This window comes from Euprymna scolopes, chromosome 17 (genome assembly GCF_053919585.1).
Source record: "Euprymna scolopes isolate OS-2025 chromosome 17, ASM5391958v1, whole genome shotgun sequence".
In the NCBI taxonomy this organism is placed as follows: Eukaryota; Metazoa; Mollusca; class Cephalopoda; order Sepiida; family Sepiolidae; genus Euprymna; species Euprymna scolopes.
In genome coordinates, this window is record NC_136498.1 from 120,223,214 (window position 1) to 120,295,302 (window position 72,089).

The 72,089-nt window shown below is 35.1% G+C and overlaps 2 protein-coding genes, 1 non-coding gene and 1 pseudogene across 3 annotated transcripts; 1 reads left to right on the top strand and 3 right to left on the bottom strand.

Moving 5' to 3' along the window:
* Positions 1–27,047: 27,047 nt before the first annotated feature.
* LOC145296937 (replication protein A 14 kDa subunit-like) lies at positions 27,048–29,153 on the bottom strand. The gene has a single exon (XM_080143141.1). It carries the CDS (start codon positions 28,264–28,266, stop codon positions 27,901–27,903), a length of 366 nt encoding a protein of 121 aa, XP_079999267.1. The 5' UTR covers positions 28,267–29,153; the 3' UTR covers positions 27,048–27,900.
* Positions 29,154–40,208: 11,055 nt separating this feature from the next.
* LOC145296938 (HAUS augmin-like complex subunit 1) lies at positions 40,209–52,908 on the top strand. The gene is made up of 2 exons (XM_080143142.1): positions 40,209–40,942; positions 52,618–52,908. The coding sequence occupies exons 1-2, from the start codon at positions 40,332–40,334 to the stop codon at positions 52,838–52,840; spliced, it is 834 nt and encodes a 277-aa protein (XP_079999268.1). The 5' UTR covers positions 40,209–40,331; the 3' UTR covers positions 52,841–52,908.
* A 13,731-nt stretch (positions 52,909–66,639) lies between these two features.
* Trnar-acg (transfer RNA arginine (anticodon ACG)) lies at positions 66,640–66,712 on the bottom strand. The gene has a single exon. It is a non-coding gene; the product is annotated as a tRNA-Arg (tRNA).
* Positions 66,713–67,075: 363 nt separating this feature from the next.
* LOC145297189 (U2 spliceosomal RNA) lies at positions 67,076–67,171 on the bottom strand (annotated as a pseudogene).
* Between the last annotated feature and the right edge of the window lie 4,918 nt (positions 67,172–72,089).

Here is a 72,089-nt window from a genome sequence, read left to right on the forward strand (position 1 = left end):
TCACCTAATTAATATACCTTATCGAACAGGGGAAAAAAAAGTAGTCAAAATTTTAAAACCCAAAAAAATATAACTTTCCCTCCCCCTCACCTCATTACCTCCTCTCTTCTTCCTTTACCATCCTCTCTCCCCCTCCTCCTCCTCCCTATATCCACATATCTCCACCCAAGCCTACCTGAATCTGCTACCCCCCACACACACACACAATACAACCTAATATACTTTAAACTTCAAAACTGAAATATTGTCATTACCCGCCTTCCCCCTCTATTATCTCCTACCCCCCCCTCCTTTCCCTCCCCCTAAAAACAATTCTTCCTAATACTAACCAACCATTTCTGTAAGGTCTGATGAGGCTGTTGGATCGTAAACACGGTCCAACATCCGAAACATGTAACCAAACAGATAAAACGGTAATAAAAAAAAATAACACATATTTTCTCTGCAATAGTATTGAGCACTCTTCAGGTTTTTACTAATTACCAGTTTTACCAAATGTGTGTGTGTGCGCGTGTGTGTGCGTGTGCGTGTGTGTGTTTGTTTTTGTTTTTGCTAGAAACTGATATGCTAGCCAAACATTCAAATACGTTCCAATAACGTTTAATTTTTCCGAGAATGTTAAGACATAATTTTCCTTAGATTTCACCTGCGATAACTTGGCTCCTTACATCAAGTGGCTCCATGCCTTATCTCAAGCAATTTTTATAAAAAACAAAAATAGAATTGTGGGTAATAGTAATATTAAACTTAACAAAAATGAATAGTTAACTAATGAGAATTTGTTTTGCAAATTAATATGCAAATTAATTAACCATCAGAAATCGATTGTATAGACATTGCTAAATATATTAAAAACGTGTTTTCTTCTATCGCAAATTGAAAGGTTCACATTTATACTAGCAGAGGTTACATTTGCGATGATCAAGCAGGGGAGGGGGCTGCGACATCAGCTGGTGCTGTTCCGTCAGAGTGAGGTATAGTTTTGTTCAGTCTAAGAAAGTGGACCACTTCAGGCTTTACCATCTTTCTATGAGAGAGTTAATTTATTGCCAATTGCCTGAGGCGCCCTTACCAAGATTGCCGAGACTATTTTTGCTGAGCCAAAATATAGCTCCTTCTGATTCATTGTTTTTTTTTCTTTCCTGCACCTTCTCAGTCTTGTGCTACATCTTTGTCCTGGGAAGAAAGCAAATATCACTGAAGAGAAAAGTGGTCTTTAAATCTTACTGTTAGTGCAACAAATGGCTCGACTATAAATATAGATTTTATATTATGCATATTTCTAGTTTCAAAAAAAAAGATTTTATGTAATATGGTGTTTTGAAATAGTGCCGAGCTGCACTTTTTAGAATTTCACTGAAATTAATTACATTTGTAAAGTTCTAAATTTTTTTTTTTTTTTTTTTTTTTTTTTTTGTAAAGGAAAAAAAGGTTTCTGTAAAAATAATCAATTTTGACAAACTAATTTATATTTTAAAATATTTCCAATTAAAATCTCTTGTTACTAAAGCATTTAATTATAAATTTGGTAAAATTCAGATGCCAAACAGTTATATATTTATGACAACTGAGCTGAGTATTTTTTACTCTAGAGCTGCTTGTCTGTGGAATACAATACTGTGGAGTTACTTCAAGTCCAACATGACTAGGTTTTTGAAGAGCTGTCCTCTAAAATAGAATATCAAATTTCCACTACGGTACCCATTAACTCTTATCCCCGATTGACCTTTGGGCCTTGATAAGTGGTGACTATATGAAATTAATTTAAAAAAAAAAGGGGGGGGGGCTTATATTTTTACTTTCAAAGAAAGGGGAAGGGGGTTTTCTTCATGAACGACTCGATCTAAGGGAGATAACTAAGTAATTATTTCACTTTTTTTTTTTTTGCTTTTTAATTCTAACAGTGAAACGAATTAATGATGCTTAATATAGTTGACAGATTTTTTTTAATGTCGTTTTAAGCAAAAACAATATTATGTACTTAATTTTCGTGTCGAAAATAGTAATATATCCAAAAATTGAGTAGAAAGTTAAAAGTAAGTTTTACGAAAAAAATTGGGTAAAATTGCATTATTTTAGTCATAGACTGAAGAGTTTACACACAAGGGACATAACCTGAAATATATTTTAGATTACTTGTTCATGGTGTGTAATATTTTTTGTTTGTAGTGATACTTTTTAATTTTACTAAAAACAGAATAGCAGTTGTTCTACGATAAATTTTCATAAATTTTGGCTAAGTTACTATTTCAGATATGACAATCAAGTGCATAATATCATTTTGCTTAAAATGACATATTTAAAAAAAAAAAAAAAAAAAAGAAAAAAAAAGCGATCTGTCGACTCTCAACATGCACCAAATTTATTAAAAGGAAATATTTTAAATCTTCGGTTCATCTTTAACTGAGAGAATATATTTTATATTTTTGCAATATTTTTTTTCTTATGTGTCTGAAATCGATCTGTTATTGTCACAGATTACAACAAAAGGCTCAGGACTGTTCGTTGCAAATTGGTAGCCGGCCCCATGCATTAAATATTTCTTAAATTATAAATCTTCATGGTACTTGTACCCTAGTTCAAAAATACAACTTTTTGGTTTTCAGTTGGAACATTTGGAGAGTGCAAAGCAGGGGCAGACAACTAATTTGTATAATCGTTTTTTTATATTTATTTAAATTCAATAAATGTGTAACAAAAACTTTCTCAACAGCAAATAAGTACGCATTCAAAAATTTTAGAAGTTTGACTTTATTTATTTATTTATTTTATTTATTTTTTTTTTTTTTAACAAATAAAATTTATTTGTGTTAAAAAAACAAAAAAAAAAACAAACTATTTTGTGTTATTATAGTTTTCTTAAATCCATTTAAAAAAACAAAGATGCATTTATTGTGAGATTTTCGATTCGGTCGTAAAATTGCATTTATCTACCTTTGCTTCGACTCTTCAAATGTCTCAACTGAAAACCAAAAAATTTGTATCTGTGCACAAGTATCAGCCTCATTCTCAAAATAAATCAGGAATGAAACACAAACGTTTTTGTATAGCTTACTTGCTATAAGTGTATTTCCATTTTATAGTTCTCATGGATTGGGCTATTTTGAAATAAATGAAAAAAAAAAATATACAAAACAAATGTATATTATTATCTTAAATATTACGCATATAGATATGAACATACGCACACTAATAATACTATGGCGTAAATAATGTTGGTGCTTATTCAGAATCACAATTATGGCAGTAATTAAAAGTAAAGAAAATACATAAAAGCCTGCATAATGTACATACCAGTCACAGAACAAAGATGACATATTCCAAAAAGTCACATAATTTGATCAAGTATTTTTTTTTTTATTCAAGAAAATCAAATTTTATGACTGTTACAGTGTTTTCATTGGCTATGATGAAATCTGATGAAATAAAGACAATTTAAATCTGAGGTCAAAATCAGCCTTATGTTCAATGTAGTTTAGTAGTAAAATTAATAAAAATTATAATTTTTTTTTTTTTTTTTTTTTTTTGTAAAAAAAAAAGACACTTGGTCAATTTACGTGATTTTCGGAATAAGACATCTTTGAGTATGTATGTACATTATAAAGATTTTCCTAATTTTAAAAAAAGCACCATAATATTTTTTTAAATACAAAGAAAAAAAAGTCTTCATAAATCTACATTTCATATGGAAACCTGCCTTTTATCTCAACATATTTATATAAATATTTGATTCCTAACAAATTTTTTTTTTTCTCAAAAACTTAACTTAAATGGGATTTAATAGTGCAACCAGGTCAAATATTTATGAAATTGGCAATCTATACAAAACTCAATCAGCAAATGAAAAAAAAGAAAACCTTTCAACTGTCAACTAAAGATGAGGGAATTAAATTTTTTTTTTTTTAAATTCCAAAATCTTTAAAAATATTTTCATTCAAATTGTGAACACATTCCTATCGCAAATCTTATTAATCGTGCTTATTGAACTTGACATCCCATAATTTTTTTTCTAGTCCTAAAAAAAAAAAAAAAAAGTCCTCAGAAGAACAAATAAAAAATTTTTTTTAAAATGTCCTGATTTTGGGAAATTTCAAGTTTTATAATTGTATAAAAAAAATGTTCTTCTAAATCTGCTTATTTTGTGGCTCTTGCCAAAACACTGGAAGCAAAACAAAAAACAAACAAACCTTTGAACTTAATAAACACCTGAACAATTCATAAATGCACTGTGTGTTTTTATTTGAATATTGGGGCAAAAGAGATAAAATTGGTTTTAGATGTGTTAAAAAGTAACCGGCCAACTTTTTTTTTTTTTTTTTTTTTTTTTTTTTTTTTTTTTTTTTAACTGATTTGGCCAGGGCATTTCGATATCAACGTTTGCCTAACTTTTATTATAAAAATTGTATTTTTATACTTTATTATTTATGAAAATTACCAACACCTGATGTTTGGAAAACAGTTTATAATATATATTTCATTATAAAAGTTCTATTTTTATTTGATTTAAAAAAAAAAAAAAAAAAAAAAAAAAAAAAACTTCATAAATAAATTTAAAAAAACTACATGAATTAAAAAAAAAAACACTTCATAAACATTATTATTATGAAGGTTATAGTTTTCTTATAAAAGTTTAAATAAAGACTGAATAAAACTTCTATTTTTATATTTGCATTTAAAAAAAAAAAAAAAAAAAAAATTCTATAGTTTTGGTCATCCATAGCTAAAAATTTGTCTGACGATACTTCCGCCAAATGGCTTTGTAAATACGGGTATGCGGAACGTAAATTTAAACCAACTCTAGTGTTCTCACTTCCTCACACCTCATCATCCCTCACATACTTCCTGCTTTTCTTGAATCTCTTATACCACTCAAAAACTGATGCACGATTCATACAAGATAGTCCAAAAGCAGTCTGAAGCATTCCATACGTTTCTGTGGTATTTTTCCCAAGTTTACAACAGAATTTAATTGCATATCATTCTTCTAAAGTGTCTTCACGTCCAGATTGCAGTTTTGCACCAGCTGTGACAATCAGACTTTAGGGTGTATTCGAATTCCTGCTGTAGTTGTTCATTTGAACCGAAAATCATAAAAATTGATGATACATCTCATAAGATGTATAGCAATAACATACTGAATTTTCAAGAGTCTACGACGATTTTAAATGCATGTAAAAAAAAAAAAAAAAAAAAAAAAAAGTCTGAAAACTTATTGAAGGCACCTTGTACAATTAATCAACCAAACAATGTTGATTAATGATTTGAAATAAAAGTGCAAAGGGGGGGGGAGGTTACTATGTACAACAAAATGAAAAAAAATGGTCAATAAACAAATGTTACCAAAGGCAAGATAAATTATTCTTCTACCTACTTGTCATGACATGAGTTACTATTCTTTTGGGAAAGTGTTACTAAAGCGAGTTCACATGCTTTTCGGATGCGTTCCTCATATTGTCTCTCATTACTTTATTAATGCAAACTTTAACATGGTGGCAGCAGTAAAATAAAATACAAAAAAGTGAAAATGGAATGTTACAGTTGGCATACAGAACAGTTAAGTTGCTCTGAAGTCTGACAATACTTTTGTTACCAGCCATCACGAAGCATGGAGCACACATGCATTTATTATAAACAAAGGACGCAATATTCGATTAATAAAACCGTAAATCACCCATTCTTCCTTTTCACGACTTTGTATTGTCCAAAATAATGAATAACAATGTCAAACCACACATGTGTTGGAAACGTCAAATTCGGTGGAATCAATCAAATTTTTCAATGAGTTGTACTTTGATGTGAAACGCATCCCTGAAGGCAGGCAAGGCAACCATTTCCTTCATTATCAGGAAAGGAAGGTTTAAGGCAGTATAACTTGTGGTCAGTTGAAAACGAAGTGACACAATCCAGTTGCAAATTGGAAGAAGAGCCACAAACGAACTTTCAAATTGGATTTAAAAAAAAAAATTTTTTTATTCAATTTTCACCCCCCAAACAAGGCACAGTGCCACTTTGAAGCAGGGGGCTACTATCAGGGACTTAATTTGCAGGGAAATTATGAAGGGAGATGAGTAGAAAGATGTTTGTTCACATTACACTTGAACTTTCTGCATATCAGTACAGTTGGGAAAGCAGAATCCCGGAAGGGAGTTCCAAAGACCGGCAGTTCTGGTGAAGAAACTATTGGAGTAAAAGGCTTTCTTACACCTAGGGATCTCTACTGTAAAGAGATGAGACTTACTAGCTTGTCGGGGTTAGTTATGTCGAGGAGGTACAAGTGTTTGCAGTTAGTCAGAGCATTCAACATTAAAGTATTTGTAGAACAGGCAGAGGGATGCAACATCTCATCGATGGGACAGAAGCCTAGATGACAGTTCAGGACCTATCAGGTGGGCGACTCTCTTTTGAACCCTGTCTTCTACTTGCAAAATAATGTGCAGAAAGAAACTGAGAACAAATGATTTTCTAGCGAGATGCAAGCTGCAGGTGCAAAAATGCAAATTTAGAGATGAGCGTGAGATGCAAGACTTGGTAACCAGTTACATCATTGCTGGAATGAAATACCCGGAATTCCAAAAACAACTACTTAGCAAAATCGAGGCAATGGCTACACCAGAAGTTCTCAATTTATGTAGAAGTTTCAGACTTTGGTGAATTTTGATAATGAGCAAACTACAAGGGAAACAACGGTCAAAGCCATAGTACAAACCAATGAACACAGACATGATAAATGTGAACGTATCCATCAAAATGGAAAATGTCCGACTTGTGACAGCACATAGTTCAATTAGTTTATTATTTTTTATTCAATTTTCAACTATATAGTGTATTATGTCTCATCCAATTATCAACTACATAGTATATTATGTTTTATTCAATTATCAACCACATAGTGTATTATTATGTCTTATCCAATTCATACTACATAATGTATTATTATGAGGAAATAGTGTCGATACAATGCATAAGCAAGTGATAATGGGACTTAAAGACAAAGTTTTGAAACTGTTCCTATCAAAATAGGAATGATGGCCCAGAGAGGATAATTTTACCAAATCCTATTCGTCCGCTTTCCATCATTCAAGTACAGCCAATTTAAGTCATTCATAATATCTTTCTCTAACATTGAATGTTTGACTTAATGAAGAATGATTTTATTTCATGGTCGCTATGTCGACCGTGTGGAAACACACATAAAAATCAGTCTTGTTCCCTTCTCAACGTTATTGCAAACCAAGCCGCCTTCAACTGACACCAGATTGCAAACTACACAGAGTTCACCACATCGAGCAAACAACAGATAAATCGACCCAATTTTAAGAAAGGCTGGCTTTTTATATTGTCAAACACGACCGCATCTCAATTTGTATAAGTCGTTTCTGTCTCGTGTTGGTCGGGTTGTGAGTTTAAGACTTTTCTCTTTCTTTTCTTTAGCGAGAGACACCTACTACAGTAAAAAAGTAAAAACAGGAACCCTGACAGGTAGTCACAGAGGACCGAGTCTGTCGAGAACAAAATCTTCACATCGATACAGCTATGGCGTAACTGCCTCAGCGAGTGGTGGAGCTCCCCATTGGGGGAGATTGAGACCCTCGAAACACTGAGTAAGGCCAGGAAATTATTCTGGTGCTGTCTGTTAAGCATTATTGGGTGCCCGGGCAGCGGCAGGTAACCTAGCTGAAAGGATTAATTTATTGTGTTTTTGTAAAACAAAAACAATTTTATTGTTTGAGAAAATTGAAAAGAGATGCCATTTGGAAAGCTAGAACGAAATATAATTTCGTTCTTGGCTTGGCGAAACCCGACTCAAGGACGTCTGGCTTTTTGAGTGCGAAGTTAGCCAAGGTCAAACTGTCAACACCTGTGAGTGTGTGAATGGGAGGGAGTTGTGATCACAGGTTCTCAGACCGTGCAAGGCATCGGGGCATCTCCGAAAGACGTGCTGATTGATGATTGATTTAGCGGCCTACCCCAACCAATCCCTCCCTCGAAATATAAGCAAATGCTTGCGCCAAAATTAGCAGATTAGACCCGAATATCGAAAGAAGAACACTAATCCAGAGAGACTCTCCCCCACCCCGTCCACCATCGCCACCATAGAGAACGAAAAAATAAGATTCCGGACTGTTTTTTGGTGTAACGAGATCAAGCTGAACAATTGAACATATACAAGACACTTGTAAATTTCGTGAATTAACTTTAGACTGGCAACTTCGGTGTTTGTTTTCTTTTGGCTTGCATGAGCAGCTAATTAATTTTCAGCAGACGCCGGCATCTTAAACCAACAATGAGGCCTGCGATGTGAAAGAATCTTGTAAAGAACTCCCGGAAGAAAGACGATTACGACTTCGACGGGGTCAGAGGTCACACAGCACACTTGTAAAAACTGACAGAACTTTAACGTTTAGGACCAGATAAATGACAACTTTGAGAAAATGTCCTTTTATTCAGTCAAAAAACATGTTAAAAGAGCATTCGGTTGGAGGCATTTGCCGCATTGGATGTAATAACTACCAAGCAGGAAATGGGGGCATAAATTGAAAATTAAGGTGGACACAGGTGTGGAATGAAATACACTCCCCTTACACAAATGTTTCCGGAATGTGTAGACCAAAATAGACAACCACATCCTGGCATGAGGTAGAAAGAAACTGCAGTTCTCACGGCTTACAACAGATCCCATATTCCACAACACAGATCCATTCAGGTTCAATGCACATAGAAGGACGGATGGAGGTATATTAAGTTCTATGTAGTAATCTCACAATGACCTACTATACTAAGAGTACTCTCTCTCTCTCCAGAACTTGAAACTAGTTACCCTACACTGTTCCATCCAAAGAACAAAGTGTACCGAGTTGCTTGCATTGCTCTTTCAATTGATACAACAATCAACTTCACAAAAGATGGAAGCAAATCCAGATCAATTTGTTTGGGTTAGTATCTTTGCAGGAGAATACCACATTGTGTTTCAACTAAATAATCACCTAACCCTAACCCAATAGTTCATACACACAGAAAATGCCCCCATCCACAAGAGGAATGAAATAAAAACAGAACTGGATGAAATGCTGTCCCATGGAATAGTCTGCAGTTTTGATTAGCCAATGAACTGGGTTAACAGTCTTGGATATGTGCACAAGAGCAATGGCAAACTTCACCTTTGTTTAAGCCCCAAAGATCTGAACAAGAACATCATGTGTTAGCATCACAAGACACTAGCAATGGAGGAACTCTACCACAAACTATACAGCATAATTACTCTCTTAGCTTGATGCCAAAAACGGCTACCAGTATGTCAAGCTAGACAGGGAGTTACAATTTTTTCTTTTTTTTTTTTTTTAAATTACATTTTCACCCCAAACAAGGCACATTGCCACTTTGGTGTAAGGGGCTACTATCAGGAGCAACAACTACTGGGGTACTATGTTGGGATTTGGGTAGCAAGATGTCGGTTCACGTTACACTTGAACTTCTGCATGTCAGTACAGTTGGAGAAGCAGTGGCCTGGAATGGAATTCCAGAGTTTAGCAATTCTGGGGAAGAAACTACTGGAGTAGAAATATCTTTTACATCTAGGGATCTCTACTGTGTGGGGGTGGGATTTAGCTGCCTGTCGGGTTTGTCGAGGGTGTCTACGTCGTGGGGGCACAATTGCTAACTACTTTCAATTCTCCCTTTGAAAAATATTGTTTCTGAAAAATGCCCTTTGGTTTAGTTATGTCCCAAGACGTTTTACAACAGAGGATGGATATGATCACTAGGGCTATGACAACAGCATATTCTTTTCATTGTTTTGATTCTCAGGTATAAATCCATTGATATCTTGTATATTTTTATGTAGAGTGATGTGATCTTCGGTTGATTAATTGTGTCTAACTGTCGGATATATACTTGAGTAAAAACAATGAAAAGAATATGCTGTTGTCATAGCCCTAATGATTATAAAAAATTTCATTGAAACTTTAGCGTTGATCAATGATGTGATTGTCTTTGGACAAAGCAAAAAAAAAAAAACATGACCACAACCTACAAATGTTGATGGAGACAGCACAAACTGCAGTCTCGCATTTAACAGTAACAAATGTGCTATCAACCTGAAACAAATCAAAATAAGTACACCCAGATCCCTAAAACGTGAAGGAAATAAAATCACTCCCTAATCCAACTAACGTAACAGAGCTACAAAAGGAATCATTACCTACATGCCACCTTTCATTCCTAGGCCTTTGGACCTCACGGCAAACCTCAGGGAACTCCTGAAAAAGTAGGCTGACTAGGAGTAGTCACCAAAAGTCATTGCAAAAGATAAAGGATTTGATATACAAAGAAATGCTACTCTGTTATGACAATTTCTAAAAAGTCCATAATACAAGTCAATGCATCATCTAAAGACTTGGAAGCCACCCTAATGCAAGATGGCAAACCCACAACCTTTGCTTCAAAGTCTCTGACCCAAACAGAACGACACTACGCCAATATCAAACGAGAACTCTTAGTTCTAGTATTCGAATACAAACAATTTTGCATAGACATTTACAGCTGCTTGTTCAAAGTTGAAAATGACTACAAACCTTTGGGAATGATAAGTCTCAAGAACCTAACTGCTGCAACTCCACAATCTCAACGCATGATATTAAGATTTCAGGAATACGATATGATCATCAAATATCATCTAGGCAAAGAGACGCTACTAGCAGACGGACTACTCAAATTCACCAAAAAACAAAGACGTCATTGATGTACAATTCTCCACTGAGAAATTAACACAGATCTGTCAAGTGACAAATACGGACACAACACTGTGTGATCTAAGGGAACAGATTCTTCAGAGATGGCCGAGAACTACGTAAAGACATTCAACCATATCAAGACAAACTTTCTGTAGAGAATGGCATTTTACTCAAAGGTAACAGGATATTGATCAATGCAATCTGAATATTGGAAAAATACATTATGGACACCAAGAAAGTGATAAATGCAAGCACAGGGCAAAAACCAGTTTTCTGGAATGGCATACAACATTCTGCAATGAACCACATGTTAAGAAAGAAAATCAGAAATCTCGAACTGCCGAATCCTTCATACCGAGATCCCAGTACAACCATGGCAAGTTGTGGCCACTAATAACTACCTCTTTTTTGTGGATTATTATTCAAAATACCCCATCATCCACAAACTAGGGGAATTTTCCAGTGAAGTAGTTATCATTGTGACCAAGCAAATCTTTGCTGAGCAAGAAGTCCCAGAAAAGCTTATCAGCAATAGTAGGTTACCTTTCAGCTGTCAGCATTTCCGAGAATTTGCCAAAGAACAGGATTTTTAGCACATCACCTTCTTCCAGATTTCCCCAATCAAATCGCATGGCAGAACGATGCATACAACAGACCATCAAAGCAGCTATGATGAAGGCAATAATAGGCAACCAAAACACAGACATGAGTCTACTATATCTCCGATCCACCCCAATAGATCATGCCTGTCCCTATCCGGGAGAACTACTACTTAATCGTAAGCTTGTTAGCAATCTCCCTACCAAATGCCTCAATAACAATACTTAAAAAGAGGATATTCAGATCGTCTACTCCATAGACAGTTGTTGCGGAGAAGGCAGCATAATCAGCATGCAAAGGACTTCAAAAATCTAAATACAGGAGGACATAATCTTAAATAATATGTCCAAGTGGTAACATGCTTTTTTTTTGAGTAAAAAATTTTTTTGTTTTTGATTTGTTTTTAATGAAAATAAAAAGTTTGGCAGACCTAAAGGAGATTGCCCCCTCACCCTTTCTCTTTTTTTAAAAAAAATTTTCGTCTTTTTTTTCAGTGGATTATTATCGCATGGACTACCGTTGCGAGCCTGTCGTCGTTTATCATTATTTGCATGGGAAGTGCTCATCTGAGCTCCAATCTCTGGTCCCCCCCCCCTCGCTAATCTTTCACGAAAAACACCTCACTAGCTGAAACCACTGTCAGTAATTTTCCCCACTCTTTATCTGTGCCTAAATCAAAGCGTAGATTCCACGAACAAAGCTTCTTTCTTAGAAGTGCACGCCTGTGGAACTCTCTTCCGTTTGCCTGTTTCCCACCTGACTACAACTTGAATGTCTTCAAGTCCAATATAAACAAATTCCTGATAAACTGCCCCCTTAAGTAAGACACTTTATCAGATCTCCATTACTAACGATTACTACGATATTGCCCTATTGATTACTGTATGTGCAATAACCCTTATCCCTGAGTGGCCTCCGGGCCTTGATAAGTGGTGACTTCCATGTAAAAAAAAAAAAAATCAGCCTATATGGTGTGAATTGCTAATTTGTTGAAGTCGGCGTTAACCAATTTATAGGATGTATTTTTGGGACCCTTAAAGATAAATTAAAAGGGATTGTCAACTTATAGAAAGGGTTACCAATCTACATCCTATAATAAATAAATAAAAATAAATTCAGGAAAAGACGGCACTCAATAAAGAACACGGAATTTATATAAAATAAATAACATTTACGCAAAAGAAGTGTTCCAACATAAGTATTTTCTTGTGTTTGAACGTTTTAAATGAATGATTATTCGTATATGGAGTTTGCGTGTATGGCACAAGGCTTGAAAGTACTGATTTTCATGATAAGTGTGCCACACGAGAGCTTGGAGTTAATGTGGCTATTTTTTTGAAAAGTCTGTAATCTATATAAACGAATACGTGTGTGTGTGTGTGTGTGTTTGCATTGTATGCATTGTAAGTAAAAGGATTTGAATTATGAATGTTTAAAAGAAAATTTAAGTTCTTGCTGAATATGGTTAATTTCCACGATGGGTATTGGTTTGTCAGCGGTCTGCGTAAAAACCATGATGGATGTTTTAACATCTCATGAAGAAGGAGTTTCCTCGACACGTGCTTCAGTTGAGAAATCTGGAGAGAAACTGCTTTGATTTTGGCGAGTAAAAGGCTTTATAAAGCCTATCAATTGCTTCAGGACTGATCACCATATTTATGCGCGACGGAGTGTAACAGTTCCTTTCATGTGTGTGTGTGTGTATGTGTGTGTGTGTGTGTGTGTGTGTATCTGTGCGTGTGTGTGTGGTCGCATCACAACATCATGTTCCTATGTGTAGGCATTTCAAAGCAGTGATCACGGAAAAGTTGCTGCCTGTCATTTATTCTAGCCAGATGTAGCGGTCGCTACAACCCATTTCAGAATCACTCAACGTTTTTAGACCAAATTTCACAAATATAGCCTTTTTAAAGCAGTTTAGCTGGGTTTTTTTTTTTTTTAGATTATTTTAAAAATAAAAAAAATAAAAAATTCAAGAAAAGGCTAAACTGCTTTTAAAAAGGCTAAATTTGCGAAATTTGGTCTAAAAATGCCAAGTGGTTCTTAAATGGGTGCTCGATTTACAAGAGTGTTGCATTAGAAACTGAGCACCCATTACAAATATTGACTTTTTGTTTTGATAATCTGGTAGACTAGTGTCCATTCGATAATAATCTGCTGAAAAAAATTTTTTTTTAAAAAAGATGAAAATAAAAAATAGAGGGGCAAGACCATTTAGCTCTGCCAAATGTTTTAATTTTTAGTGCCTGATATTTTGATAATCAGCCGATTAATTGATTTTCTAATGCCGATTTATCAGCAAATTTTGTCATAAATGATACTAATATTAATTGTAAATGAAGACACATTAACTCCTTTTGCTTGCCAGTGAGATTTTATCAAAGAGATGCATCATCTAGACAATGCATATCAAATAACAAGTATGACACGTTAACATGTAGACTTTTACAACTGCACTGAATATGAGGCAAACAGATGTAAACATATGGAAAATTTCCCTCCTTTTTCTTCGTATCAAATTAACATCATTATTTTGTACTTGAAATCATTTGTCAAATAAAATTGCTTCATCTTTCAGTTTTCATGTTGAGAAATTGTACAGTAAATTGCGACGATGTGTGAACCGAAAATAAAGCATTCTTCATCAGTCATACTCTTGTTCCTAATTTTCGGGCTCTTGCGACAATTACATATATATTTTTATGGTTTACATAATGTATATTTTATTGAGATAAATTACTAATCAGATACAAGACATAATTTAAATACGTAAAAAATTAAGGTACTCATGCACTTATTGATCCGTGCTGAAATAACGTTATTTAAAAAGCCATTCTTAACATGGGGAGGGGAGGGTGTTTTGTACCTATTCTGTACTTTAACCTTACAAGTGAATAAACATATAAAACTTTAATTAAACTTGGAAATACGATTTTTAAAACATAGCGTGGATCAGTAAGTGCATTAACACCAAAATTAACTAAATATAAACAACCTTCAACCATTATGGCAACCAGTTTCTACTAGTTGTTTTAACTATCACATCAAAGGGTGGCAAATCGGCAAAAACTTTTATTATGACTAATATGGTAAACCATCTTAGAAAGGTTCTTTCAAAAGAAGCAAAATTTGCAGATAAGAGGAAAGACAATGAATGTTTAGGGGCAGACATTCCAGGAACAAGTGGCAGCAACTACGAGACTCCAGCAAAACACCAAACTACTACAGATTCAACATTGGTCCAAAAGGATATTTGGGATATTAACGACCACAGATCACAAGAGAGCCATTATCTGATAAGAGAAATGCTGTTGATATTCAACCATATGCTGTAAAATCTGACATTAGATTTAATATGCTTATTACAAAACTTTGTAGTGAAGTACTTGTTTAATAGAATACTGTAATTTGAACAAAATAAGTTTCAATATATTTACATAAGTAAAATAAAAATTCAACTGTTTCTTACTGAAATTAGCAGCATTTCATGAACTACAGACATTTGGACAGCTACAACAGATAATGCTCCCTTTCTGAGTTTGACAGGTCATTGGCTTTCAAATGACTTTAAACAGTGCAGAGTTGTGCTTAGGGTTGTTCCATTTCATGGTGCACACACAGGTGCAAGAATAAGTGAAGAATTGCACAATTTTCTGGATGAGTATAAAATATTCCAAGAAAGTTTTCTTAGTCTTGCGGGATTCAGGAACAAATATGGTTGCTGATGTCAGGGAATGTGTTTTAGAATAACTATCATACATTGTAACTCAGGCTGTGAAGAAAACCATTACATCATCAAACAGAAATACAGTTTCTCACTTTAATTGCTTTCTGTTAGCAAATTAACTGAAATACAGAATCAGCTTAATTTGGAAAAACTCATTCAAGATGTGACCACATGATGGAATTCAACATATTATATGCTGAAAATAAACTTAGAACAATGAAAAGCTCTTGTAATGTGAGTTGTTGATAAGATTCCTACCTTAACTTACCAATGGGGAATTGTTAAAAAAAAAAAATATCCAATTCCTGAGTCCATTTGAAGAAATCACCAAAGAAACAAGTCACAAAGCATCAACCATATCAATGATACCTATAAATTTAGCTGAGGTTATTTCTGCCAAACGCTGTTCTTGTTGAACAATTCAGGTTATTTTTATTTTTATTTTACATAGGCATCACCACTTATCAAGGCCCAGAGACCACTCGAGCGAGGATAAGGGCTAAGAGTAGTATACAGTAGTCAATTAGACAATATAGTAATGGAAATTCGGTAAATTTGTTAAGTGGAACGGCTCATCAAGAACTTGTTCACATCGGACCTGAAGACAATCAGATTGTAGTAAGCTGGAAAGTAGAAGACAGTTCCACAGGTGCGCACTTCTAAGAAAGAAGCCCCGCTCACGGAATCCATGCTTAGGCTCAGGCACAGATAAAGAGTGGGGGGAACTATTGACAGCGTTTTCAGCAAAAGTTTGGCGAGGGTGAACCATAGACTGAAGCTCAGTCGAGCACTCACCACGAAAACAATGACAAAGCAGAGACAAACGCGCAACATCTCTTCTGTGGGATAAAGATTGCAGGGAAGAAAAAGGACATCTCCCACGAAGCCACAAAGTCTATTTTGAACTCTATCAAGCCAGAACAAGTCCTTTCTAGCAGCTCCTGCCCATATGTGGCAACAGTACTCCATCCTTGGACGCACTTGGCTCTTATATAGATAGAGAATTGGATCAACAGTGAGATATGTACTGGATCGATAGAAGGATCCTACCATTTTTCCAGCGGCCTTGGAAACAGATTTGATGTATGTGTTCCATTTCAAATCAGGAGTAAAGGTCAAGCCCAGAAGCTTGTCAAAACATGAGGCTTTCCCAAGGCTAGAGCCATTCATTTCAATTAATGCCAGATGGGGATCAGAACGTTGATGATGTAAAGAGAAAAGCTTGGTTTTAGATGCATTAAAAGTAACCAGCCACATCTTTCCCCATTGTACCACGTGCTCAAGATCAGAGGAGAGAGAATCGGAGAGAACATGGTCATTTAGTCTTAAATGTGCTACCATAGATGGTAGTGTTATCAGCATAAATGTCTATGAATGATGTAAGGATGTGATTTGGAAGATCATTAATATAGATCAGGAAGAGAGTTGAACCCAGGATGGACCTCTTAGGAACTCTAGCATTAATACTGTGGGCTTCTGATTTTTGTCCATCAACTACTACTCTTATGAACCTATCAGAGAGAAATGATTTAATAATTGAGAAGACATTTCCAGCAATACCATAGATCTTGTGAAGTAAACCATTATGCAATACCCTATCAAAGACCTTTGATATGTCGAGAGCAATTGCCCTAGAAAGGTTGCCTCCGTCGAAAGATTCACTAATCCTATGAGATATAACTTTAAGCACATCTGCTGTAGATCTAGCAGAACAGAAACCATATTGCATGTCACTAAGAAGGTTATTTTTGCTGAGATGGTTGATTACTTCTCTATTTTACACAGATTCCAGCAACTTACTCATGACGCACAGAAGACTTATTGGCCTGTACTGAGAGGGGGATGAACGATCGCCTGAATTCTTAAATACAGGGCATACTGGTGAGATTTTCCAGGGTGATGGGAAGCAATTCTCTTTAAGAGAACGTTTAAACAGTTTTGTAAGTATGGGCGCTAGTGTTTTTTGAGTACTATAATTGGAATACCAGCAGGACCGGTTGCTTTACTGGAATCAAGGTTTTTTATTAGCTTGGCAACATCACGTACACATTTGTATATCACATTTTTTTTTTTTTTTTTTTTTATTACATTTTCATCCCAAACAAGGCAAATTGCCACTTTGGTGTAGGGGGCTACTATCAGGGGCAACAACTACTGGGGTACTATGTAGGGATTTGGGCAGCAAGGTGTCGGTTCACGTTACACTTGAACTTCTGCACGTCAGTACTGTTGGGGAAGCAGGGACCTGGAATGGAATTCCAGAGTCTTGCGGTTCTGGGGAAGAAACTATTGGAGTAAAAAGATCTTTTACATCTAGGGACCTCTACAGTGTGGGGGTGGGATCTAGTAGCCTGTCGGGTTTGTCGAGGGTGCTCGCGTCGTGGGGGCACAAGTGATTGCAGTTCGTCAGAGCATTCACCACTAAAATACTTGTAGAAAAGGCAGAGGGATGCAACATTTCGTCGATGGGACAGAGGCTGAAGCTTAGATGCCAGTTCAGGGCCTATCAGGTTTGCGACTCTCTTTTGAACCTTGTCAAGGAGCGAGAGACTAGTAGCAGATGCACCAGCCCAGATGTGGCAGCAATACTCCATACATGGGCGAATGGTGGCCTTATAGAGGTACAGGATACTTTCGGGTGTTAGTAGTTGTCTAGCACGGTAGAGAGAGCCTACCTTTCTTGCAGCGGCCCTGGCAATGCCTTCAATGTAATTGTTCCAACTCATGTTTCCTGTGAACGTTAGGCCAAGGAGTTTGAAAGATGGACTCTCAGATAAAGAGTCGTTGGCCATTGCTATGGGTGGTAGAGAGGGTTTCTTGTAATTATTGAATGAAACTAGTTTAGTCTTGGCAGCATTGAACGCAACCAACCACTTTTGTCCCCATTCCACTACAGATTGGAGGTCTTCCTCTAGTGTTTCTGCCATTTCTTTAGAAATGTGTTCATTCGTCTTCCTGTCGTGTCTGCCATAGAGTGTAGTGTCATCAGCATATATACCCATCTCAGAGGCAATGTTGTCGGGGAGGTCATTTATGAATATCAGGAACAATAGAGGTCCAAGGATAGAACCCTGGGGCACTCCCGCATTTATATCATATTATTTAGATGTGCGACCGTCGAGGACTACCTGGTTGTTTTCTGATACAGGAGGAAATATTGGGGGTTGGCTGCCTTGGTTGCAAAGGTTAGAATTAGCTGTAAAGTTCTTGGCAAAGAGTTTGGCTTTGTCTGATGCTGACGAGATTACCTCAGGTCCATTGATGATAGTTGGGATAGAGCACACGCTTCTGTTCAGGATTCTGTTTGCTATTTGCCAAAACTGGTGGGAAACAAGCCGCTGCTCAGCTATTTTGGACTTGATGGACTGAGCATACAACTCTCTTGCATTCTTTATTACTTTCTTGAAGTGGTTGCTGGCAGTCCTGAAAGCAGCTTTAGTCTCAATACATCTATTACGTTGGAAGCAATGGAAAAAGTGATTTCTGTGCGCAATGGCAGCAGCACAATCTGGAGAGAACCATGGCTGGTTGTTAGATTTTTGCTGGAACTTTTTCAAGGGTATGAAACGGTCTATACCTCCAATTAACCATTCTTTCAGGTCTGATACTATAGGAGGACCCATCCTTTTTAAACATGGAACGCAGAGGTAGATCTGATATAAATGTACGGAAGATATCCCAGTCAGTCATAGCGTACGATATACTGCATGATGGACAGGTACGTCTGAGGACTTATATGAAAACAAGCTTTTCATCTAATCTAAATACGTATGTTGTGTATGCCTACTTTTCTAGACCCATGATTCAAATATTAATTTTAAAAGATTGGCATAGAAAACATTTAGAATTCTACATCTACTTTCAACTGATAATGAAACAGAATCAGCAGAATACACTTCTGAGGGTGAACAGGGCTTTACATTGCGAGTGAAACAGTCGCATTTGCGAGTGGTTTTTCAAAGTGGTGACTAGAAATAATGAAACGCTTATCTTTTGGCGACTGTATTTCTTTCACTGACAATCTTTCAAAGCTCACTATTGAGTGAAAAATATCGTTTCAACTTTTTTTTTTTTTTTTTATAAAACGAACAAAGTTAAATTATTAAACAATAAAAGCTTAATAGAACAATATATTCTTTTTTAAACAAAGGCTGTTTTAAAAAATATCTGAAGAAATTAGAATGTTTATACCTTCAAGTATCAAAATAAAATTTTTTTGTATATTTAGAATTACATTTATTAAAAAAAAAAAAAAATCTTTATGATGTACATACTCATCACAGAACGAAGATGTCATATTCTAAAAATCATGTGGGTTTGACTAGTAACTTTTCTATTTGGCTAGTAAACAAAAATATTTAGTTGTCAAAGGTCAATCAAAGACGAGTTTGTCCGTAGAGCCCTGGTGAAGAAGCACAAACATGTGTAAATTATAACATGGCAACATTTAATCCAACTGACAAAAAAAAAAAAAAAAAAGTCACAAAAGATGTTTTCATCACTCCTACTATAAAAAGACCATAGAAGGTAAAAGTACAATTATTTCTGATTCAATTTAAGCCTTCATTTGAGGTGTGAAAAGTGAACATTGCATTATTTATAATAGCAAAATTGCACTGATGGACAATTTTTAAAGTATAATCAAATAAAACTGAATTAAATGACCGTAAATATGAACATTTTATATAATTCTATACATAATGATTATTATACTTATTTTTTTAACAATTCCAATTGCACTTCACTAGAAGTCGTTAAAAATGCTGATGTGTTCAATTTTGGTGGTGGAAATAAAGTACCAAATGTCAAACATGTACTAATTTAAAAAGTTAGTCTATTTGAGGTGATTTCCTCCTTTCCCAGTAAAATACAAAAAAACTTCAGTTATCCTTCAATGACTGTGGCACAAATCACTTTTTTGTATTGTTTATTTAATTGTTAGGTGAAAGTACAGAATAGTTAGAAAAACACTCTCTCCTCCACATATTAAGGAATGGGCTTCCAAAAAATTCTCTGCGTAAGTACTATTGTTTTTTTTTTTTTTTTTAACATGTTTATCTTATTTTTATATTGGCTTTGTTCAAGTTAACACTGTGAGTGTTTACAAATGATTTATTTCTGGTTCGTGCGAACCGTTCTGCTTTAAATTGAATGCCCAGAAAAAGTCTCTTCGGATTAATGTTTATCCGTTTTTAAATAAGAAAATGAACTTGCCTGTTTTTCAGAATAACAGAATTTTTAAAAAATTTTTTTATAACTGGTAAACATTAATCAGAAAGGACTTTTTCATATATGTGAAACCAAATTTTTTGTTTTTAAGAGATTCGTTCAGTTTTTTTCATACGAGAATTTGGGACGCTATATATTTGTACCTTAACGACTTACCAATGGGGACTTTAAAATTGTCCAGTTATTGAGTCCATTTGAAGAAATCATCAAAGAAACAAGTCACAGAACTTCAACCATATCAATGATAATAACTACAAATTTAGCTCTGAGGTTATTTCTTTCAAAAACTGTGCAATCTTCCGATATTTCTGACTTTAGTGAAATCTTTACCACTGTTGAACAATTCAAAGAATCAATGGAAACAAGATTTTCATCCTCTCTAAATGATAAAAGCTTGTGTTTGTCTACTTTCCTAGATCCAAGATTCAAATTTAAATTTCAAAAGACTGATATGGAAAACACTAAGAATTGGATTCTACATCTACTAGGTATATTCAAAATGAATAAACATTTTGACCTCTCCCTTTACTTAAATTAAAAATTCAGGAAATTAACCAATTTTAATGAAATTTTCAATATTTAATCAAATAATGATCACGGAATATTTTTCTTTAAATCTTAGTGGAAATGTATTATTTTGTCTAAACAAAAAATACCTTTATTAAAGTTATGGTTTTCAGTAGTAAAAAAAAAAAAAAAAAAAAAAAAAAATGAATTTATTCTTGCTTTTTTTAAGATAAAGCATTGTAAAATAATAATTAAAAAAAATTTAATTTTTACAGGAAAATCACAATAAAAGCCCCTAAAGTCTGTATTAATGAATTTGATATAACTCTAAAATAAATTTCTAAAACTATCGATATTATCATTGAATTAAGCATTGTTTATTTAATATTTTTTACGCAAAAAAATTATAATAGCAAAAAATATTTCTACTTTTTTTTTTAAATTACAGGTTTCGCATAATTTTTACATGAAAGATTTGAATATTTTCCTTGCTTAACTGAATGTGAAACCTTCGCCATAACTTAATTTTAATATAATATTGAACAATAATTTAAAAAAAAAATTAATTAAAAAAACAGGAACATAGAAAAATAATTAAATTAAAAATGGTAAAAATGATACAAACGTTCAGAATAGGAATGTACGGATGCACGTCTGAAAAAAGAAAACTAGCACTCCCCTTCCTTCCTTTTAATTACATGATGCCATTTTCAGTCTTTCGACTGGCTAAAATTTTGGGCTTCCATATATTCTATTTACAAAACTTTTGCTTGTTGCGTTTTGCAGAATCACTCGGTTTTGAGGCTAATTAAGCTATTTTTTTGTACAAACAAGGTGTTCTGTTATTTTTATTTAATTCAATATCTTAGGACTTTACTAATTATCTTTGAAGTAGACCCAGAAAACTAACATTTATCTTTTAAAGAATTTTTACAATGAATTTATTTAACTTCAAAATTTAGCTGAATTTGTTAGCTCGCCGTGAAAACATTTTCATAACTTTTTTTTTTTTTTCACGCATACAAATATTTTTTTCCTTTTGAAAATTAAGTTTAATCTTTAATCTTTCAAATACAATCAAAAAGTAGTCGGAAACCTACAAAAAAAATTATGATAAATCAGCTTTCAAAACTAGGTCCCCCATTTTTGCCTGTACCTCTCTTCTACTGATGATAATGAAGCAGAATCAGGAAGACAGAGTTCTTCAAGCTCCACTGAGGGTCAAGAAGATTACAGTAAAAGTAAAACCATATCTCTGTCAAGCCTGTTTGATGAATTAGCCTACAGTAACAAATCAAAACTTAGAGCAGGTAGAAGCCGAGTTAAACCTGGAGACTGCAACTACAACAGAAATACAAAAATCACAATCTAAACTAAAAAGGAGTAAATCCCTTATGATTAAGTGCACTATGTAACTTTACAACTACTCACAAGAGGTGATGATCTATTTCAGTGGTGGAAGAAGACACAGGAGAACTGACCACTGCTGAGTAAATTGGCTTCAAAATATTTAAGTGCATCACTAGGTGTATCAGAATTTTGGGGGAATTTTTGACACCCCTAAAATAAAACTGCGAATAAAATATAAAAAACTCGTAATTTCTCTTTTAAAAGTGGGTTGTTTATTTTCTTTATGGAATATACTTCCAAAATAAACTATTAAAGTTGTTTAAAAAATAATAGAAATATTATTTTTTATTGTTTAAAAAAGTGTTTACAATGTGCCGGTGCGCCTTCAGGCAGCCATTTTTTTTACGTAATGAAATCAATTGAATTTTACAAGTTAATTTTTTTTCAATTTTTAAACTTTAAAAATCTGTCGAAATTTTTCTATTGGTTAAATTTTTACGATATTTCCAGAGTCAATTTGAAATTTTATGCTCTTTCCAATAAACTGAATATAATATTTTAGACAAACATTTTTTTTTTTAATTCACTGCCCATTTGGAAATGTCTATTAAAATTTTTATAATTAATTTATATACTAAAGTTTTATATATCACAAATTGAAAATAAAAGATCAATAAATAATATATTGTAAATTAAAAAAAAAAAAAAAGTGTTTTTTGGAAATTTACCTGTAAAGTCCAAAGCCTATGTTCTGCTTATATTGTCCAGTAAGTAATGGATGATGACGACAATTTTTTCTATTTCATTCAATGTTTTTTTTTTTTTTAATTTTTTTTTTTAGATATTTAAAAAATAATTTTCACTCAATAAAGAATGAAAATATAATAAATCAAAAATTTATGTATTTCTTATAAGTAAAAATCTGACTATTTTTAAACTATGGGAACACATTTCTTCAGGCACAAGGCTACACGGCTAACGCGAACGTGTGGTTTTTACTGCCTTCTGTCCATCCGTAATTCAAACAAGGACAAACGGCAACTTTCAGTTTTTTGATGAAGATGTAAAAATGCTTGCGTTATCGCGCTTTTTTCAAACAGTCGTTTAAAAATTTCCTTTATTTAAAAAACAAATGGAATTTAAAATATAAACATGGATAAATTCTGAACAATGTAACTAAACATTAAATAGTATGTTTTATAGGTAAGTGATTTTTTCAAATTCATATCGATTTTTTATAACCGAAGTAAAATTTTGTTGATTTTTTTCAATTCTTTTTTTAAAGAAAACCGATTTAAAAAAAACAAATATTGCATAATTTGCTATTAAACCTGTTATTTTTTTTTAAATTTGGTTTTGCTCCTTTAATTAAAAAAAAAAAAAATAAAGTTTGAATTACATTTTTCAAGTAGTTATAAGCTTGTAAAAATAGGAGGTCGAATTATTCAATTTTTTTTCACGCATTCTTAAGCTCGGTTTCTGACACTGCTAGTGCATCACTTTCATCCGTAGAGAGTGAGTGGCTCTTTAGTACAATTGGTAATGTGTATGAACCTTTGACTGTGTTCTGAGAACAGAAAAACTGTTTCTACATTACAACTTAAAAGTATTCAACTTTGAATACTGAGGAGACTATGAGAGCAGAGGAGGCAGGCAGCAAGAATGTTTTGAATGTTACTGTTTCACTGCCTTCATTCAGGATTGAACTCAGCACCTTTGGGTAACTGTAAACTTTGATACAACGTCTAGGACCACTCGGCCATGTCACTAGGACAATTCTTAGTTGGTTTTTGTTAATGTTAAACCTATGTTGTTATTCAAGGTTTTCTCTCTCTATCAGAGGTGTCCAAATTGCATTCAGCTCTATGCTTGGTTTGCTCAGTAGGTTGCTATGTCCGAGCATGTGAGCTGTTTCTTTAAGTTTTCTCACTTTCCAGTGGGTCTCTGTTTATTATTTTTACTTCATCCCATAGGGGGGGGGGGCGATGGTCCCCCCCTCTCCATCCAGACATGGTTGGCTATACCCGATTTTTCCGTCTCCCCTTTAGTTACCGCTTTTCGGTGTTCTTCCACCCTTACTTTAAGGGGACGGCATGTTTCACCCTTGTAAACTTTTCTGCAACTGCATGGGATGGAGTATATGCAGTTTTTGGTCATGTTCTCCTCCATGCGGGGCTTTACTCGTACCAGGTGTCGTCTGAGTGTTGACTCGTTCTTGAATACCGTCCTGATGTTGTAGGGGGCACATATTCTCTGAATCTTTTCGGAGATGCCTCGTATGTATGGTAGGCAGACCGTTGGAGGTTTTTGGATTTCATTCTCCTCTCTTATACTATTAACACGTCTGGTGGATAGTATGCTATTAGGGTAGTTGTTACAACGGAGGGTATTCTCCAACCTGACCATTTCTTGGTGGTATGTAATGGTGTTGCTACTTATTGTCTCTGCTCGATGTTGTAAGCAGCGTGCGATTCCATGTTTGATACTGTATGGGTGATGGAAGTTTAGGTATTGTCCGATGAAGGTAGGCTTGCGATATACGGATGTCTTAAACCCATGCTCTGTGCGTGATATGAGTATATCAAGGAAGGCCAGTTGATTATCTTTTTCTTTCTCCATTGTGAACTGTATTGATGGTCTTATTGAGTTCACATGGTCTAGGAGAGCCTGGATGTCTTCCTGATGGGACCAGAGTATGAAGGTGTCATCAACGTATCTTAGCCACATGGTGGGCTTTAAGGGAGCTGAACCTAAGGCCATGTCTTCGAAGTATTCCATGTCTATGTTCGCCATCACTGGTGATAATGGCAAGCCCATAGCTAGTCCCATTCTGAAGTAGGTTGTTTCTATGCAGAATGTCAGCATTTCCATTAAGTTTGGCAATGGTACACATGTGCGCTCTTCTATGGAGAGGTCCGCAGCTAGTTTGTCTTGAATTACTGCTAGTGCCTCACTAGTTGGGACTTTAGTGAACAGGCTAACCACATCTAGGCTTACCATTTGGTTTGTACTGATGGGTGCTCCCTTGATCAGTTCCGTGAAGTGGGCAGAATTCAGTGGGGAGAATCAGCAACTATGTCCCAAAGCCTAGCTGGAGTCCGAACACGGTACCCCCGTAATAATAATAAAGGGTTGGATTCGAGACTCCTAACAAACGGTTCCCAAGTTCGATACAAAACACCTGACGAAGGCCGGAGGACAAAACGGCCGAAACGTTGTGACAATAACAACCAAGATGAGGAAGTCAGTCCGACAATCTCAATCAATAAAAACACCTCATCTCAAAAATACAGACAATTACTGTAACATGTTTATTCAGCTAAAAAAAAAAAAAAAAAAAAAAAAAAAAAAAAAAGTGTTTATGTATTCGAAAATTTAAAATGGCAGCCTACTCTCTCTTTGAGGCGGTAAGTTTGGGAAAATTAGTTATAAAAAAAAAACAAAAAAAAAAAGACAAAATACTGTTAGAAACTTGCTCAATATATGTTACCGTGACATAGGCCGACCGACATATATTCGGCGGGTTTTTAACAGTATTTTGACTGTTTTTTTTTATTTATAACTCCTTTTCCCAAACTTACCGTCTCCGTCCGAGAGAGAGTCGACCCCCATTTTGAATTTTCGAATACATCGGTAAACACTGTATGTTTTTCGAGCTGAATAAACATGTTACATTAAATATAAACACTAAAAACATGCAGTTAGTTAGAAAAGTAACTTATCTTGCCTTTGATAACATTTGTTATATATTTGTTTTGTGACAACTTTTTCGAATCTATGTGAATAGTAAAACAAACTCAAAAATTGATATAAACTTAATTTTTTTTAATAGCGTTTTTTCGAATTAATATATACTATATATAATCAGTTGAATTACCAAGAAAAAGAAACTTCGTAAACATTAATTAATTTTTAGAAGATTAAAATTCCATGATTTCAAAATGTTCCGTTACAACATAGATTTTTAATAGTTTAAATTTTTTTTTTAAATATTAAGTTTTTACATACACATTATTGCATTTTGTAGCCCTCCCCCCATTTTGTTTGTCTCTTTTTACCGAACAAAATATGGAAGCCCGTAGGTAACCAAATGAACACTCAGTAAAACCGTATTTCATATTTAATATACAAATGTTTATAATATTATTAATCGTTAAACTGTGTAAATCTTAAAACCTAACAAAATTATAACAAAGATTTATTATTAATTGCAGTTTGAAGAAGATAAACAGGTTTTAAAAAATCATTAAGTCGCTTCTGATTCTCCATAGTTCGAATAGTACACACAAATCTGACGTCACGGAAACATGCGGTCCAATCTTCACAATCGTTTGGCAGTCCCTACCTAACACTATTTGTTTTCCAGACCAAAACAACGTTTTAATGTAAGTAAAAATACTAAAAACTTATTCAGCTAGGTAGAAGAGTAACTTATCTTGCCTTTGATAACATTTGCTTTGGTATTTGTACAGTTTAATCAAGACATTAAAAAATGAAAATATCGAAAAAGATATTGTACGTATCCGTTTTGAACATAAGATCTCTGAAAAAAAAAAAAAAAAAAAAAGGGTTTGTATTACTGTACAGATTAGAAAAAGTTGTCAAAAAACAAATATATAACAAATAAATATTATCAAAGGCAAGATAAGTTACTTTTCTACCAAACTGGATACTTTCTTTTGCTTTTATTCAATGTAACATGTTTATTCAGCTCGAAAAACATGTGTTTACCGATGTATTCGAAAATTCAAAATGGCGCCCGACACTCTCTTTAACATGGTAAGTTTGGGAAAAGGTGTTATAAATAATAAATTAGACAAAATATTTTCCTGCTGACTACAATATGGTTGTGTTCAAGTCTGACGTAAATAAGTTCTTGATGAGCCGTTCTATATAAGTTATCAAATTTACCGAATTTTCATTACTAATGATTACTATATTGTCCAATGTCTACTGTACACTCTTTAACCCTCATCCTTGAGTGGCCTCTTGGCCTTGATAAGTGATGATGCCTATGTAAAAAAAATAAAAAATAAAACACCGAATATGTCAACTTATGTCACATGAGCGAATTTCTAAAAGTATTTTGTCTAGTTTATTATTTATAACTCCTTTTCCTGAACTTACCGTGTTAAAGAGAGTGTCGGGCGCCATTTTTCCAATACATCGGTAAACAATGTATGCTTTTCGAGCTGAATAAACATGTTACTTTGAATAAAAACACGAAAAATATATCCAGTTAGGTAGAAAAGTAACTTATCTTGCCTTTGATAACATTTGTTATATATTTGTTTTTTGACAACTTTTTCGAATCTATGTGTACAGTAATACAAACCCGAATTTTTTTTTTTTTTTTTTTTCGGAGAACTTCGTTCAATAACGGATACAACTTGTACAGTTTAATCAAGTACCTTTGCTTTATTTCTTTGGACCACTTTTTTCATACCAATGTGTATTGTAAAATAAACCCATTTTAGTTTCTATTGTCCATAAAAACATAACCATTTTTTTTTTCATTTTGTCTTAACTGAAAAAAAAAAAAAAAAAAAAAGAAAAAGTAGGAAACGAATTCCTGCTGTTAAATTCAACAAATAAAGGTTAATTACGGGTTCATAAAAATAGATTTATTAAAGTTTTTCCTTTTTTTTTTTTTTGTAAATATTTTAAAGGGTCCTATTTCTCCTCCCTTGGACTTTCCCATCAAATTCCCCCCCACAAAATCAAGTTTTTTCTCGTCATTTGACATTTCGTTTCAAATTATTCAGTCTCTGTAACTCCGAGCCGATAATGTTGTGGGAACTTACTGAGAACCTCCATCGTCGAATTGTACATGTCCATATCGAATGAATCAGTCTGTTCTTTGGAAAAAAGAATGTAATGGTTGCATTGGATGCTCTTCGGGGATGTGACGTCTCCAAGAACCTCGATCAAACCTCCAACATATTCGCTCAGTGGTTCCGACAAATTCACCCGGACTTCTCCATTGTCGCAAGTTTGCAACATGAAAGACGTTCCATTGCTATCGACGTTCCGGGCGTTGCCTAAAAGAACCACTTTTTTGCCTTGGAATTTGGACAGCATGCTGCCATTTATACGCGGAGCACCAGTCTGTGAAATGGACATGTTTAAGGATGTTGTCTTTTTTTGTATAAAGTCCTCGATTTCAATAAAAGGTAGAAGAAAGTGAGAGTGAATGAAAAATTGACTTACAATTTAGAAAATGGCGCCAACTTTCAGCGTTATCTCCCCTTGAAAGAGCTCTTTTTTAGTATTTGCAGTATAGTATCAGCAAGTCTATTATTATACAAGACATTTCGGTGCAAGTCAACCTAAAAATACAGAAAAAAATTCAGAAAAATCTTTATGTACGTACCCGTTAGAGAACGAAAATGTCAGATTCCAAAATTGACGTAAATGATCAAGAATTTTTTTTAAGGTTTTACGGAAGTCTGGACGGTCCCAGATTCGGCCGTGTCCCGTGTACACCTGTGTCAAAAACAAATAAACAAATTGGCATGAAATGTGAAACTTTTGTACACGATTTTTTGTACGTATATTTAACAAAAAATGGTACTTGTGCAGTTTAGTCAAGACATTAAAAAAATGAAAACATCGAAAAAAGTTTAAATTGTATGTATCCGTTATGGGACGAAGTTCTCTGAAAAAAACTTCACTTAATTTCATCAAGTAGTTTTTTTGTTTTTTTTTACAGCGAAAAAACAATTTTGGTACTCCTTGGGCGTTAAGTTCCATGGCAACCAGCAGAAAAATTTAACAAGTAAATGTTTACTTTAACTACAACAGAACAACGCCGACCAATAAATTTTTTTTTTTTTTTTTTAATAGGTTTTCAGGGTTGCTGACAACGAATCTGATATTCAAACCCGTCGCAAATTTACCGTTTGCATGGTATTAACCCCTGAACCCTCGCACTATTTTGTGCCATCGTTTATGCTATTCTTACATGATGCGTTCGCGCAGGTTACTTGTCACATCGCGGAATATTTTTTTAGCAGACATTTAAAATAACAGGAAAGTTTTCAAAAACAAAATGTAGTTCATTTTTCTGTGTTACGTAGTTTTTGATACTTTTTTAATCGATCTAAAAAAATTAAGTTTTCACGAGCGATTTACAAAAACATTTTTATTTTTGTTTTGTTTGTTTTTTCGAGCAGAAGAACTGTTTAATTTTTCACAAAAATTTTGTTTACATGAGGGGGGGGGCGATGAAGTTCTTCTGCTCGGTGTATGTCGGCGCGTTACTTGCGGAAAAACGGTAAATTAAACTGCAGAAGTAGTAAGCACCTGTTAAATATTGTACGAGTTAAAAAATAAAAAACGAAAAATAAAAATGCTTTTGTAGACCGCTCGTGAAAACTTAATTTTTTTTAGATCAATTAAAAAAGCATAAAAAAACTACGTAACACAGAAAAATGAACCACATTTTGTTTTTGAAAACTTTCTTATTTTAAATGTCTGCTAAAAAATTCTTCCGCGATGTGACAAGTCACCTTACAACGCGCGTCCATGCGCAAACGCATCATGTAAGAATAAACGATGGCGATGAGTTGGCACAAAATAGTGCAAGGGTTCAGGGGTTAATACCATGCAAACAGTAAATTTACGACGGGTTTGAACATCAGATTCGTTGTAAGCGACCCTGAAAACCTATAAAAAAAACAAATTTCATTGGTTGGTGTTCTGTTGTAGTTAAAGTAAACATTTACACATTAAACATTAATTTTCTGCTGGTCGCCATGGAACTCAACGCCCAAGGAGTACCCAATTTTTTATGATACCGAGAAAAATGTTCAATTTTTAGGAAGAAAAGCTAGTATTAGAGATGGGGAGGGGTGTCAGCGCTTTAACTGGAATTATCTCCCTTTGGCATTTCTAAAATTCAAACAAATTTCTTTTAAATCCAAGATGGCTGCCTTCAACGCGCTCTCATAAAAACGTGTTTTTCCGCTGTAAAAAAAACAAAAAAAACTACTTGATGAAATTAAGTGAAATTTTTTTTTCAGAGAACTTCGTTCTATAACGGATACATACAATTAAAATTTTTTTCGATATTTTAATTTTTTAATGTCTTGACTAAAGTGTATAAGTGCCCAAAAAATAAGTAATACATTTTGCATAAAATAATAAAATGCGTTTTGTTTTTGTCTTTTTTTTTACATTAAGTCCACCTCCACAATTTTCTTTAAAATGATGACTTCAATTGGTTTTCGAATGCTGAATACGAAAATCACATTTAAATTTTGCGTAGACAAGTAGTTATCGAGATATAAAGACCTGTATTGTGCAGTGTAATTCTTTGGCGGGCATGTTTTTACACGCGATAAACAAGTATAATTCGCAGAGAAACCAACTTGGTTATCGTGCGCACACGCATAAAAAATGGCCGCCAAATAATTACAGTGTATAATACAGGTCTTTGTATCTCAATAACTACTTGTCTCTGCAAAATTTTATTGCAATTTTTGTATTCAAAATAGTTGAAAACCTAGAAAAGTCGTCATTTTAAAGAAAATTGCGAAGATGGATCTGATGTAAAAATTTACCTAAAATGCTACCTACGTGTATCAGAATTTTTGTAGGAATTTTTGACACCCCCTAACACGAAACTGCGAATAAAATATAAAAAACTCGTAATTTCTCTTTTATTTTCTTTATGGATTATACTTCCAAAATAAATTATTAAAGTTGTATAAAAAGTAATAGAAATATTATTATTATTTTCTTTTTTTTAAACAGTAATGAGATTAATTGAATGTTACGAGTTCAGTATTTTTCAATTTTTAAACTTTAAAAATCTATCAAAATCTTTCTATTGATTCTATTTTTACGATATTTTCAGGGTCAATGTGGAATTTTATGCTCTTTCCAATAAACTGAATATAATATTTTAGACAAAGGTTTTTTTTTTTAATTCATTCCCCCCTATTTTGAAATGTCTATTAAAAAGTAAATAATTAATTTATGTGCCAAAGTTTTATATATCATAAATTGAAGATAAAAGATCAATAAAGAAAATATTCTAATTTAAAACAAAAAAAAAGAACAGTTTTTTGGAAATTTACTTGTAAAGTCAGAAGTTAAAAACCTTCTTTTTTTTAAACCACGTTGTTAGTATTTTTCTTTTTTATGAAACCTTGGTTTTTGCCCTTTAATTGAAAAAAAATTAGGGTTTGAATTATATTTTTCGAGTAGTTATAAGCTTGGAAAGACAGGGGGTCAAATTAATTCACGTCCCCATTTTGAAATGTCTATTAAAAAGTAAATAATTTATGTGCCAAAGTTTTATATATCACAAACTGAAGATAAAAGATCAATAAATAATATATTTTAATTTAAAACAAAAAAAAGAACATCTTTTTTTAAATTTACCTGTAAAGCCCGAACTTTAAAACCTTTTTTTTTTTTTTAAACCACATTGTTTGTATGGTTTTTTTTTTTCTTCTTTTAATGAAACCTTGATCCTTGCTCCTTTAATTGAAAAAAAAAATTAGGGTTTGAATTATATTTTTCGAGTAGTTATAAGCTTGGAAAGACAGGGGGGGTCGAATTATTCATATTCAATATATTTCACAAAGTTTCTGACACACCTACGTCTTACTGTTTATGTTACTTTTTAATAGAATACAATATTTTTTTTAATGATTTGAATCTGTTTAGTATTATAAAAAATACTAGCAAAGATACCCGCGCTTTGTTGTACGTAAAGTCCCGATTTTAACATTTGACTTTGACTTCGAAAAATAGTGTGCACCATTCCTAGATGAGGGACTATCATCATGTCAGGTTTGGTTATGATCGGTCCAATGGTGTGGGCTGTAGGAGAGTGTATATATATATATATATATATATATATATATATATATATATATATATATATATATATATATATAGGTTATGACCTTGACCTTTGACCTTAACCTTGAAAAATGGTGTGCACCATCCCTAGGTGGGAGAGTACTATCATGTCAGGTTTAGTCATGATCAGTCCAGTGGTTTGGGCTGTACGTGAGTTGTACGCACACACAAACGCTACTACTATTTTTTATATATAAATATTACTTTATTAAATACTAGCAGGTATACCTGGCGTTGCCCGGTATTAAATGTAACGTTAAATTTCTTTTAAAAAAATGAAGTAAAAAACCTACTTATCCTAACCATAACGAAGCTGTCATGTGAATGATTTGCACATGTGCAGTCGTAAAACAGTTGACAGACATAAAATTTCAATTACCAATTTTTCAATTTGGACCTCTTAGCAGCCCTTTTTTCTGGATGAAAACCGTTTAAAAGTTTTCCACATATATGAATACGCTGTCTACCAAATTTCAAGTCTGAAGATCAAAGACCCGTTGAGCATATAGGTTAAGAAGTGTCCTCTTTCTCACACACACAGTCTCACTTTCATACGTACATAGATAGACTAGCGAGGGGGGGGGGCGCCTTTGCCCTGTCGTAAAATACGGTTTAATATGATATTTTAATTTGTCCAGACTTCATATATATTATTATAAAGTCATGATTTCAAAAAAGAAAAAAAAATATTTTGGTGCCAGCAGCTAGAAACCGAAGCAAAATTGTAGTATTCAAAGCTGCTGACGCTACCACTGTACCATTTCTTTTTTAAATTTTTTTACATGCGTATCACCACTTATCAAGGCCCGTAAGCCACTCGGGGATAAGGGTTATTTTGTGTACAATAATCAATGGGATAACATCGTAGTAATAGTTGGTATTGGAGATTTGATAAAGTGTCTTACTTAAGGGGGCGATTAATCAGGAATTTGTTTATGTTGGACTTGAAGACGTCCAAGTTGTAGTCAGGTGGGAAACAGGCAAACGGAAGAGAATTCCACAGGCGTGCACTTCTCAGAAAAAAGCTATGTTCATGGAATCTGCGTTTTGATTTAGGCACAGATAAAGAGTGGGGAAAATTACTGACAGTGGTTTTAGCTAGACAGGTGTTTATCCTGAAGGATTGGCAAGGGGGGAGCAAAGATTGGAGCTCGAACGAGCACTTGCCATGGAAATAACGATAAAACAAAGACAGGCTCGCAATGTCTCTTCTGTGAGAGAGAGGTTGCAGGGAAGAGAAGAAAGCATCCCCCACTAAGCCACAAAGTCTATTTTGTACTTTGTCAAGGTAGGATAGGCTGTTTTTTGAAACTCCTGCCCAGATGTGGCAGCAGTACTCCATCTTTGGACGTACTTGGCTTTTATAGAGATTTCAGTAGTGAGATATCTTCTGGAACGGTAGAAGGACCTACCATTTTCCCAGCGGCCTGGGCAACAGACTTTATATACGTGTTCCATTTCAGATCAGGAGTAAAGGTCAAACCCAGAAGCTTGTCAAAACATGAAGCCTTCCCAAGACGAGAGCCATCCATTTCAATTGATGCTGGATGAGGAACAGAGTGTTGATGATGTAAAGTTAGGAGCTTGGTTTTAGATGCATTAAAAGTAACCGGCCATCTCTTCCCCCACTGAACCATGCACTCAAGATCAGAGGAGAGGGAATCAGAGAGAGCTTTGTCATTTACGGCCTTTGATGTGTTGCCGTAGATGGTCGTGTCATCAGCATAGATGTCGAATGAATTAAGTATGTGTTTTGGGAGATCATTGATGTAGATCAGGAAGAGAGTTGGGCCCAGGATGGACCCCTGGGGGACTCCAGCATTAATACTGTGGGCCTCTGATTGCTGCCCATCAACCACTACTCTTATGGACCTATCAGAGAGAAATGGTTTAATTATTGAGAAAACATTTCCAGTTATACCGTAGCTGGAAATCTTGTGAAGTAAGCCCTTATGCCAGACCTTATCGAAGGCTTTTGATATATCAAGAGCAATTGCCCTAGAAAGGAAGCCTTTGTCGAGAGATTCACTAATCCTATGGGATATAACTGTTAGCACATCAGCTGTAGATCTAGCAGAACGGAAACCATATTACATGTCACTAAGGAGGTTATTTCTGCTGAGGTGGTTGACTACTTCTTTATTTAATATGGATTCCAGTAACTTACTCATGACACACAAGAGACTTATTGGTCTGTACTGAGAGGGGGATAACTTATCACCTGAGTTCTTAAATACAGGGCATACTGACGAGGTTTTCCAGGATGTTGGAAACCACTTCTCCTTAAGGCAACGCTTAAACAGTTTTGTAAGTATGGGGCAAGTTCTGGTCAAAGCTTTTTCAACACTATAATTGGAATACCATCTGGGCCAGTTGCTTTACTGGAATCAAGGTTCTTGATTAGTTTGTCGACCTCGTGCACAGATATTTGTATGTTGGATAAGGTGTTGTCTGTTATAGGAGGAAATACGAGGAGTTGATGCCCTTCGTCGCAGAGGGTAGAGTTAGCTGCAAAGTTGTTGGCGAATAGTTTGGCCTTGTCTGATGCTGATGAGATGACCTCAGGTTCATTGATGATGGTTGGGATGGAACGCATGCATCTGTTCAGAATCCTGTTTGCTATTTGCCAAAACTGGTGGGAACCAAGCCGCTGCTCAGCTACTTTGGATTTCACGGACTGAGCATATAGCTCTCTTGCATTTTTATTACTCTTTTACAGTGGTTGCTGACAGTCCTGAAGGCAGCTTTAGTCTCAGTACATCTATTACGTTGGTTGCTATGGAAAAAGTGATTTCTGTGTGCAATGGCAGCAGCACATTCTGGGGAGAACCATGGCTGGCTGTTAGGTTTTTGTTGGAATTTTTTGGATGGTATGAATCGGTCTATGCCTACAATTAACCATTCAGTAAGGTCTGATACTATAGAGGATACCTCCTTTTTAAACATGGAATGCAGAGGTAGATCAGATATGAATGTACGGAAGCTATCCCAGCCAGCCATAGAGTATCGATATACAGTACGGTGGAGAGGTACATCTGAAGACTTATTAAATTTTATTTTTTATCTTAACTGATACAACTGTGTGATCGGAGGATCCCAGGGGAGATAGAACGGAACATGAACATAGCTCAATGGAAGTTGTGAGAAAAAGGTCTATAAGGCTTGCATACTGACCAGTAGTATCGGGCACACGGGTGGGTTCATGAACAATCTGAGTTAGCTCATAGGCAATGGCAAAATCATGACAGAACCTCTCCTCATCATCTGTCTTATTTGAGTGGGTCAGCCATTCCACATTATGGACATTGAAGTCACCGCAAATGTGAATGGTAGCCGAAGGATGAGCAGACAGGATGAGGTCAATTTGCGCAGATATACTCTTAAGGACAGTAACCCCGCTGTTGTGGGGGCGATAGAGAGCAAATATGAATGCGGTGGTGTAAGCAAGTGCAACCCGGAAGCACATATAAGGTAAATTAGGGTCTTCTCTGGAGATATCTCTACCACACAGGAAGCCATCTTTAATGTAGGCGCATATTCCATGCCATGGCGATCTTGGGGATCACATTTAGATGTTAAGTTAGAGTATCCTTTTATTATGAACTCATCTAGGGAAGTGGTCGGCCCTATGCCAGTTTCCCTTAGAAAGAGTAAGCCTGGCTTCGTCTCCTGTAATTGGGTTTCAACCTCTGGAAGGTTGGAACGTAGACCCCTGATGTTGGAGAAGGAGACATGATAGTAGGGGTCTACGTTGGAGGATGGGGTTCTAGGCTTATTCGTGTTTTTTTTTTGAGATATTTTATGTTGAGTTTTTGGGGTTTGTGGAACAGGTCGACAGACTTGGTTAGAGTAAGACAGAGAGGGAAAGTAAGAGAGAGAAAGAGAGGATTTTTTTTTTTTTTTGTAGCACATGATAAGGTAAAGCCGTAGCAATTACCCACTAATATGGCATCGAGAAGCCCCACTAGAAACTACTGCATGGTCCAGAATCTATTCACCAAATGGCAATACAGCAGCCACAGTACTTTACACCTGCTGATAGGACAGCCTCCTTAGTGGTTAACCAAGGTTTGGGACCCTGACTATCAGGAGGATAACGTCAGCCCGGATAAAATGTTTACCTCCAGCACCCTTACTAGTGACATGGCCACAAGGATAGACATAGAAACAGAAAAATTTCCGACATCTCAGGCTACTGTTCACAAAGTATTACCGACCTGGAAAGCAGCTTTTTCTTCACCCTTTGTCAGAAAAATCACTCATTGAAAATGAGGACTGAGGGACAAAAAAGGAGAAGCGAGAGTTACTGGAGTTGCCGATAACACAACCACAGTGTATTATCTACTCTCCATTAAAAAAAAAAAAAAAAAATAAAAAAATTTAAATAAATAAATAGGGAAAAATAAAAATAAAATAAAAATGTAAGGACTTATTAATATCTACTTAATATAAGACCGTTACTCCGTTCTCAGTTTAGGAGAATATTTGAAAAAAATCTTCCCCCACATAATTATGCGTAAATATTTTCTTTTTTTTTTCTTTTTGGCTTTATCTAACCTCGATAGAGAATGATTTGAGCATTCGAGCTTTACCTTTATAAGATACCGTAATGGAACTTTCAATTTGTGAGGTCGGGTGTAACCATTGTTACACGCATATAAATAGATTAAAAATAAACTAAGATGAATGTACAAAATGTATAACGATTTTGTTTTCAATTTTGACCCATTTTTGACTTCTTAAAAACTATTTTAACCGGCTCTGAGACCCATAAAAGAACAGTCCATAAAAAATCCAATTATTTAAGGCCCTTACCACCACTCTACGACTTTTAGTTTTGGAAGCGATAGTTTGAAGATATGGAGACAGACAGACAGACAGACATAGTGAGTTTTATAAATTAGATTTCGTGATTTCTTTATATTTATTAGAAAAATAGAATACAATTCGTTTTTTATTATTTTAATAGTTTGGGTCTGTTTTAATATTAGGTTGATGCAAAAATAATGTTTTTTGATGTTCAACTTCAAAAGATCATAACTCTTTTCATAATAAACTTTATTAAGCGAAATAAGAAGCATTAGAACCAACACATTTTTGCCAACAAGAAACAAGTTTATTCATCCCATTAGCATAGAAATCCGGAGTTCTGGAAACGATGAAGTCATTGAAGGCCGATTTGGCGTTATCTCAGCTTTTGAAGCATTTTTTGTGCAGAAAGTTCTCAAGATGCTTGAAAAAGTGATAATCGGAGGGTGAGAGGTCTGGTGAATATGGCGGATGAGGCAGAGTTTCGTAGTCCAATTCGTTCAATTTCTGCAAGGTCAGTTAAGTAATATGTGGGCGAGTGTTGTTATGGAGAAGAATTAGTCCCTTCATATTGACCAATCTCGGGCACATACGTTGGAGTTTCTGGTGCATTTCGTCAATTTGTCAGCAGTACTTCTCCACCATAATCGTTTCGCCCGGATTCAAGAAGCTGTGATGGATGAGACCGGCCGCAGACTACCAAACAGTCACCAAGTCACCATAACCTTTTTTTGGTGCAATTTCGGCTTCGAGAAATGTTGTGGAGCTCCAACCACTGTGCCAAACGTTGCCAGTTGTCGTAGAGGATCCACTTCTCATCACATGTCACAATCCGCTCGAGAAATAGGTCATTTTTGTTGTGCAGAAGAAGCGTAGAAGACAGCTCAAAATGACAATTTTTTGGATTATCCTTTAATTCATGGTCACCATTGCAAAATTTCTTCTGATGTGTTACCACATTTTGGCCAACTTATCCTCTGGCCTTCTTCAGGTGATTAACCGCAATGGGATAGGAATGCTGAGTCTTGTAACTGTATTCCCAGTAATTACTGCCTTCCATAGTTGTTGTCGTCTCACCACGTTTTGGCCAACTAATCCTCTGGCCTGCTTTGGGTAGGATTGAAACCGCTATCTTCAGATAATGCTCACCTGGAACTGTAGAGACTCAATACCTCTATCCACAGTATCAATTCTACCAAAAGCCAAAGCAGCGATTTTGATTTACTACACTTTCTCGAAAATAAAAAACTCCGAACGAGTAGTTGCCACCCTGACATAGAGTTAGTAGAAGAGTTGTCGTTAAATTGCTAAAAAACGCTAATATTTAATCACATTTTGTAGATATTTGCAAAATAAACATTTTAAAAAGTGATTTATTTAGTGGGTGACTGAGTTTGTTTTAGCAAAATTTAAGTTTTAACGATCCCAAAGAATTTAACGGTCCTTAACAAAATTATCGCATGAGAGTAAAAGAAAGGTGGGGGTGGGGGTGCTTATTTAGTATTACACTTATTTAAAAAAAAAATGTTTGGGCTCTAATCTATGGTTCCCCCCTTGCCAAAGTTTCACGAAAAAACACTTGACTAGCCACAACCACTATCAACAATTTTTCCCACTCTCTATCTGTGCCTAAATCTAAACGCATATCATGAACAAAGCTTCTTTCCTAGAACACTGTTCCACTGGCCTGCTTCCTGGCCGACTGCAATATGGTAGCCTTCAAGTCCAATGTAAACAAGTTCTTGTTGAGTCGTTCTCTTAAACAATCAAATTCTACCCAATTTATACCATTAACGTTAACTACATTACCAACTTATATTCATTAACCCCTATCCTCGAGTGGCCTTCGGGCCTTGATAAGTGGTTACTCAGTACTCGTTATGGAACGAAGATGTCATATTCCAAAATCACGTAAATGGATCAATTTTTTTTTTTTTTCAATTTTCACCCCAACAAGGCACAGTGCCACTTTGAAGTAGGGAGCTACTAGCGGGGACATAAGTTGCAGGGGCATTATGAAGGGAGATGGTAAGCAAGATGTTTGTTCACATTACACTTGAACTTCTGCATGTCAGTACAGTTGGAAAAGCAGAATCCCGGAAGAGAGTTCCAAAGTCTAACAGTTCTGGGGAAGAAATAGTAGTTTTTTTTATTTAAGAATATCAAATTTATATCAGTATTTTGTTTCATTTTCGAGTTTTAAGCGATGATCGAGTCTCACCAGATGAACGTCTCATATCAGCCATTCTCATTTATTTAACAACTCGGCACTGCCTGTGTTCCAAACTTAAAGACGCTTCAAAGTAAATAAACGCTATGTTAAATCACACATATAAAAACTTATCCAGGTAGGTAGGAGAGTAACTAATCATGCCTTTGGTAATATTTATTGGTAAAACTTGCGGAGTATGCGCTGTTGTTGTAAAGATAGAACAGAAATTTAAATTTCGTTCCATTTTAATCTTTTTTTTTTTTTTTTTAATTGTGCCCCTCCGAAAACGGAAGTAATCGAAAGAACAACATTCAACAATCCTACTTTTTACGTAAAAAAAAAAACGAAAGATTTTAAGATAAAATTTTATTAACAAAAACGAAATAATTTAATTTTGAAACGAAAAAAGTCAATTTGGTATACCTGTTTGTTATCTTGTACACATAAGTCCAATTCACGGTTCACATTGGAAATGTCGACTTTTATAGATTTTACGTTTACAATGAATAAACACTCGCAACCTCTTCATGTTAAGAACGGCTTTCGGAATAGACCCCCCAACCTCCCGATCTTAAGAACGGCTTTCGGAATAGACACCACTCACTCACTAACCTTGCCAGTATACTCGAAAACCTATAAAAATTGACATGTCGAACGTGAACGATGAGCTGGGCGTAATGTAAAAATGAACCAAATTTAAAACGGAACGAAATATAAATTTCCGCAAGTTTTACCTATTTATTTACAACACTTAAATTGGCCTTCGGGACAAGATCAAAGTGTAGTATCTGTTCTTCAGATGCTGCACTGCTGCAGTGCTCTGCAGTCTGCACTTCTATTTCTTGTTCTCTTTCGGTGGAGGAGAAATCCTTCACGACTGAGACAATTTTTATTTTTGTACCTTTCTCCACGTTAAAAAACGACCCTAGTGTCTAACTCTGTCCCGTGGGGAGGCATAGTAAATAGGTACATAAAGAAAGAACGAATATAATTTATGCAAGGTGCGAATAACATATTAGACGAATGAAGGAATACTTCGTATGTTATAAATTACGGAATAGAATAATAGAGGGAATATTTTAGCCAGTTAGATTAACGGAATAGAAGAATAAATGAAATTGTTTATTCCATGAGAATAGTGAAATACATGAATTGAAAGAATAAACGAACACGAATTCTTGACATGCGTAGATGAAACAGCGCGGAATCCAAACTTTTAAAACAGTTTTTTTTTTTTTTTACTGTTCTTTTTGTAATCGATCTTCAAAATTAATTTTTTTTTTTTTTGTAAATGGATTCAGACGATGCTGCCGATATTCAGAAATGGTTAAAAACTGTATTGGGAGAAGGTGATTATCAGTACGAAGGCAACAAGCGAAGTTTAGGTATTTTAAAACAGCTGATGCTGACCAATGTCAACATGGATGCTGACGCACAACTTCTGTTGTCTGATCTTCGGCAAAAGTCAATGGAATATCGGCGAGAAGCGAAATGCGACAAGACGATCCTTGCTTATAATGGCTTGACCCCGGACCTTCTCTCCGAATCTGGTCTGAACAGTTTAAAAACCCTGTGTAAATTAACCGAAAAGCTTCGCCTGGGCCCCGGGAATTTCAGCGATTCCTCCTACATGTTGGCCCTGTGCGATCTGCAACAGAAATTGTCTGAGTTGCGACAATCGCACGTCGAGAAGAAACGCATCCTTTTCAACATGGCGATCGACAGCAAAAGCGAACGCGAAATGTTGACCAACATCGATTGTTGGTTGGACGAGAAGGTGAAATCGTCGACGGAGAACACGGAAGAAGAAACCAAAAAGGCCAAATATTTCAGTGCGAAAAACAATTCTTACAAAACGAGAGTTGCACAAAAGAACAAGATTTTGACAAAAATCGGAGCAAGGTTTGTCCCTTTCCTCATCCAATTTTTTTTTTTTTTTTTTTTTTTTTTTGATAAATTTTTACTTGATTTCCACTTAAACATTTTCCTTTAAAATGACGACGCCAAAAACATGATTGTGCGTACTAACAATGGCCACGACTTTAAACATAAGGAATTATATTACTTAATATTCGAAAAACTACTTACTTGCAGAAAATTTAAATGCGATATTCGTTTTCAGCATACCCGATAACCTTTAAAAATAGTCATTTTAAAGAAATATGTTAAGGTGGAAACAAAGTAAAAATTTACGATTTGTTTTTACTTTGAAATCCATTTTTTTTTTTTTTTCGTTATTATAATATAGAAACCCCCGTCAAATTACAATTCAATACAAGACTGGTTTTTATCTCTATAGTTCGAAATGATTTGTTTTCTCTTTATTTATAAACGATTGCTGAAAATTATTGTCGGACCTGAACGAGATTCCACCCACTCCCCCTGCCGTAAAATTAATTTCTTTTCACGTTTTCTTATTTGTTTTTCTGCGGATTGTGGCCTGGCCCGCTAATAAAAACATATCATAAAACTTGAAAATAATATTTAAAAAATAGCGCGGATCATTAAGTGCACTAGCACCAAAATTTTTATTTCATGACTTTTAACATAGTGGATCACTTTTCAATCAGTAAAACTCTCCTTATTAAGCTATTTTTGTGGTGTAAAAGAAAAATTCACTTTTCAAAAATCGCTAAAAAGATGGCGGACGACCTACACGCATCGTCGCATCACTGAAAGTAATTAACGCTCCCTCTGACACGTGACCGGAAGTTAGGGGGCATGTGTGTATTTGTTTTGACTTTACATACGTGAATGAACAACGAACCATTCTTTCACCTAACAATTTAATGAAAATATATATATATTTTTTTTTTTTTTTTTTTTTTTTTTAGTTCGTATTTCTCGCGTTGGCGAAACCGCACTAGTACTAAATGTCTTTTTGGTTAAGAATAAAAGTATGATGACAATTTCATGAAATTTTTTTTTTTTTTAATTCGAGACCAGTAGGCCTAGCGTTTGTTACAGACACCTGTGGCGGGGTCTACAAAATGTTCTGAATGGTTAACTGTGCCATACGAACTTAAATAAATAAATAAATAAAAATATTTTTCATTAAATTGTTAGGTGAAAGAATGGTTCGTTGTTCATTCACATATGTAAAGTCAAAACAAATACACACCTGCCCCCTAACATCCGGTCACGTGTCAGAGGGAGCGTTAATTACTTTCAGTGTCATGCGTGTAGGTCGTCCGCCATGTTTTTTAGCGATTTTTGAAAAGTGGCAGGATTGTCAACCTCCGCCCAAATTTTGGTAATGGTGAATAAAAGGAGACCCTAACTTTCAAACACACCGGAAGTTGGCTCTGCATCTCTTAATTGAAGTATGGAAGCACAAAACCAATACAATTTTCAAATATTTCATGTTTATTTTTTTTCACACTCTTCTAATAAAAAATATACATAAAATATGTAAACTTTTTTTTTCAATTTAAAAATATTTTAATTGTATATCTTTTCAAATAACTGTTTATTTAAGTTAATACGTTATATATTTTGTCAAACTATTTAGAAAAAACATGTTTATTTACAGAAACATGAAAAACAAACTATGATTGTGTCATATTTTTTTACAGTTTTAACTGTTTAACTTTATATATCTATGACATTAAGATATGGGATTAAAAAATTTTTTTTTTTTTTTTTAAATAATTGATAAAAAGTTTACGTATTTTTATGTTTTTATTATAATGGGGTAAAAAAAACAAAAACATAAAATATATTTGGAAATTGTATCGATTTTGTGTTTCCATACCTGAATTTAGAGACGCGGGTGCCAACTTTCGGTGTGTTTGAAATTTAGGCTCCCCTTTTATTCATCATTACCCAAATTTTTTTCCTGCTAATATGAAAGTTAAGTCTGTTATCAATGATAATAATTTTACGGCAGAGGGGGAAAGCTCGTTCAGGTCCGCCAAATCGTTAAAAATCATAAAACTACTTGATCAATTTACGTGATGTTTTGAATTTAACAGTGATGAGTACATATAATCATAAATATTTTTCTGAATTATTAAGTCGAATCTGTATTTCTATATAAGTGAAATTGTCTAGTTGTGTGTACATTTCCTTACTAAAACTATTCTGTCAATTTTCAGTCTACAGACTCAAGATTTGACACAAGGAAGGGGTATTGAAATTTGGGAAAATCTTTTTAATCGGTTTTCAGCCAGAAAAAATTTGGCTGTCAAGGAGTCAAAGTTCAACGATTTGACCTTTGAAAAATCTATCAAACTCTTTTGCCAATTTTGGGTCTAAACACTTGAAATTTTAGATGTAGGTTACTTGGAGATGGGTCAAACTTTTTAATTTGATTTGAGCCCAAAACAAATGTCAAAATTGGGTCAAAGTTAAAAAAAACCCTGACTTCTGCGGTCTCTGCCAAATTACTCAGCTAATTTTTGGTGTAAACATTTGAAGAAATTTTACATAAAGTGTATTTAGACATAGGGCAAGCTTTTTAATCGGTTTTTGGCCGAAAATTTGGCTGCCAAGAGGTCAAAGTTCAAAAGATTTTACCTTTGCGGTCTGCAAACTATTCAGTCAATTTTGGATCTAAAGATTTGAAATTTTACATAAAGGGTATTCAGACATGCAGCAAGATTTTTAATCAGTTTTTGGGCAAAAATTTGGCTGCCAAGAGGTCAAAGTTGAAAGAGTTGACCTTTGCAGACTCTACCAAACTCCTCTGCCAATTTTGGGTCTAAACACTTGAAATTTTAGATGTAGGTTACTTGGACATGCGTCAAACTTTTTAATGCATATATACATATGCAGATAAAGTTATAAACAATACATAGGGCCCGAGCAAAGCCGGACTGAACTGCTAGGTGTAAATAAGAATGTTAATTTTATTTAAGGTGCTTGTGCAGAATAGTGGATTTTCAATGCAGGTTCTCATGTAGTTGTTGTCTCCCTGATTCTACTTTCGCTTTTTCTTGCTCACATGCCTCTATTCCGAATTCATAGCAGTGGACCGGCATCAATGGACTTTGTTGAAAATTCTCTGACACAAAAGATAAATCAAAGTTGAGTCTGGTATAACGGTTGCAAAATATTCCTAGATCGTAACCCCCAGCTCTGTCAGGAGTTAAGAAACAACAGATTAAAAATCAAAACCCATGCATCTGAACTATAGGGCAGGTAACAAAATAATGTTCGCTCAAAGTATCCGTCATCAGAACACTGCTGCCCCAACGGAAGCAATCCCTTAAATAACCAGTAACAGTCATACATATGCAATCACTTTCATCAGCAGCAGCAGACATAAGTTAGAATTAAAATGTCACTAGGTTTGCACAGTCCAAAACGAATCCGACCCTCAAGTCAAGTGAGTTGTTTAATTTATTTTTCTCACACACTCCCAAGAAACAAAAACAACAACAAAAAAAACAAATCTCAGAGAAAAATAAGGGAAACCATTGATTAAGATTTCACCGTGACCCTGGCAGAAGATAAACAGGTGCTAAGGCTTTCATCAAAGGCCATCTGGAAACAACAGTGGTGTGGAGTATCCTCATTCTGTCCCCTAGGTAAATTCCACTGTCGGATGTAGTTTAAGGTTTTACCCAGGGCCAATAAATTTACACGGGAAGTAAACTGGACCTTCCTCAACACCTTCTTCAAGGTGCACATTCAGGACAGTACCACTTCTGCCTCAGATAGAGACACTGCCATTCCCACACAATTAAAGTGGTACAACTTGTCGCAGAGGTCGTAGGCAATCATACTTTGATATCCTTGGGGCGAGTTGCATGCTGGACAGAACTAAACTTTATTCGGAGGGTAAATGCAGATTAGTGTTGTCAATGTGACTCTCAGTTGTAACGAGGATAACCATTTCAGTTTCTCTCTCGATACTAAGGGAGATGGACAATTCCAATGGATATAGATGCTTAAGAGAATACACTCTTATAGAACCATCACTCTGTTTGTTGTGGGCAGATCTGACAACATCATCATCCCCCTGAAACAATTCCACCACAGTTCCCAGTATCCAAAAGGATCTAGGCTTGAGAGGGCTCTTCACCATAACCACATAATTGATCTTAAGTCAATTTCTAAATGGCACTCAGGAACGTCCACTAGACTTTTCTCTGAGGCTCAGGAGATATTCCTGGTACTCTTGCAACCAAGTATTTCTTTGCTACATGGATTCTAATCAATCTTTTCTGGCTTGGAGAAACAGAAGAGAAAGTATCACTTTCTTCTAAGTGCAATAGTAATCCGGGGGTTTTTATTGGGTCTCAAAAACATATTGGGAGTAATGGCCTCCAATTCTCTGTCCACTGCCTCGCGGTAAGTCAACGGACGATTGTTTACCGCCCTCTTGACATCAGAAATTATAAGACGGAAGTTCACACTGCCTTTGCCAATAATTTTGTAGAGGCAAGTCTTTATTGACTGGATGCATCTCTCCCAAGCTTCCCCAAACCATGGAGAAAAGAGTGGAATGGTTTTGAGTTTGAGATGGCAAGAACCAAATTTCTCTTGATACTCATGGTACACCGATAGACGACTGAACAGTTTGCCAATGCCCATGTTTTGGCATTATCACAAGACAAGGTAAAAGGGACCCCAAACAGGTTTGTAAAGCAAACCAATGCCTGAAAGAATGACAAAAATGCTCATATCGGGCACTACCTCCATATGCACGGCTTGTACACTTAGGCAGGGGAAAAGAAGTAAATACACTTTTTTTTGTGAAGTTCCTTCTTTAATCCAAAAGCGTCCAATGAAGTCTATCCTCATGTTCTTAAAGGGAACCCCCAATTTCCACATGTGAAAGAAGGAGACTTGGAACATTAGGAGGTAATACAAGTTTGGCATTGAATCTCCTGCATAAAGCACAGGATACCAGAGCCTTGCCGACGGCCTGTCTTCCTTGGGAAATCTAATATCCACTGAATCTCAATTCATTCAGAGTAGATCCAGTTCCCAAGTAAGAACACCTTGAGTGGCAATCCATAATGAACAGCCTTGAAATGTAATGGTTCTTGCCATACAAAATTAGGTTTTTAACCTCATACTCCAGATGGGGTAGGGGAGTGGGGTCATTAATTCGGCCACAGGACCGTATCAACCGATCTTGATCAAGGAACAGATCAAGATCCCGGACCAAACGAGGTAAAGATTTTCCAAACGGATCCCGTGGAAACTGAAGCTCTTTCACAAATGTCTGATGCTGTATAACCTTCATTAAATAGATGAAGGCCTTCCTTTTACCATCCTCATCAAGTCCTCGCAGTCTATCGACAAATTTAAATACCAGGGTTGTAACTCTTAACAGACGTGTAAATTCAGAAAATTGTTCTAAAGTGATGATAGAGACAGTCCTCCTCTAAAACCATGGATACATTCAAAGACTCCTGTACAATTTATTAACTGTGACTGCTGAGACAAGGTAAATTCTGAGTTGGCCAAGGTTGTCCCACGCCATGTAACCAGGCAGGTTCATGGCAACAAAACTCAAAATTCGATCTGAACTTCCTTAATGACAATCCTCTGGTGATTAGGTTCACAGGGTTTTGGGTTGTGTGGATATATTTGAAGTAAGGTGCAAGGCTAAACCTGCTCCCCAAATCTTCACTCAGTTGACGTACATCTTGCAGTCTGTTCCTTGCAAAAATGTTCTTGTTTGCCATAGAATGAGAAAGAATCTAAGATAACACCACTTGGGCATCGCTGGCCACATAATTTAGATGGGAGGAAACCCTTGCAGCTGTTCAAGATAGCAGGCAAACATCTCAGTTCTAGGGTCGGAAGGCTTTTACTCTTCATAGACGCAACCTTAGCCTTAGCAAAGACCAATTCTTACTGATGATTCTGCACAACATAGGCAACAAACCTATAAGCTTCTACCGAAGCCTCACAGAACATAAACAAATCTCCAACCCTGTTCTGTCCAAACGCATGTTGATTGAAGTGAATATGACTCCGGCCAGAGAGATCCTGCGCAAGAACACTCCATCGTGACTGGAACTCTTCTAGGACTCGTTCATCCCATCCTAGCGCTTGCTTCCATAATTCACCAATAAGCACTCAATTCTACAATGTCACCAGAAGACAGAGCGGCAGTTTAAACACTTTAGTAGCTTCAGACAGAATCTGTCTCTTAGTTGAGGTGTTAGCACTGGGTTCAACTGAGGGAACACAGATTTTTTCCAAAAGGGGATTGTACCGATAACCCAAAACGTGGTCAGGAAACAAATATATAATGAATAAATATTACCAAAGGCAACATAAGTTAATCTTCTACATACCTGGATACGTTTTTAAAGTTTTAACTTATTTTAAAGTGTTTATTAAGTGTGATACAAAAGTAGTGCCGAGCACTTAAGTTGAAACAACAAAATGGCAGGCATGAGTCTCACTTTTTCTTTCTTTTTAACCCTTATCATCTGTAGTAGCTTTCAGGCCTTGATAAGTGATGGCGTCTTTATAGACGCCATCACTTATCAAGGCCTGAAAGCTACTACAGATGACTCAACAAGAATTAGTTTCCATTGGACTTGAAAACAACCATGCTGTAGTTAGCTGGACAGTAGACCCACGGAGAAGAGTTAATCTGGCAGGCAGTTCTAGGAAAGAAACTTTGTTCATTGAATTTGTGTTTCGATTTCGGCACAAATAGAGAGTGGGGGAAATTGTTGCCAGTGGATGAGTGTTTGCTGCAGAACTTTTGCACGGGCAGATCATAGATTGCAGCTCAGGTGAGCACTTGTCATCTTTAGAGTCTCATGTTATAGATTACTTTTAGTCTTTTCTCTTTGAACCACAAAAATTAGAAATTAATAAAAAATAAACTATAGATGAGACAACACAATGGAATTTCATTCTATATTAATAAACAACTTTATTTGTTATTTTCGTTAGTAGCTTTGGTAGAAGAGAGAAATGTATTAGTAAGAGAGTTCATCGAAAGAGAGAGAAAAGTGTTCAATGTGTTTAAAGATAGATTTGATATCATGCCGGCTGGTTGAAGAGGAGAATAGTTCAGTGTTCGTGTTCGTTCATGGAATCTACGTTGGTTGCTTAACTTCAGTGATCTGGCAAGAATCGATGTGTCAATGTGATTGTATGGTATATTCGTTTATTTAGTTAGCCTGAAAACTTCATCTTTTTGGGCTTTCCTTTGTAGTATATATCTGGAAACCTGGCTTCAGTTTCCACTTTGGCTTTGTTTATTTATATTTTTACTATCTTCTTTGTCTTCTCTTTTTTTTTTTTTTTTTTTTTTTTTTTCAACGAGCAATCAAAAAGACTGAATAAAATTCTTTATACGTGCTGCTGTTTTTTATTCTCTTTATCGTTGCCATTTCGTCTAATGGTTGTCAATTATCTCGGCTGTTTAACTAAGACAAATGAAACTTTCCATGCATGAAAAGATATAAAAAAGGCGATCGATTATTGGAACACTGAGAGGTGAAAAAAAAATTAGACTTTGTTTTTCTATTGATACGATGCTATAATGAAGGAAAAAAGAAAAAATACAAACTATTTCCACGCCTGATAAAGATGTCTATTGTCGAAACTAAGTTTATTTGAAATGTTAAAATCAGTAAATGTTTATTTAAAAAAAAAAACAAATATTTCTGTGCTATATTAACTTCTTTTAAATTCCAATTCAAATTTGCACAACACTTACATCTAATACATTCAATGTGCATTTATTAAAACTTATATATGTATATATCGTCTGCTGCATACTTAGCATAATGCAGTCCTAAGAGCTGGGTATGCCCTAAAATGAAGTATTGTTGCTACATCTGGACAGGAGCTGCTTGGTGAGCCCTATTTAACCTTCATAGAGTTAAAAATTGGCTTCGAAACCTAGTAGTTGATGCCTTTTCTCTTCCCTGCAACCTCTTTTCCACAGAAAAGATGTGAGCCTGTCTCTGCCCTATAGTTATTTTCATGGCAATTGCTTGACTAAACACCAATCTGTTGCCCCCCCCTTGCAAAACTTTCACAAAAACACCTGACTTGCTACAACCACTTTCAACAATTTCCCCAACTCTCTATCTATGCCTAAATCTAAATGCAGATTTCATGAACAAAGCTTCTTTCCAAGAACTGCCTGCCTGTGGAACACTGTTCCACTGTCCTGCCTCCTGGTTAGATACAACATGATAGCCTTCAAATCCAATGTAAACAAGTTCTTGTTGAGCTGTTACCATAAATCAAATTCTACCCAATTTACATTATTAACAATTACTACACTACCATCTTGCATTCATTAACCGCTATCCTAGAGTGGCCTTCGAGCCTTGATAAGTGGTGACTCCTAAGTGAGGTAAAATAAATACTCAGAAAGTAATATTGTGCTACATAGTTCAATACAAATAATAAAATTACATTGTATGAGATGATCTTTAATTTACTCTTTCAGTCCAGCACCTCTTGGCAGACAAGAATGTTTTTTTTTTTTTTTTATCTGTTCCTTTTGGATGTTCCTTTTTTTTATGCAATGTTTTGCTGATTACTTTCTTCGGTTAAGAACTACTGCACATCAAAGTTACGAGTTCCTTTTTCGCATCATTACAATAATGATCATTTATTATCATCATCATTATTATTATTTTAATATTATTATTATCATCATTATTATTATTTTCATCATTATTATTATTATCATCATTATTATTATCATCATTATTATTATTTTAATATTATTATTATCATTATTATTATTTTGTTCTCATCGTAAAGCATCTTGTCCAAAGAGTTTCGGACAATGCTTCTGAGACACAAATCAAATTTAATCATTCTTTAAGACTGTTTTTACACATCATTGTATCAGTCTCATATCCTTTCTCTTTATGCAACACATGTTTTCAAATTTCATTTTCCTTTTTCTGTGAGGTTTTCTAATCCTACAAAATCACTGATCATCACTTCAGTCACAGACGTTTACTTTCCATGAGATTCCTCCAAGTCTTTAACTTAAGTAAATCATTGTTTCACGAACAAGTACTAAATCGTCAGCGTACATCATCTCTTCTCAACAACCCATACATTTATACGAAGATACAAATGAAAAGTAACGGACTCTGCTCAGAACCCTAATGTGCTCCTATTCTAACATTAAAACTGTAACTATACATAAGAATAAGCGAAGTAAAAAAACACAAAAAAAACTAACGTAAGGCAAACGAACAATGTTAAATGTAAAAATCGGAAAAACAAAAACAAAACAGAAAAATGAACGTTAAAACTTCTTTAAAAAATCTGAAAAATAAAAAAAAAAAAAAAACATGAAAAATGTAAGCCTGTTTCAATGTTAAAATTTTAAAAAATCGGTGGGTACCCGGCGTTGGCCAAGTGTTTTTGGGTGTGTGTGGTCGGTCGGGGTGGAGGGTGTTAATGAAAACCTAAGAATAAGCGAAGTAAAAAGAAAACCAGAAAAACGAATGTTACGTGAAAAATGGCTTAAATAACCCTGCTTCAATATTAAAATTTAAAAAATCGAAAAAAAAAAAGACATCTCACACCACGATTTGAACCCAAAACGTTTAGATAATAACCCAACGCTCTAACCAACTGAGCTAACACGACATACATGAAATTGTATCAGTTCTTCAAATATTTAAACTAAATCAGGTTATGACATCGTCTGACGCATGCATAGAACCGATCTCGTCATGAGAGGACGTTTTTTGCTGACCCCACCCCCCACCCCCCTGTAGAAAAGTGCTGATTTCAAAGTGAAGGAATTAACGTTTTTGGCCAATTTTTCGATATTTGTCGGGCGAAGAATGGGGCTTTCACATGAGACCAAATTTGTGAATTTTTGTTCAGTCTGTAGAAAGTTTTCAGCAGACACACAAACGCACATACATACATATATTTTCGCTTTTATATATATAGATGGAGCACTTTAAAAGTAGCGGTCAAATCTATATAATTATAAAACTGTGTGGACCTTGTTGTATGGGCATGGCTAAAGAATGAGAGGGTGGAGAGTTGTATTTTTTCCTTTTAATTCTAGCTGATGGTACCCAAGTCATATATATTTTTTTAGTTGTTGCTACCATATATTAGGTTCAATATAATAATCAATAGAGTATTGTCTCTATAATAATAAATACATAATCTGCATGATTAAAATAACATATTTAAGCGTAACAGGCAATGTCGGGTAGCCTGTTAGTGTGTGTATATATTAACTAGATGGTTGTAGGTTTGATTCTTGACTCAGGAAGGGTGTTAGTTTTAGCCACACTGATGAGCTGTAATACAGCGAAATAGGTCCGTGGGTAGCATCATCATTCTCATATATATATATATATATATATATATATATATATATATATATATATATATTACGTGTGGGTGTGTATGTGATGATCTATGGTAGTGAAACATGGGCCTGACAACTCGCTAAAGTGAAATCTTGTCAGTGGCACAAAGGAAGATGGAGAGGATAATGTTAGACATCACTCTACAAGACAGAAAGACAAATATCTGGATCCGCCAACAAACAAGAGTTATTGGCATTAATACTGCCATCAAAACCTCCAAACATAGATGGGCATGTTATATAATGGTATATCAAAAACGGCACTAAAATGAGTCATGTTATATTAGCTAACATGAACGGCACCCATGTAAACGGGTGTATACGTTTCGTGTTTGTTTGTGACATGTCCTAAATGTGTTACTAAATATCTATTACTGGTTCTTCATTTACTGAACCCTGTTTTTTGTTTCATGATCGTTTAATGTTCAAATGCGTGCATGTGGATGCCATGTGTATCTTCAGCATAGCTTTATCTTCTCTGCTCACTGAACCTGGTCCATCCTGACTTCATCTTGTTCTTGGAGGGGGCTGGAACCTTTTGGACGAAACACATTGACTCCAAGACAATGATTGGTTTCATATTGGTTTTTATTTCACTTTCCAAGATGACGCGCAGAAAAAAATGGAAAGTGAGTTTCTTTTCTTGTGGTCTTAACAGTCTACATTGAGAGACACGTCACTCTGTCCCAAGAGGGGAGGAGAGACAACCGTAAAGCCCTCTGTTTGAATTCCAAGTTCCAACTCTCCGATGATCGCCAGCTAACCTGATCACGTGACTCGCACGTAGATCCGATCAGCTGACCAGACCTTCCGGTAAACTTGTCTATGATCTAGCTTTGTCATATTTTGACATGTTTTATGAAAACCTCATCATATCCATCTCTTGTCTACATCTCCAGTTAGATTGGTAGATCAAGATGAACAGATAGCTAGATCGATAGATGGATAATTTATTCTGTTCTACTTATTTCATAACAGGCAGGGCACTAGCCAGACAACATGACAACAGAGGGTCCATCAGGACAACGGAATGGACACCTTATGAACATAAGAAGCCAAAGCAAAGACCACGAACGAGATGGAGGAATGACCTGATACAACACATGGGTCCCATATGGCAGCGGATAGCTTGGGACAGAGATAGATGGCTAAAGTCCAGTGAGTGGTTCCTCATTGAGTGATAAAACCCTTATCGATTGATATATATATATATTCATAAAAACTTAATATTGTCTGATACTTTTGTTAATATCTTTTTTTCTTTTTTTATTTACAGGTCTTCACTACATCACGATGTATTGGCTAAATTTTCCAAGGAGGTGACTGAATTGCAAGCGTCAACAAAGGAAATCCAGAAGAAATTGAGCACCTATGAAAAATTGCCACCCAGTCTGAGTCAGTTAAATATCAAAGTGGCAGAGAAAGAAGTTGAATTGGCGCATCTCGAAAAGAAACTAGAGTTACTTTTTAATCAAGCAGACTCTCAACAAGTTCTCTAATAAAAGCTTTTTTGTAAATAAACTCAGATGAAATAGGTTTCTTTTTTTTTTTTTTTTTTTTTTTTTTTAAACATAAGTGTGATAAATATCTTTTATTAAATATGATGATGATGGTCGAGATTTCTTTGGATGCCATTATTTTTCGCGTCACGTAATATGGGGGAGGGGGGGGGCATATATCTTCTGGTTTCACTTTTAACTGTAACTCTGTGCTTTTATTAAATTATTTTCTTTCTACTCCTAATACTTAACCAAAAACGCATGCATACACATGTATTATAAAAGAAATGTATTTTTAATTTTACCAAAAAAAAGCATGTAAGACGAAAGAAAAAAACAATTTAAAAACATGGAAATCAACTATCGTAAAATGTACTTTCATAGTTGATTGCAAAAGAAGATAGGATCTTTAGAAATTTTCACTCCCTTATTGGGAAAATAAAAAAAAACAAAATTATTTAACGGTATATTTACCTTGCTTCTATAAAGTCCAACAAAATATCTCACACATTTAGTACAGTAGGGAGTTGTAGCTATCTGTAATTTTTTTTTTTTTTTTTTTTTTGCTATTTATTTCCTCTAATAATGCCTAACAAAAGGAACTTATGTGGACATGCAATATATATATATATATATATATATATATATATTGTTGGAAATGACAGTCAACCTCACACTCTAGGGAAACCAGCAGTGTGATGAAAGAATGTAAAGTTATTCTGTTATACAAATCTGCAAAATGTATTTTCTGTAAATAAATTGACTTTGTAAAACCTATGTTTGTCCTTGTACTCTATATTTTTAAATTGGCCCCTCATCTAACATGGAAATTTCTATGACTTTGCGCAGTGCATACAGCGCCTAGCCGTCGCAAATGGTCACCCATCTGGTACTGGCCAAGTTCAAAGTTTCTTAACTTTGGCGATCTGATGAGAACTGGTATGTCAACGTGATTATACCATGCACGTGCGTGTATATATATATATATATATATGTGCCATGCACATGTGTGTGTGTGTGTGTATGTATATATATATATATATATATATACACACACAATCAAATGTTAAAAACAAAACTTGGCAAGAAATTTCTAGATCCCATCGAAAAGCACTTCCTCAATCCCTTACACAAAATTTTCAATAAAAATAACCTAAAGTTATCATACAGCTGCTGCAAAAATTTAGAGATGGTAATTAAAGCACATAATAACAAAATATTAAATAAAAGCAATGAAAACAACAAAATAAACAATAAAAAGTGGACACCATGACAAAAATAGAACTAACACATGTAACTAGTAGAATAATAATAAAAACCCAACTCTGGACAACAACAACCATACTAGAAATAAAAGTACTAATAACGAACAAGATAAATGCGACAGCAGATCCCGCACATTTTGCCCACTTCAAAATAAATGCCTACCCAAAGCATAGTTTACCAGACCACAATATTTGCGAAAGAAAACCCGAATAACAAGAAGTATTACGTAGGTATGACTTCCTTAGATTTCAAAACCCGATATTATGACCACAAAAGTACATTAAAAAATAAAAAACACAGAATGAAAAAAACTCTAGTAAACAAATACTGGGAACTCAAAGAAAGCGGACGTTTGCTGGTAGTCGAATGGAAAATAGTAAGACAAGCAAACACATGTAGAGACCTAGATGATCCATGTAGATTATGCCTTCATGAAAAATTTGCTATCCTATATTTTAAAGAACCCCAACATCGAATAGATGTGAGAAGTCAATCAATGCAAAGGAATACATTCGAATATTAGAAACAGGACTTTTACTAATTATCCAAAAGTTTGGAATATCAACATGATAATGCCCCTGTACACACTGCTAAAGTCACAAAAAATGGTTTTCTCATAATTCAATTGATGTGATGTTTAATATAAACTGTAGGAAAGAAATAACGAATAACTGTGTTCACAGGATAAACTTTACTCTAGGATAGCGATACAAAATAATTTTAAAATTAACAATAGAAAATAAATAAAATAAACATATACATAAATTATCATATGTATGTGTGCACATATATATATATATATATATATATATATATATGTGTGTGTTAGAAGTCCACGTATGCTTCTAGGATAGTGATTTAAAGGTTATGAGGGTTTTTTGAAGCATGAAAAACAATGTTATTTTTTGTATTTAATATTTTTATTTTTTTTATGTGTAAGCCATAGTTCAATCTAATTAAAAAATACTAAAAATACTGAAAAATCTTTATAATGTACATACCCACCACAAAATAAAAATGTTGTATTCCAAAACTCACCTCATTTGATCAAGTATTTTCTTTTTTTTTTTTTTTTTTTTTTTTTTTTGATACTTTTTGTGACCAAGAGCGGAGGTCTGCTTGAAATACGGGGGGCGTGCAATAAGTAATGCCCCTGACCCACTTTCCATGGCAGTAAAGCAATGAAACTTGGCACAGTTAATAGTCTTTCTCTACATAGGAACCACCCAGAGTTATGCATTTCTCCCATCTCCGGAGACCATTTTTGTAGAACACCCCAAGTTGGTCCTCCAATCACGACGTGACTTCAAAATCAAGGCTGCATCATCTGGGAAACGCTTTCCTTTCAAAAACAACTTCATGGCTGGGAAGAGGTGAAAGTCAGAGAGTGCAAACTCAGGAGAGTAGGGAGGCTGGGGAAGGATTTCTTAACCACACGCCCTTGCTTCTGATCTAGCAACATGCGAGTTGTGGACCGAAGCGTTGTCCTGCTGGAGGAGGGTAACTTTGCTGATCTTGCCCCGCCTCTTGATTTTGATAGCTTCCCCTAATTTCCTCAAAACTGAAGCATAATAGGCTCCTGTAATTGCGGTACCCTTTGCCAGGAAATCTGTCGTCACTACTCTGTCCTAGTCCCAGAAGACTGTGAGCATGGCCTTGCCAGCAGAGGGCTGCACCCTTGCCTTTTTTGGAGGTGGTGAGTCCGTGCTTCCACTGCATTGACTGAGCTTTGGTCTCTGGATCATAGTGATGGACTCAGGTTTCCTCCTGTGCAATCAGTCTTTTAAAAAACTTTAGCACATCTCCAAATTCATCCTCGAGCACTCGACGCGTTCTCACTTCTGGAATGGTGTGAGCAACCTGGGAATCCATCTGGCAGAGACACCTTATGCATATGCAAATGGTCATGAATGATAGTTTCCACAGACCCTGTACTAATCTTGACATCTTGGGCTATTTGGTGAATAGTAATGTGCCGATCTTCCAAAATGGCAGCCTCAACTTGACGGACAGATGCCTTATCAATTGCAGAATGGGGGGGGGCAACCAGGCCTGGAAGCTGTTTCCACAGACTTCCGGCCATGTTTGAATTCACGATGCCAGCGTTTTACAAAGTCATATAATGGGTCATTATCACCATAAGTTTCTTTCATTTCATCAAAAGTCTCCTGTGGTGTGTGTCCTTTCAAATACAAAAACCGGATCACTGCTCGACATTCAACAGGCTCCATTTCACACCTGACTCAGTTCAAACACCTGTAAAACAGAAACCACAATTAGTTCAGAGCTGTAATTTGCCACATAACTCGTTGATATATAAATCATTGCACATGCAAAATTTCAGCTAGATCAGACAACTGGAAGTGGGTCAGTGGCATTACTTATTGCATGCCCCTCGTATAAAAAATAACAATAAAAATATTAAATACAAAAAATAACATCGTTTTTCCTGCTTCAAAAAACCCTCATAACCTTTAAATCAATATATATATATATTTACATATATATATATATATATATATATATAAACTAACATATTAAAAAAAAACACACACACACATTTAACCTAGGTTTAAAATAGGTCAGAATAGTAGATATCTACGCTCCCCGCTAAAATAGCTCTCACACAAAGGAAGTGCTGAACCGGAGGTCAACTGGGCCTTTGTTCTGTAAGTGCCTGCTCATTGGTTGATTAGGAAGAGTGCGGTGGAAACTAGAAAACTGATTGGCTAACTAAAAACTAAATAGAATATGCGTTTATAAAAACACGAGAACCACAACTCCTCGTATAAACCTGATGAATCCTAGTGTGGATGAAACGCAAAATATTCTGTGTAGATTAATTGCCATATATATTTTATAAATTACTATATATATATATATATATATATTTCTTGCTGAGAAAATATTTAGGATGGATTATTTTCATTATTCACTGAATGCTCATATATGAAGGGGAGTTATTATGACATGAATTATTCCCCTTTTATTTTTGCATGAATACTTATAGAAAAAACATTATTTTTATTTGTAAGCCATACTTAAATCTAATTAAAAAATAATAAAAAATACTGAAAAATCTTTATAATGTACATACCCACCACAAAATAAAAATGTTGTATTCCAAAACTCACCAAAATTGATCAAGTATTTTTTATTTTTTTAAACTAAAAATCAAATTTTATTTCAAAGTGCTACACTATTTTTTGATCCGTCATTGTTTTATAAATAAGAAAGAGACAACTAAATTTGATCTCTCAAGATCAAAATCAGCCTTTTAATGCATACAGTTGCCCTTAAAATCGCTAAAATTCATAAAAAAAATGATTTTTAGTATTGAAAAAAAATTACTTAACAAATTATGTGATTTTTGGAATATGACATCTTTGTTCCATGATGAGTACGTACATCATAAAGATTTTTTTTGTATTTTTTTTTTTTTTTAATTACGTTAAATTCTAAATAAGAATCCTCCCACTCCCATTTCTATGTTCCCTTCTTTTTGATTGGTGATTCAACACCAGGGTTTCACACCTTATGTTCAACACAACACTGGTAAACCACATTTACCATAAACTGTCAATGAGCCATTTCTAGGTGGAATTGAAGTTTTGCGGTAGCCAAACATTATGGTTGTTTCTGTGCTTCTAAACCAAAGAAAAAAAGAAAATTAATTTTCTCACAGTTTTTTTTCTGGAAATGGTTGTTCAAGCTATGTATAAGAATGCTCAAAGACGTGTTAGAATTAATAGCACATTTAGTTACAGCTTTAAAGGATATATAATAAGACTGTTGCGTTTTAGAAACATTGTCCGTGATGTTTTGTACAGATTGTCGAGACAAGATGCTCTTTCTGAATTTTTAAGATGAGGATTGATTCTTCGGACTATTGTTTTCATTTTCATTGTTATTTCCACAGCGTTTTGGTTAATATAGCTTCCAACCTTCTTCAGGTGTATCTTGTTGAACTCGACAATTTCAAAAACAACTCTATTTAATCCACGAGGGTAGCATGCTCTCGTTTTGTCAGCCATGACTTCATTCCAAGCTCCATCATTAATTTAAGTGAATGTAAGTCAATTTAAGTCAACGGTTACCTTCTTTGTTTGTCATACTGAATTGGTTGCACAACTTTCTCGATAATTTGATAAATTCTGTTTTTAATTATATAAATTCAACAAGAATATTCATTGAGAATTAATTGACAAATTTTTAGGTTACACAAATTATAATAAGAAGCGAACGAAACATATATCGTAAAATTTTTGTTACAAAATTTTTGACTCCTTCTTGGTCCTTCCTGGTTACTCCCTTAATTTGATTCTTGAATGTATTTGTGCATAAAGTACTTGGTAAAATTTAGTTGTAAAGTTACACTCTTCTGGAGATTAAAGGTTCAATCCTTAGTGTGTGCCACACTCAAAATACAATTGCGAATCACTCAGTTTGTGCATGCTGAAGCAACAAATGCAGTCAGGAGAAAACTTTAGTCAGTTGGAAAAAATGAACAGATTTTACCAAAAATGAAATTGAAGAAAATTTGTGTGTCTGCCATCGTTATTGTCTGTATTTTTGAGATGAGGTATTTCCATTGATTGAGATTGTCGGACTGACTTCCTCATCTTGGTTGTTATGGTCACAATATTTCGGCCATTTTGCCCTCCGGCCTTCATCAGGTGTTTCGTATCGAACTAGGGTAGTACTGCAGTTTACCACAGAGAAAGCTATAAAAGTGAAAATTTAATTATAATGATGGCATTGATTGAGATTGTCAGACTGACTTCCTCATCTTGGTTATTATGGTCACAACGTTTCGGCCGTTTTGCCTTCCAGCCTTCATCAGGTGTTTCGTATCGAACTGGGTTCCGAAACGGCCGAAACGTTGTGACCATAACAACCAAGATGAGGAAGTCAGTCCGACAATCTCAATCAATGCCATCGTTATAATTAAATTTTCACTTTTATAGCTTTCTCTGTGGCAAACTGCAGTACTAAATCCTCTGTCATTGTCAATTTTTCGATTTAGTTCACGTTCAGTGCTTATAACAGATAAGCCAGCCAGTTTTTCCTGACACGTGGAGTTCCAAAGAAAGTTTTTGATTAGTTTCCAGTTACAGAAACTGTTAAGTGTTGAGACATTATGTTGAACAAAGATGGCGGTGAAGAAGCAGTATAGTACGATCCTGAGTGTAATGGCCAGTAACAAAGATGGCGGTGTAGAAGCAGTGCAGTTCAGATCAGATCCTGAGTGTAATTGTCAGTAACAAAGATGGCGGCGAACTGGTTAAATCCAAAATTCGACAATTTTTATAGTAACTTTAGAAGCTTTCCATTAGTTTCTCACCATAACTTGTGGTTATAAAAACGATCGTCGAAATCATTAGTCTCATACCTCCCCCCCCCCATCAAGAGTCCAAAACATTTAACAGAAACTACACTCAAAGGATGCCACTGTAACTGGTAATATGGTTACAATTCTGAGTGCAACAGCTATGTTTTGATATAAATTGACAAGTTATAATTTACACATTCAATAGCGGAAAATGTCGATGAGATTGGCAAAATTGATACCCTCTCTTTACTATTTACCACAATCAATATCGCTCTCTCTATCACCTTTTGTCAAAGCAACGCAAGATGTCTGAGATTATTGCAGCTTGCGCCACACAAAAACCTGTACTTTGATTAAAAATAATTCATGTTTTTGAACCATTCTTGAAAAATCTGTGAAATTGTTCCTATAAGTAGATAGAAAAATTTTCAGCAAAATAAGAAATGAGGGTACTTGTAATGTACAGTTTAATCAAGACATTAAAAAATGAAAATATCGACAAAAAAAAAAAAGTTTAAATTGTACATATCCGTTATGGAACGAAGTTCTCCAAAAAGAAAATTCACTTAATTTCATCAAGTTTTTTTTTTTTTTTTTTTTTTTTTTTTTACAGCAAAAACACAGTTTGTTATGATACTGAGCAAAAGGTTCGAATTTTAGGAAGAAAAGCTAGCATTAAAGATGGGGAGGGAGTGTCTGCGCTTTAACTGGAATTATCTCCCCGTGGCGTGTTCAATCAATTCCATAATGGCTGACTTCAACGTGCTCTCATGAAAACATGTTTTTCCGCTGTAAAAAAAAAACTTACTCGATCAAATTAAGTGAAATTATTTTTTCGGAGATCTTCAGTCCAAAACGGATATGTACAATATAACCTTTTTTTCGATATATTCATTTTTGAATGTCTTGATTAAATTGTACAAGTACCAAAATGAGTATTAAATTATAACTTTTGACGAAAAGCTTTCACCTTGGAGTACAAATCCCCAAATAAATGAAATTTCACCAAACAAGCGCAAATTAAATTTACTGAATTGCACAGACTAGTTTCCACAGCGATTCAAAAAAAAAAAAGATGAGCCAAAAGTGAAAGAAGGAAGAAATCGATTTTTCAATATTTTTCCATGCATTTTTGTTAATTTTAACTGAAAATTTCTATTTTGCAGATCATTATTATTATAGCATATAATAATAAGTGGAAAAATTAGTCCTAAAAATGGTAAGACCACATCTTGGCGAGGATATAAAAAACCGAATTGCAGTATTAAGGCAGCCCAAAATGATTTACAAGCAGATTTTTGATATTTTAAGAAAAGAAAATGTGAAAACATCTCTTTCTGCAGTGAAGCGAATTGGTCAAAAGTTCGAAGTCGAATGCTCGGTAAAAAGGAAATCGAGATCTGGCACCCTAGAGCATCCATTTTGAAAGACGATTACATGCTTAAATTAACTGTTTTGAAGGATTGAAAGAAAACTTATGTTGACCATAGCAAAGAATTCAAAACAGGGGCTGGAAATTCTCTAGATGAATGAAAGAAATGGGATTTTCTTCTAAAAGGTGTGCAAAGAAGCCATTTTTATCTAAGAAGAACATCAATGATAGAGATTTTTCTCATGTTATGGCAAGAAAGATACAGACTGGTTCAGGAATGTTTTCTGGTCAAATAAATCAAGATTTTGTCTTGTTATTGATACTCCCGATGCTCCCGAATGATGCAATCGAAGAACTGGAGAAAGATATACAATATCTTGACGAATGAAAGAAATGGGATTTTCTACTAAAAGGTACGCAAAGAAGTCATTTTTATATAAGAAGAACGTCAATGATAGAGATTTTTCTCGTGTTATGGCAAGAAAGATTGGTTCAGGAATGTTTTCTGGTCAGATGAATCAAGATTTTGTCTTGTTAGTGATGCCCCTGAACGGTGCATTCGAAGAATTGGAGAAGATTTTCACCAAGTTGCATAAAAACGACAGTTAAACATGGGAATGGAGGGATAATGGTATGGGAAATTTAGACTGCAGTGGGAATTGGGGAACTTATTAGATGTGAGAAGTCAGTCAATACAAAGGAATACACTCGAACATTAGAAACAGGACTTTTACCAAGTAACCAGAAGCTGGGAATATCGACATGATAATGCCCCTGAATGCACTGCTAAAGTCACAAAAAATGGTTTTCTGATAATTCAATTAATATGATATTTTGGCCAGGTCAAAGCCCCGATTTAAAACCAATCGAGAATATTTGGTCCATAATATCTCGTGCATTGGCTGGAAGAACTTTTTCGAACAATGACAAACTGTGGGAAGCTGTGCAAAGCGAATGGAATAGCATCTCCTCTTCACAGTGGTCCGCTTTGGTTGTATAAAATTTGTTTGGCCCATTTTTTTTGCTTACGAGTGTAGATCTTTCTCATTCAAGAATAATTTAATCACAGATCGTTCAAAAAACCCAGAACTTTTTCACAGCTAAGCCTGAAGTGTGATAAAGTAAGTCTTGAAATTCAGCATCATTCAGAAAGGAGTAACTGGTTACTTTTAATGCATCTAAAACCAAGCTTCTCTCTTTAAATCATAAGCATTCTGATCCACATCTGGCATCAATTGAAATGAATGGCTCTCGTCGTCTTCAGGAGGCCTCAAGTTTTGACAAGCTTCTGGGCTTGACCATTACTCCTGATCTTAAATGGAACACGTACATCAAATCTGTTGCCAAGGCCGCTGGAAAAATGGTGGAATCTTTCTATCGATCCAGTAGATATCTCACTGCTGATGCAATTCTCTATCTATATAAGAGCCAGATACGTCCAAGGATGGAATACTGTTGTCACATCTGGGTAGGAGCTGCTAGAAAGGACTTGTCCTGCCTTGATAGAGTTCAAAATAGACTTCGTAGCCTCGTAGGAGATGTCCTTTTCTCTTCCGTGCAACCTCTATCTCACAGAAGAGATGTTACGAGTTTGTCTCTGATGTATCGTTATTTTCATGGAAAGTGTTCGACTGAGCTTCAGTCTATGGTGCCCCCTCACCCAACTTTCACAAGAAACACCCGTCTAGCTGAAAACACTATCAATAATTCCCCCCACTCTTTATCTGTGCCTAAACCTAAACGTAGATTCCATGAACAAAGCTTCTTTCTTAGAACTGCACGCCTGTGGAATTGTCTTCCATTTTCCTGCTTTCCGGCTGACTACAATATGGTTGTCTTCAAGTCTAACATAAATAAGTTTTTGATGAGCCGTTTCATTTACCGAATTTTGATTACTAATGATTACTATATTGTCCAATTTCTACTGTACACTCTTTAACCCTTATACTTGAGTGGCCTCTTGGCCTTGATAATGTGGTGATGCCTGTGTAAAAAAAAAAAAAAATCTATTTTCATGAGGAAGTCACAAAATTGACGATGCTTGAGTCCACATGATCAAATGTAGTTAACAGTGAAAACAACAGGCTCTATCTTAGTACAATGCGTTATGGCCGATTGATGGGTAGGGGCTTCCACTAGCAAAGTACAAGTGAACCACACAATTTTAGATCCCTGTGCCCTGAGCCCTGTCGCATCTATAATAACTGGTATGATTGATATCTCTTTAAGATTCCATTTTTTTTTCATATCATACATGAGACCTTGATATTTGGTCTGTTTCTTCCTTTCAGCTTTGTTCAGACCTCCATCATTAGGGACACTCACTTCAATCAAGGTTGCCACTCTTTCTGACTTATTCCATATAACTTTATCAGGTTTATTGCATTGATGTGAGCATTCTCATGACAGTTTTCTAAGCCTTACTACTTCCGTGCTGGATCATGATGAATTTGAAACAAGAGTTAATGTTTATGCCATCATCACTAGAAGGTTGCCTTACAGAACTAACGGGCTCTTTCTATCAGGTTTTTGGGTTTTCATCAAAGTTTCCTTCTCCTAGATGAGTTGCTTAGCAGTTTCATTTACCCTCTGTATGGTAACCCTCTACAATATCAGAGGGAGGCTAACATGTACGTCACCTTGCCCAAGGGTGATCTGGAACTCTGCAAGGTAGGAGCGTTCAGCTCTGTGAAGTATTATACACACCCATATGCCTAACCCTATATAAATGAACCATAAATAAGTTTTATTGATTTTTTTTTTAAAGTATTATTTCTATTTTTGTTTTCAACAATTTTATTTTTATTTTTTGTTTAACAATTTTATATTTTTTTTTCAACAATTTTTTTTTTTTTTCAACAATTTTATTTTATTTTTTTTTTCAACAATTTTATTTTTATTTTTTTTTCAACAATTTTATTTTTATTTTTTTTTCAACAATTTTATATTTTTTTTTCAACAATTTTATTTTTATTTTTTTTTTTTCAACAAGACAACAATACTCTACATGTCTGAATGGTGGCTTTATAAAGATATAGGATATTGACTAGTGTGAAAAGTTTTCTAGCCTGATAGAGAGACTTTACCTTATTTGCAGCAGACTTGGCAGCATCTTTTGTTTTACTTGGAGGATCATCACTTATCAAGGCCTGTAAGCCACACAAGGATAAGGGTTAAGTGTTAGGTGAGACAAGATTTGCCATCGTAGAACTTGAGCTAGATTATCTAAATGGACGACTCAAAGGCTAGATTATCTAAATGGACGACTCAATAGGAATTTATTCACTTGAGACTTGAAGACGACCATGTTATAGTCAGCAGGAAAGTAGACAAACAGTATTGTGTTCTACAGATGGATAATTCTAGGAGAAAAACTCTCCTCGTGCAATTTTTGTTTAACTCTGGACACAGATAGGAAATGAAGAAAGTTGTTGATGTTTGGTTCAGCTAGACAAATATTTGTTGTGAACATTTTACAGGGAGGGACCATAGATTGGAGCTCAGTCGAACAACTACCATGGATCGATAAAGTAGAGACAGTCTCGCAACATCTCTTCTGTGTGAAAAAGGAAATATGGAGGCGAAAATTTCAAAGATGGTTTTGTACTCTGCCAAGGCAGGAAAGGATGCTTTTAGGAGCTCCACCCCAGATGTGGCAACAGTACTCCACCTTAGGCCATATTTGACTCAAGAGCCTAACCAGCTGTGCTTTCTGTATCCCCTCCCCCCATAAACACACACACTCAGAGAAGTTGACCAAAATTTTTTTCCCTAATTTAAAGAGCCATTGGAGCAACCAGAGATAAGCAGGCAAGCAGGCAGGGATTTACCTTGTCATAAATAATTTGCCTGTTAATGAGGGAATTATTTATTGCTTGCGAATTGATTTTGCCTGCCATTTCAAAATAACGTCTCAAAGTTTACCCACCTGTGGGGAAATTTTGAAGGGTTGGATTCGTTTTTTTTAAGTTCTATTTTGTTCACTGATATATTTTCATTTTTTGTATGTAAGCGAAACTAAACTTTTCATTTTGTTTTGTTTCATTTATTTTTTGTCTTGCTTCGTACATCTATAAGTATTTAATTACAACCAGAAAATGTAACAAGGTTTAACAAAAAAAACATGAAACATGAAAAGTCATAATTAAGGCAACCTAAAAATTGTATTTATTAATCAGATTAAGTAATGTCACATTTGGGCTGGTGCATCTGCTACTTGTCTCTCGCTCCTGGACATTGATCACTTTAAATTGTTTGGCGTTTACAAATGATTTTCTTTATGAAATAAAAAATGAAACTACTTGATCAATTTATGTGAGTTTTGGAATATGATATTTCTGTTTCATAACAGGTATAGACATGAGAAAGATTTTTTTTTTTTAGTTTTGTGTGTGTGTGTGTGTGTGTGTGTGTGTGTGTGTGTGTGTGTGTGTGTGTTTAAATTAGTTTGATTTCTAAATAGGAACAAAAAAATGTTACTCTTTCCACGTGGAAAAGGCGTGTTTTGGCGCTTCTACACTAGTAGGACGAAATTTTGTAGTCGATAAAAAAAACAATGGTTTCCACTGATTATTTTGTCCATTCTAATAAATTATAATGGTAACTTTCAAATTATGCAATCGAAATTATCTGAATATTACTGAATCATTAAAAATAAAACATCTTTAATTGTGGTAGCAGGAGAAAAATTGTGGGCATCTTGTTTAAATCGAAACGGAAAATTACCTCTATTTTGAAAACTACCGTGTCTTACGATCGTTTTCATCAAATTCTATTTTTTTTTCTTTAATAAATAATTTTCTACCTGATCGATTTTCGTAATTTTTGGATATGATCCTCTTAAAAATACGAGGAATATGTAAATATCATTGTTTCCATGTGAAATTCAGTTTATGATTTCCGAAATTTGGTCCTAATATTGTACCTATTTACTATGCCTCCCCACGGGACAGAGTTAGACACCAGGGTCGTTTTTTAACGTGGAGAAAAGGTACAAAAATAAAAAAAAATTGTCTCAGTCGTGAAGGATTACTCCTTCACCAAAAGAGAACAAGAAATGGAAGTGAAGTGCACTGCAGCTGGAGAACAGATACTACACTTTGAGATATTAAATCCTTTATTCATGTTAAAAATACGTTGAAAATCAACAATGAACAAAAAACTTATACTACACTTTGATCTTGACCAAAAGGTTTCGTCCTAATAGTGTAGAAGCGAAAAGCGCCCATTGTTTTAAAGTTTTTTTTTTATTACTTTTCGGGCCCATTTATCTAGTATGAAAATAGATTTCGGCACGAGGGCACGACTCCTAAAAACAGTTTATCATAATTTTTACTAATTATTATTTTTAATTTAAAGCATGTTTTATTAGCAATAAAAAATAAATAAAAAATAAAAAAACAATAATTATTAAATTATTATAGCAAGTTTCGTATACGCAGAAGTAAATAGAAACTCGCCAGCTAAATATTGTCGCAACATGACGAGGGAGACGATAACTCATAAATGTATTTTGTTCTTTAATTAATTATAAAAATCTTCCTTAGCTAATCTAAAGTCTCTTTATGTTTTCTTTTTCGTTTTTCGTTTTTTTTTTTTTTTTAACTACGAAAATCTGGTTTTAAGTAAAAATAAGGTGTTTGAAAATGATGCCGAAACTTATTTCACTTGACGCAATAATTCACAGTTCACACGACTTGGTTCTTATATAAAAAGTAAAAGGTACGAAATTTAACAACAAAACGTAAATCTTGATTTAAAGTTTAACTAGATACCGATTAAGCCATTTGGACTTATAAAAATTAAACCAACACATGAAGTAAAAAAGTTCGAGCTTGCCAGGATTCGAACCTGGAATCTTCTGATCCGTAGTCAGACGCGTTATCCATTGCGCCACAAGCCCGGTCGACATGAGTTAACACAAAATTTTATTACTTATTTAATAAAGTTATATAGAGTTATTTTGAGTGTAATTTTTAATATATATATTTTTGTAAAACTTTTATTTAAAATCTTAATTAAAAGAAAATATTGCCGAGAATATTTTTCATCGTTAAAAATAATTCACAGTTTCTTTTCTACATCTCTTTTGTTTGAGATGAATTAAGTTATTTAAGTTGGAAACAAATCGGATCAACAAGCAACCATTGTTCTTTCTTCTTTATGTTACTGTTTACTTTGCCGCGCAACGAGGGTAAAGATAGACCCCCAGGGCCGTTTTTTAATGTGGAGAAAAAGAACAAAAATAGAAATTGTCTCAGTCGTGAAGGATTTATCGCCCGTTAACCGAGAACAAAAAATTGAATTGTAGCATCAGAACAGATACTACACTTTGATCTTGGCCCAAAGGCCAAGAAAAGAAAAAAATCATGCCCTCCCCTGCACTCCCGTGTTTCCTTTATGTGTGTGTGTTTTTTTTTTTGTTTTTTTTTTGCGTGAGATCTTTTTTATAATGCGTATATATATATATATATATATATATTTTTTGGTAAATGTTACCTTACGATAAATAGAACACCGACTACTCTAATTTAGATTTTTAGGGGTATTTGAGATCGCTGGACGACGAATCTAATAATCAAACCCGTCGCAAATTTACCGTTTGCATGGTATGAACCCCTGAAACCTGGGACTATTTTACACTATTTCACCGCCATGCGTTCGCGTGCACACGCGTGTAGTAAGTGGCCTTATCACATCGCGGAGTAATCTTGAGCAGACATTTGAAATAACAAAGATTAAAAAAAAAAAAAAGAAAGAAAAAACTGTAGTTCATTTTTTTTGTGTTGCCTAGTTTTTAATGCTTTTTAATTGCCCTAAAAAAGTTTCCACGAGTTTACAAAAACATAATTTTTATGTTTTCCGTTTTTGGGTGGGGGGGGGTATACAATTATAGAACTTGTGGAGTTTAACAGGTGATGTTTTCCGTTTTTTTTTGGGGGGGTATTCAATTTTAGAACTTGTGTAGTTTAACATGCGCTTCTGCGGTTTAATTAACCGTTTTTCCATTACTAATGCACCGACATTTACCGAGTAGAATACCGTTTAACATTTCACAAAAAATTCTGTTTACATTGGGGAGGGTGCGGGGATGGTGGTGGCAGCCGGTCGCCACCACCACTCCCGCCCCTTCACCGCCCCCTCCCCAATGTAAACAGAATTTTTGTGAAATGTTAAACGGTATTCTACTCGGTAAATGTCGGTGCGTTGCGTTACTTACAGAAAAACGGTTAACTAAACTGCAGAAGCACATGTTAAACTAAACAAGTTCTATAATTGAATACCCCCCCCCAAAAAAAAGAACGGAAAACATAAAAATATGTTTTTGTAAACAGTAAACACGTGAAAACTTTTTTTAGATCAATTAAAGCGCATTAAAATTACGTAACACGCAAAAAGAAATCGAACCAGATTTTTTTTTTTTTTTAACTTTGCTATTTAAAATGTCTGCACAAGATTTCTCCGCGATGTAAGAAAACACCACTAAAGGCGGTGAAATGGCGTAAATAGTTCCAAGGTTCAGGGGTTCATACCACGCAAACGGTAAATTTGCGACGGGTTTGATTATCAGATTCGTCGTCAGCGACCTCGAATACCCCTAAAAATGCAAATTAGAGTGGTCGCTCTGTTGTAGCGAAAGATAACATTTACATTTTTTTTTTTTTTTTTTTACAAAATGCGATAGAGTACCAACTAAAGAGTTACCTTTAAAAAGTTAATTTTAAGAGGTATTCAAGTCTGTTTTTGATGTATATTACATGTAAAATTATCGCCGACAAGTAGTTTTCATGATATTAAAATCTTGAGTATATTTTACAATCCACAGAGATTCAAACAAATGATTAAAGATAAAATATATAACAAATAAATATTATCAAAGGCAAGATAAGTTACTCTTCTACCTAGTTTAATAAGTGTCTAATGGTTTTAATCACTTTAAAGCGTTTATTCGCTTTTAAAAAAAACATATAGAGTTGAGCATAAGGTGGGAACTAGAAAAATGGCCACGAACTGACACCTAAATATTTAAAGTAAGTAATTTTCAAGACTTTAAGTATTAAGATGTCAATTCGTAGTCATTTTTCTTGTTCTCACCTAACGCTCAACACTATAAGTTGTGAGATATTATCTCACATCGGTTTTGCCCCTGGCAGAATGAAAAAAAGCAAACAGAAATTACAACAGGCTTGCCTTTAAACTTTAACATAAATTTTATTAAAGTAAAAGATCCAAATTGCAAGAGATGTGCCATCTTTAGCCATCTGCCGTAACAGCTGGTAACACCCGTAACGGTAGTAGTTCAAATTCATGGTTTATCTTCACGTTTGAAGGATTCAAGACTCCACGCTGTTCGAAGAACTGTTGCAACAAGTTGATGAGTTAAGTGATGCCTTCCATTCTTGGATAGTACCAGTCAAGGATCCGTCACTTGACACTCAGCCCAACAGGTGAGGGGCCGGAGACCGGCCCAGCACCTGTTGGACTGAGGTACACCGCCTGGGTAATACCTAGGAGGTCCACCCTCCCAGGCCTTGCCACCGGGCTTTCCGGTGGGGCAAGTTTATTGCTTGTTGCCTGAGGCGCCCCGACCGGGGAATGCCGACGGGGTTACTCAGGCAATTTTTAAAATTGCAGGAGTGCCCCTCCTTTAGGGGAGCCTGCTAGGTTACCACTTTCCGGCCTTGTGCCACATTTTGCTGAGTGGACAGCAAATAAATATAATCCATTCTTGTAGTCCATTATCGGGAGCCATCGGGAGTCATCGACTTCAATTAAAGTCAACTTCCTTTTTATTATTGATAACTCATCTAATTAAACTAGAATTACTGGTTATAAATTTTGAATTTGGCAACAGACAGACACACATTGAATTCATTACTTAGTATTGTATTAATGTTAAGTCCCTCGGGACAAATTTCTTACCTGTCACTTATTGACAGGTTTTTAAAGTACATCATTATCTTATTTAAAAAAAAGTAATGATTTTTCATTTTTCTTCCTTTCCTTGGCAGTGTGTAAGAAATTCTGCTGAAATAAGCAGGCTCCTCATTAGTCGGTTTGACTGCACACAATTTTGTTTGAACCTATCAGATTGATTGTTCTTACTAACTGCTAAGGGTATTCTTAGTGCTAAATTTATCTTTTCAACCTGCCAGTTTTCACATAGCAGGTTGAAATGGACGTAAGAAAACTCACTCGAGGCATGTAACCTCAAAACCCCTTTGTCTCACTGAGACGCATTAATGCCCTAATGTGGGGCGAAATGTTATCATTTGCAAACACCAATGCCCTTATGTCGGGCGAAACATTATATTCATCACACACTGTTGTGCTTTGTGGATTGATTGACTTTCATTATTACTTATAATGTCTCTCAGAAACGAAATTAAGGTCTACATTTTGATCTGTCCTTTGTCCGCCATTCGGACGGTTATGCAGTGAACTCCATGATGATTTTTTTTTTTTTACACAAGCATCACCACATTATCAAGGCGAAGAGGCCACTCAAGGAAAAGGGTTAAAGAGTGTACAGTAGAAATTGGACAATAAAGTAATCATTAGTAATGAAAATTCGTAAAATTTGATAACTTATATGGAACGGCTCATCAAGAACTTATTTACGTTAGACTTGAATACAACCATATTGTAGCCAGCCGGAAAGCAGGAAAATGGAAGACAATTCCACAGGTGTGCAGTTCTAAGAAAGAAGCTTTGTTCATAGAATCTACGTTTAGGTTTAGGCACAGATAAAGAATGGGGGAAATTATTGATAGTGTTTTCAGCTAGACGGGTGTTTCTTGTGAAAGTTAGGCGAGGGGGGACCATAGACTGAAGCTCAGTCGAACACTTTCCATGAAAATAACGATACATCAGAGACAAACTCGCAACATCTCTTCTGTGAGATAAAGGTTACAGGGAAGAGAAAAAGACATCTCCTACGAGGCTACGAAGTCTATTTTGAACTCTATCAAGGCAGGACAAGTTCTTTCTAGCAGCTCCTGCCCAGATGTGACAACAGCATTCCATCCTTGGACGAACCTGGCTCTTATATAGGTAGAGAATAGCATCAGCAATGAGATATCTACTGGATCAATAGAAAGATCCCACCATTTTTCCAGCGGCCTTAGCAATAGATTTGATGTACGTGTTCCATTTAAGATCAGGAGTAATGGTCAAGCCCAGAAGCTTGTCAAAACTTGAGGCCTCCTGAAGACGACGAGAGCCATTCATTTCAATTGATGCCAGATGTGGATCAGAATGCTGATGATGTAAAGAGAGAAGCTTGGTTTTAGATGCATTAAAAGTAACCAGCCACTCCTTACCCCATTGTACTACGTGCTCAAGATCAGAGGAGAGAGAATTGGAGAGAACTTGATCGTTTACTGTCTTAGATGTGCTACCATAAATGGTAGTGTCGTCAGCATAAATGTCTACAAATGATGTAAGGATGTGATTTGGAAGATCATTAATGTAGACCAAGAAAAGAGTTGGGCCCAGGATGGACCCCTGAGGGACATCAGCATTAATACTGTGAGCTTCTGATTTTTGCCCCTCAACTACTACTCTTATGAACCTATCAGAAAGAAATGATTTAATAATTGAGAAGACATTACGAGCTATACCATAGCTAGAGATCTTGTGAAGCAAAGCTTTATGACATACCCTATCAAAGGCCTTAGATATGTCAAGAGCAATTGCCCTAGAAAGGTTGCCTCCGTCGAGAGATTTGCTAATCCTATGAGATATAACTGTAAGGACATCTGCTGTAGATCTAGCAGAACGGAAACCATATTGAGTGTCACTAAGAAGGTTATTTTTGTTGAGATGGTTGATTCCAGCAACTTACTCATGACGCACAGGAAACTTATTGGCCTGTACTGAGAGGGGGATGAGCGATCACCTGAATTCTTAAATACAGGACATACTGATGAAATTTTCCAGGGAGATGGGAAACTATTCTCCTGAAGACAACGTTTAAACAGTTTTGTAAGTATGGGCGCTAGTTCTGGTTGAAGTTTTTTGAGTACTATAATCGGAATTCCGTCAGGGCCAGTTGCTTTACTAGAATCAAGGTTTTTGATTAGCTTAGCAACATCACATACAGATATACGTATATATAATAGCGCGTGGTTGGCGGCCTTGGTCGCAAAGGGTGGAATTAGCTGCAAAGTTCTTGGCAAAGAGTTTGGCTTTGTCTGATGCTAATGAGATTACCTCAGGTCCATTGATGATAGTTGGGATAGAGCACATGCTTCTGTTCAGGATTCTGTTTGCTATTT

Bases quoted from the DNA above. Each gene is read 5' to 3' on its own strand.
- LOC145296938 (XM_080143142.1), top strand. From the start codon at position 40,332: ATGGATTCAGACGATGCTGCCGATATTCAGAAATGGTTAAAAACTGTA. The intron at 40,943-52,617 runs GTTTGTCCCTTT...TTTTATTTACAG, and splicing joins TTGACAAAAATCGGAGCAAG to GTCTTCACTACATCACGATG.
- LOC145296937 (XM_080143141.1), bottom strand. From the start codon at position 28,266: ATGTCCATTTCACAGACTGGTGCTCCGCGTATAAATGGCAGCATGCTG.